The following is a 72,089-nucleotide window of genomic DNA, read 5'->3' as shown; positions in this document are numbered from 1 at the left end:
CAGGAGTCTGGTTAGTAGCTAGCCTTTCCACAGGGCATCTGAGGAAATCTGTGCTTTATCATGTATGGGCCTAGTATCCAAGCCCTAGACAGGAGGAGCAGAACACTTTCATAGAAATAGGACTATTTGTGACAAATTGATGTGATCTACTCTCTTGATTCTGAACAACTGAGTCTGGGAAGGGACCAGGAAACAACATCAGAATTTAAATGTAGTAAGGAGTGTGGTACTTCTTGAGTGATTGAAATAGCATGTATCCAGAATAGTCACGAAGTTTGATCAATAACATTTTAAAATAATCATAGCTGATTAATTTATAATAAATTCTAAAAACTGTAATATTAAATAAGTAAATGGTATTTATTTAAATTAATCATCATTTCCCAAATATTTCAGTCACATATAATAAAGGTTATGTAAAGAACAGAGGGACACCTGGATGGCACAGTAAGTTAGCGTCAGACTCTTGGTTTCAGCTCAGGTCGTGATCTCAGGGTTGTGAGATCAAGCCTCGTGTCAGGCTCCAAGCTTAGCATGGAATCCGCTTAAGACTTTCTCTCCTTCTCCCTCTGCCCTTCCCCCCCACACTTCCTCTTCCTCTCTCTCTCTCTTTCTCTCAAATAAATACATTTTTTTTTTAAAAAAAGAGAGAAACAGATTACATGAGATTAACTGCAGAAGCAGACATTATCCATTCATTTATTCAACAAATATCTCCTAGCATATAAGACAGGTATTTTTTCTAATATGAAGAAGGAATGGTGATCAGAACAGACATGCTCCCTCCCTATTCCATTTTAGTGGAAGAGAAAATAATTAATTAACTAATCACCATGACAAGTTCAGCACACAGGATGTACTTGATGTTATGATTTAAGCATATAATAGGGTATTTGGTCTAGTTGTGACGTGAAGTTTGCCTGAAATAAAAAGCAATGAAGGTAGACCTAAAAAAATAATGGAAGTTTAGTGGGCATGGGGAGAAGAAAAAAAGAGCACTCCGGGCAGAAAGAACCATATATATTGAAAGAAGGAGAGTGTGTTCAAGGAACTGAAAGAGACATGTATTGCTGGCATAAAGAGAAGCAGAGCTTGGAATGTTGCAATATATAAATGTATCAAATCAACACATTATATACCTTAAACTTCCACAATGTTACATATCAATTATATCTCAATTTAAAAAAAAAAGAGACATAAAAGAAAAAGAAAGAAAGAAACAACAACAACAACAAAACACATGTGCTTTCCGAGGGAGATGATAGCCAAACTCTGCTAGGCTTTGTGGTTCTAAGAGATCTAACTTTATCTTAAGAGATACAGGGAGCTATTGAAACTTTTTAAGCATTATTCTTGCCAGTGATATCTATATTGCCAGATCTTACACCATCACTTATTTCTCTGTTCTCATCTTATGTGATTTCTCAGGAGCATAAAATATGGTTAGCCTCTCCCCCAATCCTTATCTTTTGCCAGTTTCCAAAACACCATTGCCTCCTGATTTTTCTTGACCCTCACTGTCTTATCCTTAGCAGCCACCATGTTGAGTCCTGTTCCTCTACCTGATTTCTGAGTGTTGTGATACATTGAAGCTCAGTTCTGGGTCTACTTCTCTCTTCTTGGGTGAGCTCTTTCATGCTGGTGGACTCACAGATATATACCTCCAGCCAGCTCTACAGTTTTGGTCTCTGGATTCACATTTGGTACTTCCTTCTTGACATGTACACCTCATTGCCTCACAGCCTCACAATGGCATGTGAAAGTCTTCTTTAAACCTGTCCTAACTCCCAATCTTATCCATATCTGCAAATGTACTTATGTATACCAAATAACTTATGCTAGAAACATTAGTGTTATTTTTTATTTCTCCTGTTCTGTCACAATTACATTCAATTTATTCTATCTCCACCATCTTAACTGTGCTCCATTTCCAATTATATCACTTGGGACCAAGCCACCATCACTGCTGAAACAGCCTTTTAACTGATCTTCAAGCTTCTATCTTACCTCCCTTCAGTATTTCCTCCATGGAGCAACAGATTTGATCTTCTCTAAATACAAATCGAATTGTGATAGATCCTTAAAACCTCTCAATGGTTTTCCACTTTACATGTTGAATAAAATCCAGCTTTGGTACACATTTCTCAACTCATGTAATGCCCTTTTCCACCTTGTTCACATTAAATTCTGGCCCTTCCTATGTTCTTTTCTATTTCAAAATCATGTTTATTTTTTCCAAATCTAGGGACATATTTTATTTTATTCATAACCACCTTCCCCACTAGAACATAAACCTATGTTCTGGATTATAAACCATGAGGTATAAGGGATGCTTATTACAGTGGTTGCCATAAGTGATATTTGTTGAATGAATAAATGACTGACTGAATAAATGAATGAATGAATGAATGAAAAGACTTACATATGAAGCTGTGGTGTGGCAAACATATTGGGAGTTGACAAGAGTAGGGCCAGCAAAATGGTTGGGAAGCTTTGTTGTACTACAGGCAAGGGGTGATGGCAGTAGAAATGTTTACCAGTGAAAGAAATGACTGAATTACTTAACACCAGCAATTAAAAAATTTAGTACATATTGTTATCAATTAACAAAATATTATAAGAGCACAAAAGAGGGAATACTACATTTTTATGATTTGCTCTAAAAATACATTCTTGTATTCTGCCATTTTGCCTTTGAAAATGTAGGTATTGAGCAAAGGAATCCATGTTACTCAATAAATCTGCCCCCTGTCTTTGTGTGAAATGCAAATCCAGACAAAAATAAGTCTCAGCAGCATCAAGCTGCATCAGGGGGGAGGTGACCCTGCTTTGACAGATGTTCTTACTCTGAGCACCACAACTTTAACTCTCCTAGCGAGTGTAGGTAAACCTGGTCCATGTTTTCCTATACATTGATGCCAACTGATGCACAAAATACAATACTGATGTCTATGTATTTTTTACTAGTGGTCAAGAAACAGAGTTAAACCTGAGTTCTAGCAAGTATTTAATCTCTTTAATATGGAGCTAATCATACTACCTTAGTGTTGCTTTCAGAACCAAATTAATTAATGAAGCAAGAATCCAATTAATAGGGACGCCTGGGTGGCTCAGTCTGTTAAGCAGCTGCCTTCGGCCCAGGTCATGATCCCAGGGTCCTGGGATCGAGTCCCACATCGGGCTCCTTGCTCAGCGGGGAGCCTGCTTGTCCCTCTGCTTGTGCTCTCTCTGTCAAATAAAATCTTTAAAAAAAAAAATGAATCCAATTAATATTGTAGAGTAAACACATGGGGTTAGAATTAAAAGCATATACGATAGAATATGTATTCTACTCCTCCTTCCAGCCCCAACAAAAAAGAGAAATAAAGACTCAAAGGAGGGAGGGAGAGGAGCTCCCCTAGGACCTGGCCCTACCAGTTCCTTTCTGCAAATCACACAGGCAGAGTTCTGATGGACATGAAGGAGTTAAATTGAATATGAAATGGAAGGGTTTGATTTGCTGGAACAAACCTTTTTTTTTGTACCCAAAAGTAACTAGAAAGTTATGAGAACTGCCCTATATATTGTTAAGACATGAAAAAAGGAACTTCACTATTCTGTTTTCTTTAATTGACTTAAAGGCTCTGTCCATTGCAAGATGCATCCTGATTTCAGTGATGTTAAGATACATTTTATAAAATGTGCATCTTAGAATCAATGGAATGTAGCAGGTTAGCTGACCAGTGGCAGGGGAAAAATACGATCTTGTTTATAACTAAGTGAGTTCAGACTGTTTAATAAACAGGTAATTATATTAAAAAACTATGATATAGGCAATGAATTCTTCTACCAATTTCCAAATCTGCCTCACTCAGAAAGTCTTGTAGCTTTTAACAAACTAAGAGAGTATTCCACTCTGGCCTGATCTTCTGTGGATTCCACATTGTTCTTATTCCAAAAGGACAAAGCTGAGATGTGTATGTTTTCCTTCAATCCCCACATTACTGATTACAAGCCATGCTTAAAATTTGTTGATTCTTTTGAAGACTTCAGGAAGGTGAACTCTCTCTCCGCATTTCTTTCTTTACTGGCTCCTGGCAACGGATGACTTTCCTTTCCGGACTATTCCAATCACATAGCTAGATGCATACATATCACATGTAGCAAATATAGCACAGGTGATGTATCAGCTTCCATATTTATGATGAAATAAAATGTTGGAAAATAGGACAACAGCGTAAGATGGAAGTCATGACTCCATTTACGATCTATTGTGTATGATTTAATGATAACAGGTTCACTAAGATGTCATGAGAGCATCTGGTAAAATATAATAATTATTGCATGCTTGCTTAATTAGTTAACTTTGTTTCACAACAGCACTCAGATAGTATTATTACTTTCTCAACAGATAGAAAATAAAAAATGAAAGGTGATGCACACTTTGCTGTATCTTAACTGTCACTGATGTCTCCCTCCCACCCTGTCTACCCAGCTGGTGTCCTGCTCACCTGTACGGATGTGTCTGCCCTTTCAACCAGTTTTCTATCACTGAAACGACTCTCCAATTTTTCATCAATTTAATAATGGAAGCAGGGGTTGGTGGTAGCTTCTTTCTTTGTAGCTCTGATTATTTGAAAGTGATGTTAAATAGTAGTCTTTACATATTTTTTCATATTTTTATAAAACATTTCTAAAAGCCCATCTTTGAATCACACAATGGCTTGAACAGCAAGTGGAACAGCTGCAAAACATCAATAAACAATCGGTAGACAGTGTCATACACTAAACAAAGTTGCAAAATAGGCAGTTTTAAGTTACAATTTCTGCATCCAGCTTGAAATTGGTGCAAATATATAATGGACAATAAAAGCAAAACAAAACAAAAATGCTTTTTTTTTCAAAAAAGCTAACAGCAGATCCCATATATTTCAAAGAATGTCGGTGTGCAGACGTTCTCAGGTTGTAATACAGAGTCACAAAGCAAACAGTGTTAGATGAGCTATGGGTTGGACTCTGCTAAATTAAATCAAATAAAACTAAATTAAGTAAAACAAGGGCCAAACACATGAGAGAATGTGCAAATTTGATGTAATGAGTTCCTAGAACTTCAATCTGTTGCAATTTTTAAAAGTCATGTTCTTGACATCTTAACACCATTGCAGATCGCTTTGGCCAATCACTGAAATGCATTAAAAAGACTCATTCTCTACTCTGATTTGTCGAAAGTCTTTAACACATTAGCTCTGGTTAGGCTGGTTTTAGTTAGATGCAATCTTAAATTCTTCCTCAGGTTGACAACATGGGATACAACATGCTATTTGGGGTTGGAAAATCCTGTATTATTTAAAAAAAAAAAAACAATTTGAAAAACATAAATGTCTCATTTTGTTTTCTTCAGTAAGGCCCACCTGTGGAGAGACCTAATGCCACTTCCTCTGAGGAATCCTGGTCACCCAGCCCCTCCCCCCAAAGCCCCTGTGGGCAGTATTAGGGTCATGTTATGCTTGTGCCCACGCCAAGATGGAGTGCTTCATGACAAATACTCTATGCGTTACACCGCCCATGAGGAACAGGGCCAATGCCATGGGCATCGAAGTTCCACATACTATATTACAAACCAATAAAAGGAGAGTTCAATAGCTGCAAGACTTTGCCTCACTAGGCATCAGAGCTGCTGCTTCTGAGAACAAAAAGGTGAGAAAACCTGCTGCTTGGGCCACTGAGTTGGATGAAAGTACTTCTTAGTGTGATTTCTGAGAAGCCAAACTCCTCTGGAGAGTGAGAAGAGGTGTGTGGTGCTTAACTTTGTGAGTCACGTGTGTAAGAGACCCGCACTCAGCTCTCCCTTTGGTCTGGTCTTCTGGGATGTTTGTTTCTTACTCTGCTTTTGTATGCTTTACTCTGGCCACTGTAGTTAAAGTGAGAGTTCCCCAGGATGTCATGAGAGCATCTGGCAAAATAATTAGAACTCTAACAGTGTAGCTACAATTCCAAGGACCGGATAGGCTTAGAAAATGGACCCAGTGGACACACTGGGGGAGAACCAGTGGAAAAGAGGAGATGAAAATTAAACTCATCATCTTTCTTCCCCAAATATGATTTTGTTCTAGGGTTCTCTACCTCAGTCTGTGGTACCACCAGCCATCCCATTGCGAAAATAGAAACCTCGGGATCACTCTCAAAACTTAATTCCTCCCATCCATCACTAGCTTTTCTCCACATTACTTCCTAAATATATCTTCAACTTATCAACTTGTCTCCACGTACACCACCACCATCTTAGTCCAAACTACTAACATTGATTGAATAAACAACTAAAATGGCCTTCTAACACTTTTGCCTGTATCTGCCCTAATATGATTTCTCAATCTCCAATCCATTCTCCACACTTCAGTCAGACAGGTCTTTTCTTTTTTTTTTTTTTTTTTAAAGATTTTATTTATTTATTTGATAGAGACACAGCGAGAGAGGGAACACAATCAGGGGGAGTGGGAGAGGGAGAAGCAGGCTTCCCGCTGAGCAGGGAGCCCGATGTGGGGCTCCATCCCAGGACCCTGGGACCATAACCTGAGCCGAAGGCAGACGCTTAACGACTGAGCCACCCAGGCGCCCCGAGACAGGTCTTTTCTAAACGAAATTGTATCTTGTGCACCTGACCCTCATCCTGTCAATATTTCTCCACTGAATCTGGATTCAAAGAAAAATGCCTGATGTTCATCTCCCTCTACAAGCCCAGTTTTTACCATCTCCCTCTCCCATTCAGGGGGCACAGGCTCAGACCCTCCTGTTTACCATAGCCTTATCAAGTAAGAGACTTTATTTATAGTGCCCTCTCTACTTTAGTTTAAAAACTCTCCTATCTAGCAATATTCTCCCAGTCCTACAGGTAGGATCTATTTCCTTTGTCTGTAAGAAGTCTTCCTTTACTTTTATGATTAGAACAAATAGCCTTCCATTCTTCTCCCACTGTTTTTTGTTTGTTTGTTTGTTTGTTTTTTTCATCTCTTTAATGGCACTGGTCACATTGTTTGGGTAATTATTTAATTTCTGTCTGTCTCTCCCACTAAAGCTTATGTTTCATGAGGATGGCCACCCTAGCCCATGGGCAGAGGTGTACTGTAATTCATTGTTAAATGCATAAATAACCACAGCATCCTTCTTAACGTGTCCGGGCAGCCCAAGATTTACAGAACTTATTTGCAACCCTGAGATAGAAATGCAATGTCCTGCCCTTTTTGGTATAAAATTGGCAGATTTTTCTAATCGGCAGTTAGAGCTAGATTGAGTTACAGGAAATAAAGAAGTATGACAAGTTTTGAACACCTGAACTAAGATTACAAAATTATATCTGCTATACTTGCTTAGTTGTGCACCTTATTCTTCCTGTTTACAAAGACAAATTCGTTTTTCTGCACTGTATGCAGAAGGAAACAGAATGAGCATGTAAAACTAAACTCAGCTTCCAAAGATATAGCTCTGTCTTAATGCAAGTCCCTTTCACTCTCATGAGCCCTGGGTTCGTTAGGGTTAATGCTACCCACTGGAACAAATAGCACCTCACATTGATAAAAGCTCAAACACAGACGGAGCTTATTTCTCACAAAACAGACCAAACTGCTGTTCCAAGGTTGACTGTTAGTCTTCACATAGTGATTCAGGGACACGGTCCTTTCCACCTTGAGGCTTCATAGTTCCTGGTCTTGCTGTTATTTTCATTTAGTGGCAGAAGGGGAAAGAAAGCATGGACAAGGCACAAACAATTCTTAAAAACCTCGCCTGGAAGTGACACACATCACTTGGCCATCCACTCTCTTGACAATAACTCGTCACATTGTCAGACCCAGCTACAGGGGGAAAGGAGTAATGTGAAAATGTAGTCTCCAGTTGGGCATCTACTGGCAAGCTTCCTATGGAAGGGGAGAATAAATACAAATTTTGGGAGACAGCTAGACATTTCTACCAAAAATACTCCAACTTTGGATAAGAAAAAAATTTCCACGAAAACTTAGTAGTAGAAACGAGAGTGCTGAAACATTGTACAATGTGTAGAGTACAGTGCATATAAAAAAATAAGTAGAATATTATCCACACCCTGTAGGAATTCAGGTCACGGAGAAAAATGACAAATGCACAACTAACTATAGTATAATATAATATGACATATGTAAGTGATATATGTATGAACAAATATATCTGTGTGTGTGTTCAGCTTTTTGATGAATATAAGACAGTTCAAATCTTCAGGGTGTATTTAGGTCTTAAGAATTGCTTAGTTTTCTTTCAGATGATTGTCAAGCATTGGGTTTTTTTGGTACTGAAGGAATATTATCTTTAAAAAGTTACTTGTTTTACAGGAGAAGCATAGTATTTGTGAATCCTTATTACTTGTCAAGTAATCTTGGCATTTTCGTTTTTATGGATTGCTGATGTATTTAATATGTAAAGTAACAAATTTTTTTTTTTTAAAGATTTTATTTATTTATTTGACAGAGAGAATGAGAGAGCACAAGCAGGGGGAACAGTAGAGGGAGAGGGAGAAGCAGGCTCCCCGCTGAGCCAGGAGCCTGATGTGGGGCTCGATCCCAGGACCCTGGGATCATGACCTGAGCTGAAGGCAGACGCTTAACCATCTGAGCCACCCAGGCGCCCCTAAAGTAACAAATTTTCAAAATTTCAAAAAATTGTAGGTTGCTGGAGGGGAGGAGGATGGGGGGGATGGGGTGACTGGGTGATGGACATTAAGGAGAACACACGATGTGATGAGCACTGGGTATTATATAAGACTGATGAATCACTGACCTCTACCTCTGAAACCAATAATACATTATATGTTAACTAACTGAATTTAAATTTAAAAAAAGAAACAAACATTTTAAGCAAAAAAAAAAAAAAGTAAACTAAGCACTATAACCAGGACACCATAGTAGTGAGCAAACTAGAGTAAAACTGGAAAAATATCATGTACCTGTACAATTCTATAGGACAAGAATATAATTTAAAATACCAAGGGGGAAGTTTCAGCTCTAATTAGTTATGTTTTCTCAAATACTGCCACTACTAACCACAGCATCCTGCTTGGATGGAGTAGTGGTGGTAAGGGAGGGGTAGGTATATTCAGTCCTTACTATGTGCAAAGCACTGTGCTAAGCGCTAATGTGAATTTACCCTCTTGATCATTGCACCTGTGTGAGGGAGTATTGTGTCATCATTTTTTCAGATGAATGAACAGGCCTGGATTAGGAAAGAAACTTTCCTTCGTTCATTTATAAGAGACAGAATTTAAATTTGAACCCAAGTTCTGAGTTTAAGAATCTGAACCCAACCTAACTCCCCAAAATTCTGCATTAAAGAGTTTTCACTTACGAATAAATGTAAACCTATGTAACTCAGATGGAAACAGAAATGACACAGAATCAAGTAACATTTTGAATCAAATCTACCTACCTGTCTCTTAGAAGTAATCAACAGTGCTAATGCATGTAATACAAAAAAGCGATTTTTCAGGGGTCTACTACTTAAACTCTTCTATCCAGCTTTTAAATATTGTAGTTCAGAGCCCTCGTCCTCTTCCACACTCTCTCTCTTATTGACTGCCCTGAACTGGAAAACCGTAGATTTCCATGGATTCAGAGATCTATTCACACTTTCTATGCTCAGTCCAAACCTTACCTCTGGGTCCCTGTGTCCTATTGCCTGAAATGTCAAGGCATGTGCGTGTTCCACAGACAATCATGTCAAATCTGAACTCCTGACTTCACCATGCCCCACACCTGCTCTCCTGGTCCAGCATACTTCCCTACCTTGATGGAGGGTACGGCCATCTACCCAGTTACTCTCGAGTCAGATACCAGCCGATCACCTTGCATCCTCACTTTTCCTCATTCCTCATCTTCATGTTGAACTACCAAGCCCAATCCAGAAACACATTTTCTCAGTTGAGTGTCTAAGATGTGTATCCATGTCATCTCCTTCTTCCCACTTCTGCTACTGCTCTATCTATAGGACACCACTTCTTTCCTAGAGTACTAGTACAGCATCTTAACCTGTCTCTTGGCTTCCACTCTTCCTTCTCCACAAGGCAGCAAGAGAGTTTCTTAAAATGTAAATATGCCTCTGTTGTGTCCTTGCATAAAAACTGTCAATGGGTTCCATTTGCAATTCAAATAAAATCCAAATCCAAACTCCTTATCAGAACCCACAAGGCCTGTAAATTCCAGCCCCAGCCTGGTTCTCACACTTGACCCTCCAGACTCTCACTCTGTGGTTGTCCAGTGTTTATTTTGGCCACACCTTGGTCATTACATATGCTGCTTCCGTGAACAATGCTCTTTTCCTCTGACCTCCCATCATCAAGTCCTTCTCATTTTTACATCATGGCTTAACTCTCAGAAAGGACGTCCCTGACCAGGTTCTAAAGAAGATGCATTCTCTCCTTCATCTCAACCTCTTAATCTTTTCCTTTGTAACATTTTTCAATAACTGTGATATTTTATTTGTACGTTTATTTACTAGTCTCCCATCTGTTCATTCCACTCGAATGTAAACTCCATAAGGGCAAAGGGCCTACTTGTCTTGCCCACCCTTAAGTCATGGTGCCAGGAACAGTGCCTGTCTTCTAGAGCTGCCCAGTACATATCTGTTAGTAAAGCAGAGAATAATGGTATAAATGAACAAGTAGCTTAATACACAAATACATGAAAAATGTGCATTTCTTTTTCCCACATGAGGAAACTTTAACATACAAATAACTTTGTTAGATAGAGATTTGGCATAATACATAAATAGCTTGTACTTTTGAGGCAGCTTTCCTTCCTAAAAATTTAAATGCTGCCACTAAGTTTTGAGACCTTATGAAAAGTTATTTTGTTATCTGCATTTACTGGCACCATTTCTTAGCACAGTTTCCTCAGTATAAAATGGTAGTTACTACTTTACAGCATTAGAATGTGAACTAAATGAAATGATATGCCAAGCATCTAGCACGATGTCTTATACATGGAAGGGGCTCAAGAACTGTTATTTCTTTAGAGAACACAGCTTGTGATCTAGACATTGATTCAGGAACCAGAAGACTTTCTTTCTGTTCTTGAGTTTCCCACTTATTTGCTCTCTGACCACTTAGCCATTCTTTTTCTTATTTCCCTATTTATGGGAAATTATTCACTTCTTCCTACCTATAAAATTATCTCTCATATCTTAGCTTCCTCAGCTAATGATTAGACAATCCATTATTGTCTCAATTGGAAAAGTTTAGGATAGTTTGTCAGCAGACCTGAATGGTGGCAAAAGGGGCAAAAATTAAAATGCTAACTTTTTCCACATAAGATTCTAGTCAAATTTTCAAAATATCCCAACCCATAATTTGTAGCCATCTTTAAACATGAGTTTCAAAAATCTGCAAATCCATCCCTTCAACTTCTTACTTAACAATTTAATTACCGTGTACAAGTTCTTAGAATCACTAATCTGAAGGAACCTGCCAGCATGCATCAGAATGGCACCTGTGTTTTGCTTTCATAGGTAATCAGTTGGCTCAGATGGACTGTTAGGGGTTTTTGACCTTTGTTTTTAATTGTTTCGTTATGTTTTAGGGAAATGGGCAAAGGAAGCTACCCGCCTACTTTCTAGTCAGCACATAGGCCAAGAATCATACTTGGATTTCATTGTTCGGTCTGAACACATGAAAGTGTTACTAGCTAATAAAATAACATTTCGTTGTGATTGTGCATGAACTAGAAAATCAAGGGAATAGCTATTTAATAATCATTAAGTTCTTTATTAAAAAGGAATCAGTTATCCTAGTTTGGAAACACCTGGATGAACATACTATATGGTAAGATCAGAAACAAAATGTCTTAAAGTTTATTAGAATGAGATCAGAACACTGAGAGCTATTAAAATTCTAAAATCTTCAGTTCTACATTTGATCCTTATTTCCAAATTAAAGGTGAAAGCAAGATAAAACTAGCTTTTGTTTGTTTGTTTGTTTGTTTGGAAGCAAAGAAATTTTATCAAGACAAAGAGATTTTATCACTTTACTAAAGAATGGTCATTACAAAAATGTTCACTTACTTAGGAAAAAATAATTCAACAAATGCCCTCCGTCGTCCAAATATTTTCTCTTTTGGAAAGAGACTATAGGTCCAGTGTGAGAGAGTGAAGATGGCCACACACTCTTTTATTTTTTTAGAGAGAGAGAGAGAGATTGGAAGCATGTGGGGCGGAGGGGCAAAAGGAGAGGGAGAGAGAGAATATTAAGCAGGCTCTATGCCTGATGCAGGGTGGGGCTCAATCTCAGGACCCTGAGATCATGACATGAACCAAAATCAAGAGTCGGCCACTCAACCAACTGAGCCACCCAGGCGCCCCAGCTACACATTCTGTGACTTGAACAACAGAAAAGCCTTTAAGAAAATGGCCCCTTCCATTTCCTGTCCTATGAATACTTACTCTTGAAGCCTTAAGCCTAAGCTAGCTACATGTAGAAGTCATTTAAAGTAACAGTCAGCAGATATTTCTGTTAAATGTCAAATAGTAAATATCTTAGGTTTTGCAGGATATATGATTGCAGAGAGTAGACAATATGTAAACAAATACGTGTGGCTGTATTCCAGTAAAGCTTTATTAGGGGACACAAAAATGCTCCAGACTTCATGGTACATTATTCTTCAGATTTTCTTAACATTAAAAAATTTTTAAATCTTAGCTCAGGGCTATACAATAGGCTGCAGACTGGGTTTGGCAGCGTGAGATCTTGAGAGAAAAAGAGATACTCAGCAGTCTTCAATTGTTCTAGCCCTCAGACATTTGTGTGAACCCAGCTGAGGCCCCAGATAGCAGGGCAAGATGAGTCATCTGCACTGTGTCCTATATAAATTCTTGGTCCCCAGAGTCATGAGATAGGATAATAATAAATTGTTTTAAGCTGTAATTTTTGGCATAGTTTGTTAGATAATAATGGACAACCAGGGTGGCTCTTAAAATAAACATGGTGATGAAAAGCTACATTTAATTAAAAAAAACAAACAAAACCTGTGACTATTTCACTAGCCTTATCCCTTACAAATGTCTTTTCCCACTGGGCCATATGAATCAACAATTCTGACTGTATTGATCAAAATAATTAGTTTTCTTGGTGCCATCAGTACAACTCCATTATCAAAATGAACAAAGTTTCCATTTAAAAGATCTACAATGAGTGGTAAGAGTTACACTAAAATCAAGTAGGAGATGACTTTTCTGATTTTGCCATTAGAAATTAGGCAACAAATGAAGCTCCCAACTTCCCAAATCTTGGTTTAAAGGAACCAAGTATTTCCTTCATTACCCTATAATTGGCCCATTGGTTTTGCCACCCAGTTTCATTCTTCCTCCTTCTGGTGACTCTGTGAGTATATCCTCCTCTCCACTGTCAGCCACCGGGCTCTGAAGACGCTGCCTTCTCAGGTGAAGCACATGACTTGGCCTTAAGCCCGTCGGGGTAGAGCTCTCTCATGGCCAGAAAAACTGGCTCCACGGTGGGCGCATAACCCAGTCAGAGTCAGTTTGGCTCTGGTGAATTTAACTGGATTTCTGGGAAAGAACTTTCCCTTTATTATTTTCTTTTTCTGCTGGACTGAAAATTGAAAAAATTAAAAAGGCTGGAGTTTGGACCTTCTCTTTCTACCATATCATTTCTAAAGCTAAAACCAAAACAGCCTAAATGCAACCATGGGGAGGAGAACTAAGAGATGTGTGAAAAACATGATATTTTCATGGGTCAAATCTAGTTATTTCTAATCTAGTGCTAGCCCTAAGTGTTTTATCTTATGATAACTGATAATTAACCTCTTTGCTTAAATTGGATGAAGTCAAATTTTGTGACAGTTGCAACAGAAAGTGTCCTGAATAACCACATGGGACAAGACTTTCTTAGAGTGGAGTATTCAATTATTTACTCTTCAACAAATACTTTTAGAGTTATATCTAGTATATTCCAGGCATTGGTAATAGGATATAAGAACACAAAAAATAAGTGGGAACAAAGCTTACGCTCACCAGCAGCTTACTATCTAGTAGGGAAACAGACTTATAGACAAATATTTTAAAATACAGTGTGATAAAAGTATAACATTGTGGCATAAAGGAGGAAGTGATCAACTATGCTTGAGTGGTGAGTAGAAGGTGCACAGATGAGATTATTGAGCTGGGGTGGGGGTTGGGGGAACAACAGGTACAAATGTACTGCACAGAGGTTTCCAACAAAACGCTTCAATTTCACAGAATCATGGTGTGCAAAGGTGGGAATATGGAGAGGCAGGCCATTCTTGGACCAGGAAAAGCCTTGGCTGTGTTACTCGTAGTTTGGATTTCAGCTTGTGGGTGATGAAGAATCATCAAAGCAGTCTAAGTAGGGGAGGAATATAATAAAATTTATTTTTGCTAAATCTTTTTGTCAGTGGCATAGGGTAGATTTGACTGAGTGGAGGGACCATAGTCATGACACCATGATGAGGGCCAGAACCAAAGGAAAAGCCATAGAGCTGATGGCAGGAACCAGAGGCAAAAGGTCTTAAAGATGTCTCATCAATGCATTTGAGACTGTCGATTTCAATGGAATGAAAAACTCTTGAGTATTCACCATACTTATACTAGTCAGACTTGTAAGGTAGAGTAAATGTGGGTAAAAGTAAAGATCTCCCCTTTCTCACTCTATCACGTCTTCTCCTGTTTTGTATCTTTTCTCCTTCTCACTGCTACCAACTCATTTTCATTTTCTCTCAAAAAAGAACGTACAACTTGGTAACATCTCATTTTTAAAATTTTATCTTTTTTTTTTTTAAGAATTATTTATTTGAGAGAGAGAGAGAAAGAGAGAGTGGGGGGAGGAGCAGAGGGAGAGACTGCATAAGCAGACTCCCTGCTGAGCTCAGAGCCCCACACAGGGCTTGATCTCAGGACCCATGAGATCATGACCTGAGCTGAAACCAAGAGCCAGATGCTCAACCGACTGAGCCACCCAGGCGCCCCTAAACTTTTGGTTGGTACATTCTCTCTCTCTCTCCCTCCCTGTCTTTCTTTATCTCTCTCTCTCCTTCCTTCCTTCCTTCTTCCTTCCCTCCTTCCTTCCTTCCTTCCTTCCTTCCTTTTCTCCAAGCACTCAAAATGTGTCTAGTGTCGTAAAATCCCAGGAGGAAAAAGGGAGTGGAGCTTATTTGTGAAGAATGTCGCTGGAAAGCAAGTGTGAATAAGGAAAGACTTCTCAAAGCCTTAGCACATTTAGGGCTAGGTCCTCCCGCGACATTATATCCACGTGGTTCCCCACTAACACATGGTATAGGAAGTGGCATCTTGGTCTATAAGATGTAAAGTAGCTAATGGAGGGCTCAAATGTAGCTCTCCACAAACTCCTCTGCTGCTTCTGATGTGGGCGGAAATGAGCTCAGCCTGCAATGCTCCACTGGTTTCACTCCTCCCCAGCTGGGTGGTGCAGCTGCAAAGTGTGTTCTGTGAACCCTGTGAGCAAACCTCTGAGAGCCACAGATCCATGACTTGTGGCCGTAAGTTAGGGACAAACTAAACCAGAGGCATAGTGACCTTAACAATGGGAACGTGGCCTTTCATCTCGCTACAGAATGAATTCCTCACCCACAACTCAAAGCCCCTGGGAGCAGCACGTTCCCGGTGCTGAGGGCACTTCCTTTGTGATGAACTAAACAGCCTCTGCTCGGCAGACAGGAACGCACGCTCACAGGAAGTCAGTCGTTCCCCTTTTTAACCATACCTGCTCGCCGTTTAGTCTGCAGTAACGGCCTTATATAAAACTTCTCTGTGTTGAACGGGCTCGAGGGGCTGTCATCTTTGCCCTACCCTCCCGTGGAACTTCTTTCCAATGGCTGAGTGGAGGGCAGGTTGCGGGGCAGGAAGCAACCATCTGAGTTTCACAGCGCAGGTTTTCTCAAGGGTGAGGCAGAGCTCCAAGCTCACAGCTGCAGGAGGAATTCAGTGCCCAGGTGAGAGTCCCCCTGTTGTTGCAGAAGTGAGCTGCACGAGCCGCAGCTCAGCGTTCATATGGCTATCACGGGCAGCAGCTCCTCAACAGGAGAGACCTGCTCCCCTCCCAGGGCACACATACAGGGCTCACGCAGTCCCTGCCCCTCGCTAATAGATATACCTAACTCAAGACAGGAGCCTTCACTGAAATAACACATGACTGGAGAACACCTAGGATAGGTGGCAAATGTCTACTATGCCTCGGAATATATAAATAAGGAAAGACCTCTTTCCTTGTTACCATGTTGTCGATTGTCTCTGCAATGGTAAACGAATGATGGAAAAGAAAGAGGGTGGGGGAGAAGAGGACCATATCAATGACAAAAGTGACTCTATCTCCTCAAGTATATTATGAAGGACAGTATATATTTTGGTCCTCATCAGCTGATTCATGACTGCTGAAGGAACTCCATTCTGGTAGATTTATCCCTGTGATCCCAAAGGATTCAGATGACTAAAATCCCTGGAAGCCAGCTCATATTTGCTGTCTGTTGCTTTAATCTTTGTTTCTTGGCAATATAAGAACCAGGTCCATGTTGTACTGTGTTTGAAGACAGTGACCCACCGCTTGATGTTCTGTGGTAATAGTTTTAAAGGCATGTAAGTGAATCTAGGTTTTCTGAATAGAAGAGGGGCTAATTGCACAAACATAGTACTTCCATGTCAAAGGATATAAACAGCTCTTTTAAAGTTTATAAATGTTGTCACCCTGTGGATTCTCTATGTATACAAAAAATAAAGTGCAAAGTAAATTGTGTGCAAAATTCATACCACCTATTATTCACTTGACAAAATTTCATCATGACATAAAAAAAAATCTTACTGTTCTACACATGCACACACTATTATAGTTATATTTGTATTTATGTTCACCTTGAAATTACGTAACATATTTGTAAGATAAAATCACGAATCAATGGTAAAGTCAGCTTTTAAAAACCTATTTGTATTAAGAGAATCAAACTGACCAACTGTAATGAAAAGGAAATTTTTTTCTAACTTGTACAAGTTGGCTTTCAAACTAAGTCAACTCTCAATATTAAATAATATTGAAGAATTTGCGGTAATTTTGTTACATACGTGGTAATGGTATGATAATATGAATGTGAATGTAGGAGAATGTTGATAAGTTCTTGTTTACTCAGGCTGAAGTCTTTAAGAGCAAAGTGTCATGACGTTTTTTATAATGCTTCAAAAAAAATCAAAGAGATTAAACTGAGAATTTCATAGGCAGGCAGAAAAAGAAAATACAGAAAAATGCGAACAGTTGGTGAATCGAAGTGCAGGTATGTGGGTGGTCACTGTACAATTCTTTTTCTTTTTGTTTAAATTTTCATAATACAAATCTTAAAAAAGAGTAAGTGTAAGAAACATGCAAATTTACCTCACAGGTGGGGCTTCCAGCTAATGGTATCTTATCCAAACTATTTGATATTCACCCTCTGAAATATTACCGTTCAGCGTTCTATAATGCAGTAGTACTCACTTGGCTCCTGTATTGAAAGTGTGCAACTGAAGCTCAGTTAAGAAAGAGGTCACTTTCAAATGCACATTCATGATGAATTTAACCATCTTCCTGTGAAATGGGCAAATTTATTCATGGATGGGAAAAGTAGGTTCTGCAGAACACATTGTGTAAGATTCCATTCATGTAAGTGTGTGTGTGTGTGTGTGTGTGTGTGTGAACACAAATGTGTGCGTGGAGAGATGTCCAGAGGTATGTATCCCAAGAGGAAAACATTGATTATCTCTGAGCGTCAGATTGTTGGGTGATATTCTCTTTTTTGTACGTTGTAGTCTCATTCAGTTTTCTGTAATGAGTGTTCTATCATTTTAAAGCACACAGGTTTTAAAAGGGTTTACGGCACATAGAGGACACATTGACTTTAATCCTGTCCTATTTGAAAAATACATGAACTTGTTGGCCAGCGACATTCTATGTACAGCGCACATGCATGATCCTGACTTTCTCAAGAAAAACACAATGACATTAAGCTCTTTTTAAGGTTGTGTGTATACTCACATTTCTTTTCCTTTTTCGCTCAGGATGGCATTTGACTGTGTGGTTTTTATTTCAAAGAATTTGAAATTCTAAATAAATACCTTCCTTAACACTGTATTTTCCTCCCTATCTAAGGAAAGAATTATTCATATACTGGAGGCAGGCTTAATCATAAGAGAAGTTAAGTCAAACTGTTACATTTTCAAGGAAAAATCTCTTTCTACTCATTTAAAGTATCACTAGCGAAGCAAGCCTAAGCATATCCAGAGAGCTGACATTTGACTTTCACTCCCACCTCATGGCATATCTTACAAATGACTTGCACATGTATTGCTTTCATATCGGCGTACCTCATTATGAAATAGAACAAACTAAAATCACATTATTGCCTAGTTGATACTTTCCTTCATCATGTTTATTGGAGTGATGAAATTTAGTCTTAATTTTTAACACCTGCAGCCATATTTATTAGATAGTCACCATGGCTAGACTTGGACCCCACTTACAAAGTAGCACACTCACATATTTACAAAGTTAACAACGTGCAACAAACAGAATAGGATTCCAGTTGTTGCTTGAAAAGGACAGAGATAACTTTCTCTACTTTCTTCCTTAGTGGATTAGAATGTGTTCGATGTCGTTCATGCGAATGTACACAGCAGAGTTCAAGCAAGAAACAGTGAAATGACACCATTACTAGTGCCTTTCTTTCTAGTTTGTTCCATTCATTCTTCTGAGTAAACCCAGTCTCAGGAAAGGATCAGAAAAATTCTGTCATCGTGATAGAGTAGATGGAGTCCTCAACTGAAAATCAAAGATCTAGAATCTAGTTGTGTTTCTATGAATTAGCTGCAAATTAGTTAACTTAACTGAGTGACTGTCAACTTTGTAATTGGCAAAACGAGTGCTTTGGACTTGGGGGTTTCTAAGGTTCTTATGTGCTAATGTTCAAGATCTGGAAAACTCTGTTAAAGTGGAAGGGTCAATTTCCCCTAAGTAGAGGAACATGATGCACAAGGACAATTCAGCACAACCAGGTTCTGGAGCTGGATCCAGCCCTGGTGGATAAATCGATGTCTTCTGATGCTGGCAGGTCTCTTCTGTATCAGTTCAAGGCAACTGATATTCACCTCAAGGGTCCCCTCTCTTGGTTGTTTGCGTCAGATGCAGTAGGTAAGCTGATTGAAATCACAACATTAGAATATGACTTCGATTCTCTTTTGAAGCCATTTTTTCCTCCCTGCAGCTAAACAGCTTTTTCCATCCCTCTTTGTTTCTGGGGCGCCTATTTTTTTTTTTTTAACTTGACATCTCCCTCTGACCATTCCCTCTTCCCTGCATAATATCGTATGTTGCTTACCAAGATCTAGCACCAGTTCAACTCCCTTGGATTCTTGTAATGGAAAGAGGATTTCAGCAAACATGCCACTGAAATCTGAAAGTGCTATGGATACAAGGTGTCAGAGCAATGCTGCAAGCTGTTTCTACAGCAATAGGATATGGTGCTGATAGTTTCTGCTGTGATAAGACTCGTTGGCCCTTGGCATAGACATTGACACCCTTAATGGTGTACGTCGGCGCCTTGATGTGTATGTCTGTGGATTTCAGCTGCAGCGGCAGGTACCGGTAGCAAACTAAAATTGGAGTGAAGGAGACATTTCATCAGAGCTGAAAATAAGGAAGACCAAAGATGGTAAGAGCGGGGGCATAAGTGGTTGAGTCAGCGGCAGCACATATGAGAATACACTCTCCTGCCCCACTGGGGATGCTCAGAACTATTTGAAAAGAATATGAAGAATGCAAGATGGAGTTCACAAATGGCAAAAGGGATATTGTGAACCAATTCTTACCACCTGCCTAGGATGGAGTAGGAAACACATTTTACATGTGTTTTAATGACACACTTACTTAACCCCAGCTACCTGAAAATCATCTATAACTAGTTTAAATCATCTATAATTAACCTCTAAATTTTCCGTGATCTCCAGAATCCCAACATTAATACAATATTCCATGATATAGTATATGCCATTGAAATAATGTCAGCGGGCGCCTGGGTGGCTCAGTTGGTTAAGCGACTGCCTTCGGCTGAGGTCATGATCCTGGAGTCCCGGGATTGAGTCCCGCGTCGGGCTCCCCGTTCGGTGGGGAGTCTGCTTCTCCCTCTGACCCTCCCCCCTCTCATGCTCTCTCTCTCTCATTCTCTCTCTCAAATGAATAAATAAAATCTTTAAAAAAAAAAAAGAAAGAATGTCAGCGATGCTGAAACTCTGAAGCATATAAATATAAGTCATTATCAATCAATCAATTCACATATATTTAGGCCAGAAATTTGTATTGATTATCTACTCTATGGTAGATGCAATGCTATTATAGTAATGGTGTGGTATATCAGTAAAATGTCCACCAAAGTAAAGGATCATGAAGATAAATTTTAAGAGACACGTTATGATTTCAGACAGCAACATATCCCTAGCCGCCCTTTATCAATCACTTGCTATACACCAGACATTTTAATAAACCCCTCCATACATTTCTTCATTTAAATGTTGAAATCAGTATTGTGTAGTGTAGTATTATCCCCTGTTATAAACCTGAGAGACGGATTTCAAAGCAAGCACTATAAACTTGTGGCTATTATTATTATTTTTTGACCCACATTGTTGTTTTTGTGGTTGTTTTGATCTGAATTGGTTGCTAGCATTTGAAAATATTTAACTAATATAACAGTATATGTTAGCTATACTGGAATTAAAAGAAAAGAAGGATTTACTTAAAATTCACATTTTTAGTTTTTCTTGGAAAACCAGAAAACTGAGCTACACTAGGACCTAATTTTTGCATAAGAAATCATATGAGTAACTGATGCCTGCTCTAAATAAGGCATCCAACTGTCCACCAATGTATTTTTTAGAAAAATGCAAAAAAAAATCACAATCAGCTTGATGAATTTTCGCAAAGTTAGTACAAAATTAATTTTTAGAAAGGCAAGAAAAAGTAAATAGATCATTAGCAACATTTCCAATCCCCCCCTTGTGCTTATTGCTAGTAATCCCCCCCTCCAAATTTGGGTCCCCACGCCAAAGGTCTCTGATGTCTTAACTCTAGCACAATAGATTATTTTGCTTGTCTTTAAACTTTACATAAATAATATACAATTTAGTGTGTGTGGCTTCTATCACTCATCATTGTATTTTTTTTTAAGATTTTATTTTATTTATTTGACAGAGAGAGAGAACGCAAGAGAGGGAACACAAGCAGGGGCAGAGGGAGAGGGAGAAGCAGGCTTCCCGCCGAGCAGGGAGCCCGATGTGGGGCTCAATCCCAGGACCCCGGGATCAAGACCAGAGTCGAAGGCAGACGCCTAATGACTGAGCCACCAAGGCGCCCCATCATCATTGTATTTTTGATATCCATTCATGTTGCACTGTCTTTGGAGCTTGTTCATTCTAGTTGTGTTCTACAATTCCATTCATGAGTATATCAGTTGTGTCTCTCCATTCAACTGTTGATAGACATCCGGCTCTTTTTCAGTTTTTGGCTATTGCAAATAATGCTGTTGTAATATTCTGGTGTCTATCTTTTGGTGAACATACACACAATTTCTTGTGAGAATTGGCCTCAGACGAGAATTTCTAGGTCATGTGTTTTGCATATAATCAGCTTCGTTAGATGTTGTTGAAACTATTTCTAAAGTGATTGTACCAATTTACACTCCCATCAGAAGTGTGTGAGCATTACAACTGCTCCCAATTCTCAACAATACTTGGAGTTGTCTTCCTTTTCTTTTTATTCTTCCCTTCCTTTCCCTTTTAGTTATTCCAACTAAATGGGAGTTATAATAGACTCATATTTTTAATCTGCATTCCCCTGATGATGAATAAAATTGAGAACCTTTCATAAGTCTATTCACTATTTGCATATTTTCTTTTGTGGGGTGTGTGTTAAAGTCTTGTACCTATTTTTTTTGAGTTCCCTCCCTTCCTAGTTGATTTGTAGAAATCCTTTATATATTCTAAATTTAAGACTTTGTCAGACATATGTATTGCAAATCATTTTCTCCCACTATATGGCTTGAATTTTTATCACTTAACAGTGTTTTTTAATGAACAGAAATTACCCCTTTTAATGTAATCCATTTTGCCATTTTTTATTTCATTCCTTTTTCATTCATCTCATTCATTCGTTCATTTCATATATTTTTTATTTTTCCTTCTATGAATTTTTGTGTCCTGTTTACAAAATTGTTGCTTATCTGAACTTCATGGAGATATTCTGTTATATTTTCTTCCTGAATATTTATTATTTAACTTTGACATTCAGATCCATAATTCCTCTGAAATTGACCTTTTTCCATGGTGTTGAGATATGGGTCAGTTTACTTTTTTCTATATGGTTGTACAGTTTACCCAGCACCATTTATTGAAAAGAATCACTTCTCCTTCTAGTAAATTGCAGTGGCACCTTTGTCATAAATTGTTACACTATTAATGTTTGGGTCTTCTTCTGGACTCTGTTCAGTTCTTTGTGGTTTATTCTTATACCAATACTACAGTGTCTTCGTTACTATAACTTTATTTGAAAAAAATTGATACATGGAAATATAAGCCTTCCAGTGTTCTATAAGATTGCCTTGACTAAATTTTTTTTAAAGATGTTATTTATTTATTTGACAGAGAGAGATTGAGAGAGAGAGAGCACAAGCAGGGGGAGCGGCAGGCAGAGAGAGAGGGAGAAGCAGACTCCCCTGCTGAGCAAGGAGCCTGATGCGGGACTCAATCCCAGGACCCTAGGATCATGACCTGAGCCGAAGGCAGATGCTTAACCAACTGAGCCACCCAGGTGCCCCTGCCTTGACTAATTTTGGTCATTTGTACTTCCACATAAATTTTAGAAATAGTTTGGCAATTTTCTCAAAATATACTGTGGGGGGCGCCTGGGTGGCTCAGTCATTAAGCGTCTGCCTTCGGCTCAGGTCATGATCCCAGAGTCCTGGGATCGAGTCCCACATCGGGCTCCCTGCTCGGCAGGAAGCCTACTTCTCCCTCTCCCACTCCCCCTGCTTGTGTTCCCTCTCTCGCTATCTCTCTCTCTGTCAAATAAATAAATAAATAAAAGTCTTTAAAAAAAAATATACTGTGGGATTTTGACTTACATTATATTGCATAGATCAATTTTGAGATAATTTATATCTTTACATGATTTGTCTTCCAAATCATGAGTAATATGGTGTATACCTCCATTTATTTAGATTTTCTTTAATTTTTCTCAGGAATGTTCTGTTGTTTTAATTGTAGATGCCTCGCACATTTTTATTAGTTGCATTCCTAGAGATTTAATGTTATTTGATACTACTGTAAATTGCATTGTGTTTTTACTTTCATTTTCTATTTGTTTGCTCCTGATACATAGAAATGTAACTGGTTTTTGTATAATGACCTCATATTAAGCAATTGTAGTTCCATGTTCTTAAATTCACTTGTGAATTTTAATAGTTTGTGGGTTCATTTGGATTTTCCATATACTTGACCATATCTCTTGCATTCTTAGCCTCATATCTTTTATTTCTTTTCTTGTCTTATTGTACTAGGTTGGATCTCCAGTACCCTGTTGAAAAACAGTGATGATACTGGGCAAGAGTTTCTCAGCTCCACACAGGAGAAAAGCTTTCATTAATGTACAATTAACTATGGTATCTGCTGTAGATTTTTTATAGAAGTTCTATATTTAAATTAAGGAAGTGCCTCTCTCTTCATAGTTCACTGAGTTTTTTGTGTTACAGTGTGTTTATTTTTCCTGCATCTGAGGAGATGATTAGGGGATCCTTCTCTCTCTTTCTCTCTTAATTATGTGGTAAAATATATTGATTGTTGGGGCATCTGGGTGGCTCAATCATTAAGCGTCTGCCTTTGGCTCAGGTCATGATCCCAGGATCCTGGGATTGAGCCCCACATCGGACTCCCTGCTCTGTGAAAAGCCTGCTTCTCCTTCTCCCTCTTCCTGCCGCTCCCCCTGCTTGTGTTCCCTCCCCCTGCTTGTGTTCCCTGCCCCTGCTTGTGTTCCCTCCCCCTGCCTGTGTTCCTTGCCCCTGCTTGTGTTCCCTCTCTCGCTGTGTCTCTCTCTGTCAAATAAATAAATAAATTCTTTAAAAAAAATATATATACATATATAGATAGATAGATTGTTTTTTGAATGCTAAACTTCCCTTGCATTCTTGGACTCAAGTGTACATGGTTATGATATATATTTTGCTCTTTATATTTCTTTGTGTTTGTGTGCTAATATTTTATTTAGTATTTTTGCATTCTTTTATATTTTTCCTTTCTTGTAATGCCAGTGTAAGTTTTTGATAACAAGATTTTGCTTTTCTCTTAAAATAAAATGGAAATTGTTTTCTTTTTTCCATTTTCTTGTAGAGTTTGCATGTAAGATTGGTGCCACTTACAAAAACTACTTTGGCTGGAGGGTATTTGAGGGGAGAGGAGAGCAAAGATTTTAATAATGGAATCAACTTGTTTAAAAAAAAAAACTTTTAGATTTTCTAATTCTTGTAGAGGAAGTTTTGATAAGTTGTGTTTTCAAGAAATTTGTTTATTTAATATAAATTGACAACTTTCTTGATACAAAATTGCACTTAATATTCTCTTACTATCTTTTTAAAGTTCATAAGCTCTAACTGGTACAGCCACTATGAAACACAGTATGAAGTTTCTTCAAAAAATTTTTAAAAAGCTACTATATAATCTAGCAATTCTACTTTTGGATACATATCTGAAAGAAAAAAAATCACTGTCTCTAAGAGACATTTACATACTCATGTTTATGACAGCATTATTTACAATAGCCAAGACATGGAAACAACCTAAGTGTCCATCAATGGATGAGTGGATAAAAAAAATGTGGTGTGTCTATATACAATGGAATATTATTCAGCTATAAAAAAAGAAGAAAGTCCAACTATTTGCAACAACATGGATGAACCTTGAGGTCATTATGCTAAGTGAAATAAGCCAGACAGAAGAAGACAAATACCAAATGATCTCATTTACATGTGGAATCTAAACACATGTGCATGGACACAGACCCACACACACAACCTTGAACTTATAGATACAGAAAAGATATTGGTGGTTGTCAGAGGTGGGAAGGTGAGAGATGGGGAGGTGGTGAAATGGGTGAAGATGATCAAAAGGTACAAACTTCCTATTATAAGGTAATAAGTTCTAGAGATGTAATGTACAGAATGGTGACTATAGTTAACAATACAGTATTGTATATTTAAAAGTTGTTACCAAGGTATATCTTAACAGTTGTCATCACAAGAAAACAAAATTATACCTAGGTGAGGTGATGTATGTTAACTAAACTTACTGTGGTAATTATTTCTCAACATATACATATATCAAATCATTATGTTGTACACTTTAAACTAATATGTTATATGTCAAATTACATTTCAATGAAACTGGAAAAAATTTAAAATTTATAAGATCTGTAGTGATACTCTTTTAAATTGCTGGTGTTAATATTTTATCTTTTCTGCCTTTTTTCTTGATTAGTTTTACTAAATATATACTAATCTTTTCAAAGAACCAGTTTTGGGTGTTTTGTTTATTTTCTCACATATAATTATTTTATATTTAGTTGACATGATTTTTGCTCTTATAGATATTATTTTTCCTTTCTTGTACTTTACTTCGATTTGATTTGCTATTCTATTTCTAGTTTCTTGAAATGGAGGCTTAAATGATTGATTTTAAATATCTAATATTGTCTTCTACCACCAACTTAATTCGTTTATATTACCTCCTTCATCTCTGACAGCATTTGGGTTTACAAATCCTTTAAGTTGTCCTAAACTTATTGAAGTCAGTGTGACATGTTTACAAGTTAATAAGAAATAACAGAACAAAGATTCAAATCCAGGCTGTCTTACTCCTAAGTCCATGGTCTTTTGTAGTCATATAGGGTTGATCATATAAGCCATTTGGTAGAATGAGGAATAAGTAAGGAAAGGTGAAAGAAAGAACCTTGACTGACACTTACTTATTGCCAAGTAAAAAGCAGCTTCTGGAGGAGATAAAGAAGAGAGGAGAACTGGGAAAGTTGTGTCTAGATACTTTCTAAGTATGCGGACTTGGACAAGACTCTCCATCTTCTGTGGCCACTCTTTCGTCATTTCTAACACAAGAAACATGGTCTAATTATTTCCAATGTTCCTCTCCATTTTTTTTTTTTTTAAAGATTTTATTTATTTGACAGAGAGAGACACAGCGAGAGAGGGAACACAAGCAAGTGGAGTGGGAGAGGGAGAAGCAGACTTCCTGCGGAGCAGGGAGCCTGATGCGGGGCTCGATCCCAGGACCCTGGGATCATGACCTGAGCCGAAGGCAGCCGCCCAACCGACTGAGCCACCCAGGCGCCCCATGTTCCTCTCCATTTTAATAACAAAGTTTCAAAAAGGAAATGATGATCAATATTTTGAAATGTTATAAAAAGGTTAAAAATATATAGTTTAAGAAAAAGGTGATGTATTTTTTTAATCAAGTAGCCATTATATTACTGAAGGTGGGAGCCAAATTACAACAGTTTTTAGATTAAATGGATTTTATGCTTTTCTCAAGTAGATAGGGAACTCTGTGCAGTGAGACAGCTCCAACAACATGGTATAGTTCGGGAATGTCATAGCAGGGGCAGGAACTATAAACCTTCGTCAGCCAAATAGTGACACTTGGTGTACTAAGTCCTTTTTTTTTATATAGCTGTAGAATTACAGAACTACAGAGATACAGACATGAGATGGGATCAGTCAAGAAAGATCATTGCACATAGCAAAAAATATATACATTACTTCGGTTTTTAACATCAAAAAATCCTTGGAAAGAATTGGTATAAAAAAATCTAAGAAAGGGCTCAGCTGGTTGGGCGTCCAACTCTTGATTTTGGCTCAGGTCATGAAATCAAGCCCCGTGTTTGGCTCCACACTGAGCGTGGGGCCTGCTTAAGATTCTCTCTTTCCCTCCCTGCCCCCCACCCCACTCATGCTCTCTCTTTCTAAGATTAAAGAAAAAAAATCTAAGAAAAACAACATCTAGACAAGACAAGTTTCAATAGGACAAGTCCTTGCACAAAGATGATTCATGAGACAGTTGTAAAAAAATCCTCTCTCATTGACCTATATTTTTTGTCTGACATTGTAAGAGCAAATATGAATTAAATATAAAAGGCTTAATCTTTCCTGTTGAAAATAAGGAAAAAGATTTTCTCCCTCCTTTTTCCTAGAGCATTTACCTTAGAAAACTTGTAATTTTAAGTACTTTCTCCTTAAAATGTATATACATATCCCTTTGAAAACTAGATGGGCCTTTTCTTAGCTTTATGACCCATGACCCTCTTAAGGACCTGGGAGCCATCATTTGGAAATATAAACATTAAGGGAGATTGTACCCCTATCTTTCAGTTTTTGTGGGAGGGTAGGAACCTAACTGTGATGGGTATCTTGTTCCAAGTTGCAAAACTGCCTCCTGTCATAAGGGTAGTAGAAGTTTGTTTCTCCGCTGAATAAAACCAAACAATTACCATAGATAGTGACTCCAATTACGGTAAAGTTAGGATGAACTATGTGTGACTATCAAAGCTCTCCTACTTGAGAACTAGTTATTTTTGTATCTTGAATCTTGAAAACATGTATGTAATGGATTGTATCTGTATGGCTATATTAGGGGATGAGATTTCTTTCTGCCTTCGCAATCTCTTAGTGGATTTTTCGTGATACACATCACATTTTGGTTTAATGCTTATTCGTTAATAAAAGTGGAGGTTTGTTCTTTTTTTCCTACTGCATTTGTGGAGAGTGTTTCTGGGTTCAAAGATGATTTTGTTTTTACTTATATTTCCCAAACACATATCAGAGTTGAATCCAGAACTGAACCAGCTGAGACTTGAGTGCATATTCCAAGATAAAGAAACTTCCTACCCAACTGGACTCCTTTGATATCTGTTCTCAACAAAATAAGCAGATCACTTGGCTAGATGTGGATTGTGCTGGGAGGAAAAAGGGAGAAAGGAAGAGTCATATACAGTCTAGACTTCAGAAAGTGAGTTTCTTTCTTTTCTTTTTTTTAAAGATTTTTTATTGATTGATTTGACAAAGAGAGAGAGAGCACAAGTAGGCAGAGCGGCAGGCAGAGTGAGAGGGAGCAGCAGGCTCCCCGCTGAGCAGAGAGCCCAACCTGATGCAGGGATCATGACCCAAGACCAAGGCAGACGCTTAACTGACTGAGCCACCCAGGTGCCCCAGGAAGGGAGCTTCTTATATCAGAATCCTTTTGTTTATCTCCCAGTAATTTTGTGGAGTCAGGTAAGTATCCCGTACATGAGCATTCTCCCACCTGAAAGAAATAAAGGGAAGTATTAAATCCCAGTGTGCATAAGTTCAGGAATAAAGCAGAAATGAAATTACTTTGAAACTATTAAAGTGGGTTTCAGGGCTCCTGGCTTATACAGGTCTCTCTCAGGGTCCTAGCAAGGTGTTTACATGGTTGTATACTCTAGTAACATTTGCAGAGGTAAAATCTCTCTGTATTCCTTTTGATAAAGAGGAGCCACCTGATCATAAAAACTTCAGGCTCCTACTATGAAAGGAAAAAGAGAAATAAGAAGGGACCAAGGAAATGTGGGAGGGTCACACTGAATTTATGTATGTTCCAAAGACAGGCTTTTTGTAAGAAAGTAGGCACTTTCCAAAAATAGCTACTACAATTTCTTAGGGAACAAAATAATTTTTTTAAGTTGCTGCCAAGTAATAGGATCATCAACTACCCAAATGACCTGAATTCTTGACATCCAACTGAAAAGCCTGTCAGAAAACAGTTCACCAATACATCTGCTCTTCTTCCACATAATTTATTTCACACATTTAAATAGTGCAAGCTAAACATAAAATAGCATGAACATTACAATAGTGCTATCTTTTGAAAATATAATATTTTTAAAAATGGCAAATTTTAGGAATTTAAATTATGAGAGTACAAATGAATATTCTTTTTTTATTTATTTTTATTTTTTTAAAAAGATTTTATTTATTTGACAGAGAGAGACACAGTGAGAGAGGGAACACAAGCAGGGGGAGTGGGAGAGGGAGAAGCAGGCTTCCCGCGGAGCAGGGAGCCCGATGCGGGGCTCGATCCCAGGACCCTGGGATCATGACCTGAGCCGAAGGCAGATGCTTAACGACTGAGCCACCCAGGCGCCCCTCTTTTTGTTTTTATATACTAAAAGTATTCTGCAAAAATGCACAAATCACTATTTACATGCAGTTTGTTCATATTATTATAAATATATTAGCTACGTGCAGAGGTAATGACAAGTCTTCCCCAAACGTCCTTATTTTTAAAAGACTCTGAATTTAAAAAAGGACAACATTCATTAAGCACCGTCCCAAGTGGGTCTGAGTATGGGGGATATACAGAAAGAAGAGCCAGCAAAAGAGAATTTACTTATTTTGTAATGGGCACAAATCTCTAATATGAAAAGGAACATCAAGGAAATCCTCTGCTGCTGGAATGATAAGATTGAGATCTCTTCCTTTGTGCAGACATAGAGTCTTACTGACGGTAGAAGAGTGAGTAGACTGCAGACCCAGAGACTGGAAAGGAATAGATCTAGGAGTGCACAGACATGAATGGGGGACCCTGTGACCTGGGCTAGCTTGCCATCACCCCCACTTCACTCCCCCTCTGCGGGCCTTAAGCTTTTCATACGTATTCTATGAGACCTACAGGGTTGTTGATATTGGCTAGAGCTTTAACCTCTGTCTTTCCTTCATTCCAAATTCCCTCTGAGATTTCTTTTGCCCTTTACAAAATAAATGTGCTGTAGAAGCTGAAAAAAATCTCTTCCACCGTGTTATTTTTCAGGCTCCAGTTGAGAAGGAGCTTTGGCCTACCTCCAGTCTGCCACCTAGAATTCCAATGAGTGGTGATAACAGATAGCAGCGCACATTACAGGTAGAGGTCGGATCTCCTGGATTACAGACAGCATTTGGACATGGTGTGTGCCTTGACAGTAAGGTGATTCAGGTTAGCTAATAAGTCTTCTTGGGCACATGTATGGTGGGGGAGAGGTACAAGGAGTTATGAGATAGAGAAAAAGGACTTCAACAAACATTGCCTTTGCTTTTTTATGCCCTCTGTAAATAAAACGAATCTTAGTGATTAAACACATTTCAGTATTTGCTGCAATAGGAGCTTTTCCCAACCAGGCTGAAAGCTCCGAAGAGTCTCTTCCTTTTTTTTGGTTTGGTTTGGTTTTACTTTTATTTTCAGCTCTCTCTTTCTTTATGACAATGCCATACAATGATTCTCAAATAGCAGTGCTGTGTTTGATAATAACAAGTAATTCATTGTAAATAATATTATAATAATCATAAGAATTCTTCTTCCAAATCACAAGTGGAGAGAAAGTTTTGGCTATATGCAAATTTAATTATTAAGTTATTTTAGGGACCTCAACTTTAAATACCAAAGACATAAATAAGTTGCTCACATTTTTTTTTTTTAAGATTTTATTTATTTATTTGAGAGAGAGAGAATGAGAGACAGAGAGCACGAGAAGGAAGAGGGTCAGAGGGAGAAGCAGACCCCCCGCTGAGCAGGGAGCCTGATGTGGGACTCGATCCCGGGACTCCAGGATCATGACCTGAGCCGAAGGCAGTCGCTTAACCAACTGAGCCACCCAGGCGCCCTAAGTTGCTCACATTTAATGAGTAAAGAAATCAATGCAGTTTTCCTTTATAGAAACGAACACAAATAATGTCCACAATAGTACATATAAAATATTTTCTTGATCTCTTAAAAATATAACAGAGGCCTTAAAATTTCAAGTAGTAACTTAAAATTAAAAACACTAACCATTTTAAGAGCTTGAAGTGTTAAGATTATCTGTTAGACGTTCAACTGTGCATATAATAACAAGAATGGCAATTGTTCATCAAATTTAAAATAACTCTTCCAAAAACTCAACTATTTTAAAAGGATAAGATTTTCTAAGGGATATGCTTAATGAGACGAGTTGACAGTTTCATGCAACTCTTTAATTTTACATGAGAGGCAACTGAGGCCCTGTGATCATATCCCCATAGGCCAATGGCTAATGGTTAATTATTGTCTGATATGGATGTTGAATCACATTTCTAGAGTGCAATTTCCAGGTACTATCTAAAAGAGAGATTTTAGAATTGTCTTTTTCATTTAATCTGACTTAATTGGAGTGGACCTTGTCTCTTTGTGGATGGTAAGAGCACTTGGTGTGGAGATGGTTACAATGTTAACCCTGTGGTAAATAGAGACGGTCCATGATCACAGCTCAGAGGCTGCTCCTAAATTCATCTAATAAAACAATGCATCTTGAAAGAGTTTAATGAAAATCTATTAGCAAGAACAATATTAAAAATAGCTCTTCAGTTTCCACAGCAAGTGTTGTCATGTGTCTTACCCGACATGGCATGGATTGATTTGACAGACATGAAGATTTCAAACATTAAGTCATGTGCTTCTACCTGTAGAAATCTGAAAGTTGCTAAGTACATCTCCCATTAGCACAAAGACTTTATTTATACAGTGTAAAACAAGCTGTTATTTGGGAGCTCACTAAATTTGGCAGAAAATGTGTCTCGTTTATTTTAGCACTTCCAAATATAAAAGAAAATATAAACATTTAAAGGCAAGAAAATGCCAAGAGCATGATGAATTACATAAAGTACATATTTTGAACATTGTGTCATGTAACCAATGCTGACCACCTAAGTGACTGCAACAATAGAGCACTTACATAATTCATAATGAATCCAGCCATGGAGCTGGGTTTTATAATTTACTGGATCAAGACCAACAATTTGACCCAAGAAAACAGCACACGGACCTTAAGTCAAAATGATTTAGAATAAGTATTTTCCAAAATAATTTTCATCTCAGGTCTCTGGCTTTTCTATACTCAATCTTGCAACATGAAAATGCAGGCAGATAATTAAAAAGAAAACAACAACACATGATATTCCCTTATATTTTTAAGTTAGTATTATTCTTTTGAGTTTGACCTAGGTGCCCTGAAATTATAATAGTCCGGGTCTTCTTGGAGCCTTTGAGACTTTCAATTTTAACGCCATAATTATGACATAAAGGGATTTATTTATTTATTTTTAAAGATTTTATTTATTATTTGACAGAGAGAGAGAGAGCACAAGCAGGGGAGCAGCAGAGGGAGAGGGAGAAGCAGGCTCCCCACTGAACAGGGAGCTCGACACAGGACTTGATCCCAGGACCCTGGGACCATGACCTGAGCTGAAGGCAGACGCTGAACTGACTGAGCCACCCAGGCGCCTGACATAAAGGGATTTAAATGTGGCATGGCTGGCATTATAGGTAAAATTGCCATACCTGGTTACATGAATGAGATAACTCATTCATTTATGAACTGTGATTACTTTATATATCGAGGTTGATATTCTAAGACTTTGTTTATTACTCATAACTTAATTATAATTAAACTAATTTTCTTTTTAGACAGAGAGGTGTTCTTGAACTGGTGTGGCTGAGTAGGTGTGAGTTGAAAATATTTTTCAACTAATTCCACGCTCAAAATCTGTAATATGATTATCTTTGAAAGGTCCAGAAAGTTTGAAGCAAAATCTTTTGGCTCCCAGCATTATTACTGAGTTTCCTTAATAAGTAGATGGAATATTTAGCATTGAGTTCCACTTATGTCCTTGACATTGGATGAGGTCAGGCTTTCTCAGTCTTGGCCCTATTAATACTGTGGTCAGATAATTCTTTGTTGGGAGAGTTTGTTCTGAGCATTGCAGCATGTTCAACAGCATTCCTGGCCTCTTCCCGCTAGACGCCAGTAAGACCCCTCAATCCCAACCAAAAAATGTCTCCAAGTAGTGCCAATTGTCCTGGAGTGGGGCAGAGGGGGCAGGGAGGAGGTAAAATCATCCCCCCCCCCACCTTGAAACCAATGACTTGCGCTAGGAATTTTTTTAAATAAATAAAATACACTAGAAAGAGAACATTGTCTTTTACTGGCATGGCTTTACACCATTTTCCATTCACATAGGTAAATGATGCCATTCTTTGTCTTCTTTTCCCGTAGCTATGAAGCCTAGTCGTAAGAGAAATGAAGAAGGATGCCGGGTTATCTGCAATAAGGGGGACGGAGCGCTGTGAAATCACGCCATCCGAACTGTGGGGAGAAAACACGCACAGGAATTGTCACTGGGTAGTTCTGTGGCCCAACGACAATCATCTCTTGCACATATGAATGCAGAAATTGGTAGCCTTTCAAGTGAAAAAGAATAGGCTTTGTATAATCCAAAGTGATTTTCAATGAAACAGAACATTTACATTTGTCCTTGCTACTCTCCCGGGGTGTGCCAGGACAGAATCCTCACACGGGGTGAACCTCCCACCGAGGCCTCATCACACTAGCCCGCCTGTTGTCATTTTTGATGTGGGCTTCCAGAGTCCTGCTCAGAGCTGACTTAGCCCTGGGCTGCTCCTTACAGAAAATGTTAACAAGCGCAGGCATTGAGGAAACGGCTCTCCTGCAGGGATTCTGACCTGAGGCCACAGTTTTCGGTAGTGAGTTTATAGCTTCATAGCATGTTTTTAATTTAGTCACCTCAAAGATTTGTATTCCTCAGACTTGCAAACTGCCCACCCCCTCCCATCCCTTGAGTGCCCCCCTCCCCCCATTCCCAACCCCAGAGGAAGTTTCTCTTAAAAAGAACAGAGAGTCCAGTTAGGTAACTAATGAGCTACATACACTTGGCTTGAGAGACAGTTTTTTTCCTTCTTCAAAAGGCAGCTCATAGGGGTGCTTTGTGTTTGTGCACTGCCAAAGTCACCACAAATACCCCCTACTCTGTCACCTCCACCAAATTATTCCCTATCAGAGTTGGTCACTCTGAGCAGCTTTCATCTGGATTTCAACAATTGAAATTTTAAGTATCTCTAAAAAAGAAAAGATGTATTCTTAGAATTAACTTTTTCCACAGAAATTTCACATTCTGATGACATTTAAAAAATGATAGATTTCCTTCAATCCAACAAGGTCTTCTCATTATTTACATTTTGGTCGGCTATTCTTTGTTGCGGGGTCTTTTCTGGGCATGGAGGATGTTCAGTAGGACCCCTGGCCTCTCCCCACTGCATGCCGGTAGCACCTCCCCCCCTCACCCCCAAGGGTGACAACCAAAATTCTCTCCAGACATTGCCCAATGTTCCCTGGGGGTAATATTGCCCCTGATTGAGAACCACTGACCTAAGGCAGCACAGAGTGAGTACTTGTCATTCGATTATGTGCTGGAACTTTAGGATTGTTACGTATTTACTGCTACAAACAATGATAGCCACAACATCAAATTTCTTTTCTTTTTCCCGAAAGGAAAATTCTTATAGGCTTAATTTTTAAATTTTGCCAAATATCCTGATATGAAATGGAGAGAAACCCATTCAGTAGGACACCATCGTTTTTCAATTTTTGTGAGTGATTTAAGCGGTAAGTGGATTTTTTCACAGCCAAGAGAAATAATGACAATTCTCTCTGGTCATTACATGCTCTGTATATATGGTCCTCTCATTTTTCCCTGATCAGGTCCAGGACCTCCGTGTTGCAGAGAGCTTCAGGTGAAAGCTCCACCATGAGATGAGGTGAACTTGTCAATCACACATTTGTGATCAGGTAATAGGGAACCAAATGACTTAAGATTTAAATAAAAAATACTGCCAAGGCAACAACAGTCAGTTAATGCCACATAAAAATTCTTCAAAGTTAAATTAATATGGTTTTTATATCACTAGTACATATGATACATTAAAAAATATATTTTTGAGTAAAGATTTATTTATTTATTTATTTGAGAGAGAGAGTGGGGGTAGGGGCAGAGGGAGAGAATCTTCAAGCAGGCTCCCCAGTGCACGCAGAGCCCTACAAGGGGCTCGATCTCACAACCCACGAAATCATGACCTGAGCTGAAATCAAGATTTAGACGCTCAACCAACTGAACCACCGAGACATCCCCCAAAAATATTTTTAACCAAGTGCATTTTGATGTTATAAAATGGTGTAGATATCAATGCAACTGAGTAATTTCTGATCTAATTCAAGTAAAGGATTAAAATAGAGCTTACTTATTGCACTTTACAAGCGTTATTCTTGACATATAAACTTTAAATAAGGGCTATTTGCTATATATAATTCAGAAGGAAAACTACGGTGGAGAGAATCAGGGTTGATATGTAACAAGTAGAATAATTACAAAAATAAGAAAATACAGAATCAAATGAAATAGTGACATTTAAAAATACCATATTTTACATTTAATAGCTTTGCATTTTAGAGGACATTTCTGTTATTACACAGTAAAGTATAAAAAATTGTAGAGTAAGATCCCAGTGAACAATAAGCAGATAGTTTTTAATTATTGTTACTTTTTCTAGGAGCAGGAGTGGGATATAGAGTATAAATTTTGTCATGCAAAAATAAAGGTGAAATAAAGTAGGATGAGGGACTTCCGAGTAATATTGGAGAGAGTTTTCTGGGTAACATCAGAGACAAATGTTGGTCTATGTAAAACCTCTTTTACTGTGCAGACTTAAAAAGGAAAGCAGGCTTGCTTATAAGCATTATGTAACTAGCAACTGCCATTGGAAGCATTCTATTGCCTGGATCTGTGAGGTGCCAAACATGAACAGAAACAGCAGAACTGTAACAGTAGAGTTCAAGGTTAATTAAGACACTGTACTTTAAATGACTGACTTTGGAGTAAGTGTGGAGAGACAAGGGATCATCTTTAATTAGTGTATGATTTCTGAGGTAAATTACCATCCACGTGAATTGTTTTGGCTTAATATGGGATATAGATCAGAGTAAGGCATAAAAGATGAACAGAGAGATGTCAGAAGAAGAAAATCATCATATAGGGCAGGAACAAAAAAAAAATGCATTAACTGCTTCTAAGATTCTCATTTAATAATCTAATGAGAATAAATGGAAACTAATACAGAAAACATTGTGTTAAATTTTTATACTACTTGTAGATAGTAGGTATGTATTTATGTGTAAGTTAAATTGTTCTGTAAACTAGACATATTATTTCATAGTAGAGGATTCTTCGCTGCCAGACTAGTTATCTTATTTGCTTTATATAGTCAAATGTAAAAAGAATAGCTTTCAAGTATCATTTTAAGACAGTAAAATGGTGAATCCAAGTATTTTTAGAGAAAATGTTGACACTTAAAGTAGGAAGATCCTGTAAAATAACGGAATTGAAAATACCCTATTAGATATGTTATGTTTTCATATACATTATTTCACTGTTAACATTGTTTAAGTCAGTCAATACTGTTTAGTCTCATTTGGCTATATGATCCCATTATCCAAATGGTTGTGTAAAAGGGTCTTTGGAATATCTTTTTCATAAAAAGGAAGAACTTGCTCAAAGAGTTCCTACTATAAATCTTTTATATACTATGATAATAGTAACTTACAATTCTAGCATTCATTCTTCCATCTAACATGCACACCTGCAATATATAATAGACACTGCCCTGATTGCTAAATGTAGAATATGAACAAGACAGGTACAGTCCCTCTCCTCAAGAAGTTCTCAGTCTATCAGGGTGTGGTCCATACCAAGGACTGTAAAAATTACACAATAGGAAGATCATGAACAGTTTTAAGCAAGGGGAAATATAATCTGATTTACATTTCTAAATCTTCTTTAACTACTCTGGAAAGAATGTCTTATAGGGAATCTAGAATAGAAGTGAGGAAAACAACTTGGATGCTATTGCAGTGGTCAAAATGAGAAATGATGATGCCTAGAAATAAGGATGGTAAGAGTAGAAGGAAATGAACAGGTTGCAAATATAATTTTGATGTAAAATTGACAAGACTTGACACCACCATTTTGGATATGATGGTGGAAATGGAGTGGGGATGAGATTTGAAGGTAGAAAGTTTCAAAATTGGAAGGCTCTTCGCACTGAAATTAGATGTTAATTTTATGGCACTTTAATGCAGGGATTAAAGTAAATATTAAAACTGGAAGAAATTTTTGGTAAATTGGATGACATAATTTTTTTTTTAATTTTTAATTGAAGGTGGTATTGAAACTGGGTAATGGGGTGAATTTCAGGGATGAACAAATAAACTATTTTTGAATCATTTAATACTAGATTGGAGGCATGTGGCAATCATAGTTGGAAAGTTTCTAGTGTTGGCTCCCTAACTCCTCTCCCTTTTTCACTATGTACAGCAAATTTTCACCCTTTTTCACCTTTTTCACTACATACAACAAATTTTGGAAAAATACCAACCACAACAAATCTTGAAAAAGCCATGATTCCTTTGTTAGCCTCCCTTGTAGATAAGGATTGCAATGTGGACTTATTATCATCAATAAGAGATAAGTGAAAGCACGTTCCTAGTGCATCAGCTTCTGGAAAGATGTTTCTTACCTGATAGAGGAAAGTCAGAAGAGATCTCTCTTTCCCTCTCCCTCTTCTTTCCCTTGCTTTTCCTTAGATGTCCCCTTTGCTTTCTACCCAGGCCCTTTGATGTTTGAGCTATGAGCCACCATCTTTTTAATTATGTGGTTTAGTTGTCTCTACTCAAGCAATTGTCCTGCCACTATCCTTGCTTGGATCAATAAAATGTAAGAGGAAATGATATATCATTTCTGGGTGGTAGCATTAAGAAATCCTATAGAATTGCAAAATATCAACCCAGGATTTTGATGAATCAACATCGATATCACCTACTCCAGACTTCTGGAGTTAAGAAAGCAGTAAATATCTTTATGCTGGAAACTATAGTTGGTGGAGTTTTCAGTTATGAATTAATTCTTGCTGATAGAGAGCAGAACATTCAAGTGGAAATCTTGGCAGAAAAATAAGTGGAGAGCAGGTAAGTCATGGATAGAGTTCTAGGAATCCAACTTACCTGAAATTTTAATTGGTAGCATGTGATGAGATAAACCAGATTTTTAAAAGTTAGTTTAGTTTTTTAAAGTTAGTTCTTAGTTTAGAATGTTTTCTTAATAAACAAGGCAGCTTGGTATGATGGAATGGGATTTGCCAAATAGACAAACTTAATACAAAAATCCACTCCTCTATATTTTAACTTTGAGATTTTGGTAAAGTTACCTAACATTTTTGTGCCTCTGTTTCCTCACCTGTGAATAGTTATCTAGTTACCTAAGTTTGTTTTGAGAATTAAATAAGATAACCAATTTAAAATACATAATGCACAGGGCCCAGAATATGGTAAGCATTGGTAAACAGTCTCTGAGCATCAAATTAGTGATCATGTATTCACAGGCTTGATGGGAGAATCAAGTGATATAATGCATATCAAATGTCTAGCAGAGAGAAAGTTCTCAATAAATATTCATCACTCTATCTCTAGAATAATAGCTACAGCACCTTTATTATGGTAATGGAAATAGATGATTAGATATAACCATTTTCATATATAATTTCTGGTAGAAATAAAGTATATAGTCAAAATGTCCATTTTTAGAGTATGGTGAAAAACTTTGAAAAGTGTCAGAATCTACTTAGTTTGAAGTTCTTTGAAGTCAGGACTTGAACCTAAATATGCAAAGGCTATAAAGAACCAGACATTCTTTGTCCATTGGAATTAATATTTGAAAAAATATCAGGAAGAGTTGATGAGCATAGAAAGCTTCTAGATACCCATTCTAGATACTCTAGAGAGATCCTGCTATCTGCCTCTTCAATCTATCCTCCCAGAGCAGAAGTTTGAACTGATCCCAGCTAAGTCTCACTTTTGGTTCTCTCTCTTTAGAATGCTTTCCTGACCTGTGTTCCTGGCCTTGGATCATTAAACTTGTAGCTATTACAGCCCAAGATATTGGCAGCTGTGTTTCTAACCACGGCCTGGTAACCCTGCCATGAACCTGAAGAACGACCCTCTAGCTTAACGATGTGGTTTTGTTGTTCTCTACTCAAGCCTGAATAGTTTCACCATCATATTTGCTTGGCCCAATAAAATGTGAGTGCAAGTGACGTGTGATTTCTGGGTGGCAGCATTAAGAGCCATATATGATTCACTGAGCTACCTATGAATACAGATCCATAGCTGATCTCTAAATGACTACAGTGGTCAGAGAGAGAGAGAGAAATCCCCTGCCAATCCATGTGGTATGAGCGAGAAACAGAACTTTGCTCTGTCCAGTGTCTGAGATGCTGAGGTTGTTGGCTTCCACCGTCTAGACAAACCTACCTTATCTAGACAAAAACTCATTAAAGGAAGTTCTTCTTGCCTAATTTAAGAACTCAGATTTACAGATCAGGAAGAGCCATTCCTGGAGTGCTCAACAAAGATCCCCTACTTACACATAAGACATGTAATAACAAAGTGTGTTTTTTTCAGAGGCTGTGTTTCAGCCTCATTATTTTATTTGTTAAGCTCAAGCACGAAATGGAGGGTGTATTAGTCAGGGTTCCCCAGGGAAACAAAACCAATAGGAGATATATATATATATGTATATATATCCCATATATATACATATTTATATACACACACACATACATACATATATACACGTGTCTGTATATATTTATATATCTGCCCGTAAGCTGAAGACACAGGAATGTCAGTGATGTAATTCAGTTTGAGTCCAAAGGCCTGAAAACCAGGGAAACCAATGATGTAAATTTCAGTCTGAGGTAAAGTGTCCCAGCTCAACAGGGAAGCAAAAAGGGAGGAATTCCCTCTTCCTCTGTATTGTTCTTTTTAGTCCCTCAACAGATTGGATGATGCCCACCCACATTGGGGAGGACAACCTACTTTATTGAATCTATTGATTCCAATGATAATCTCAGCCAGAAACATCTTCACAGACACCCAGACATAATGTTCGATCTCAGCACCCTGTGGCCAGTGAATTTGACACATAAAATTAACCATCACAGAGGATGAAATTTAAAAAAATGCTATGAATCAGAGTACTAAAAAAGCAGGAGAGAGGTTCATACTTGACTTATTTCCTTCACTCTTGTGTAAGAGAAGCTATGCAGCTTCTGGTTCCTATCACACTGCAGTACCATTTATTTCAAAAATATGAAGTTATATGGTTGAAAGTAATAGATTTTGTCTCCATTTTCTTCTTTTACTTACTTTCCAGTCAGATAATTAGAATATTTCCTTTGTGAGGTTGGGAGGAAGAGCTATCAAGTGGGCCTGCTAACTTCTTGCACCTCTATGGAAGAGCTGCTCTCATTGGTAAAGAATGTCACTGGCAGGGCCCTTGTCACCGAGGGCAGAATACACATTTACACCAAACAGCCACTTCTACTCTGTTTCTAACCCTTAAAAACTCTCATAGGACGTTTTCCCCAAGGCTACCACCATGTCTGATAAATAAAGTGTTTGCTTTATTTAGAAAATATATTACTTACGGATTATTTAAACCTCCCTAAATGACATCTAGATGATTAAATAAACAAGAGATGTATTGTACAGAGTAGAGTCAACTCAGATATAAAGAATGTAGTAGATTAAATGAGGCCAGTGCATTTGTAAAGTTAAAATTAAACCAACATGTTGAATCAGGCACATAAAATATTGAGAAAATTAACGAGGTTATTAATAGACATTTCTTTTAAAATTCCTTTTGGGTGTTCAAATAAAAAACTATCTAAGGTAAAAAACGCAAACAGGCTATTAGGTTTTATAGTTAATTATTTTATTTTCAAATTTTGTTCTTATATTTTTAATCACAGATGAGAGTGAAATATTTTTAATGGAATGAAAAGTAAAGTATATTCTTTATCAAATTGTACCTTGGGTTCTTGTGGATCTCAAGTGTCTTTGGGGGTACATATATAGTATGATAATATTCAAAAATAAACAGAAACAAACTTTAAATGGAACACTGGCTTCCTACATTACGTCCTGGTCAAGAGAAGTTAACTCTTCCCTAGGCACAAGGTGACCCCTTCCCCCAAGAGGTTACTGCTCATGCTGTTAGAAGGAGTTCCATTAGGCACTCATCCCTAAGATGGTAGGGCACTGGATTCCATATTGAGCTTCAACAACCTCGTGAGTGAAAAGTGGAAAACATGGAGAATCTCTTGATTTAAATACCAACAAATAAGAAAAGCAAAATTTTCACCCAAACTCAGGAGTAAAAGAAGTGAGCACATCATGAATCTTAATCTAATTAAATAAATGGAATGCTTCCAATATTTGAGGCTTTGTGGAATAATAGGAAATGAACAATTACTGAAGACCTGTACACCGAATAATCCAAAGTTAATTCTCAGTTTTTATCTTCTTTGACCTCTCAATAATGTTTGATATGGTTGATTTCTCCCTATTTCTTGAAACACTTTCTGTGCTTGGCTTCCAGGATGCCACACTATCCTGGTTTTTATCCCAACTTGCTGGCTGCTCCTTCTTGGTCTCTTGCTGATGCAGCTTCAATTCTCCAGCCATGACATCTTAAAATGCATCAAAACTCAGTCTTTAGGTTTCTTTAAGCCTCACACATCCTAGTGATCCCCATACATCATATGTATGCTGATGAGTCTAGAATATCTCTAGTGAATATAGAAGAGTTGAATATCCAACTGCCTCCTTGACATTTCCACTTCCATCTCAAACTTAATTCTCCCCTCCAAAACTTTTCTCTTCATTGTTATCTGAGGTAGTAAATGAGACCATTATTTAGGCCAAAAACTTAGTAATACATTTTTACACCTTTTTTTTATACCCTATATTCATACCCCTTTCATTTCATACCCCATAATTCATTTCATATTCATCATCTCTTTTAAAATATTCTAGAACTGAATCAGTTTTTATCAACTCCAATGTTAGTACCCTTGTCTAAATCAGATTCTACTCTTGAGCCCTTATAATCAATTTTCTACATAGCATCTAGTGATACCCTTTAAAATGTTAAATCTCTTTCTTTTAAACATACACCCTTGCTAAAAATCCTACAATAGCTTCTCATGATACTTAGAAGGAAATCTAAAGTTCTTCCTTTTTATGAGTCTCAAGATTATTTGAGTGGCTCTCTCTCCTATCTCATCTTCTCAGTCTGACTGTCTCAAGCCACATTGACCTCCACAGCACTCTTTGGCAAGCTAGTGAGTGATGTTCCCATCACTGTTCTCAAATTTGCTGATCTCTTGGGGCACCTGGGTGGCTCAGATTGTTAAGCATCTGCCTTCGGCTCAGGTCATGATCTCCAGGTCCTGGGATCCAGCCCCATGTCAGGCTCCCAGCTCAGCAGGGAGTCTGCTTCTCCCTCTCCCCGTGCTTGTGCACACACTCTCTCTCTCAAATTAATAAATAAAATCTTTAAAAAAATAAAAAATAAAATAAAACTTTGCTGCTCTCTCTGCCTCAAATATGCTTCTCCAAGATAGCCTCATGGCTCACTCCTTCAATTCTTTCAGTGTTTCTTCAGATTAATCACTCATAGAGGGTCCTGAGCAGCCTATCCAAATCTATACTCTATTCCACAATGATCTCTGTTTCTTACTTTATTATTCTTCATAGTCACCAAAAATAGGACTAAATAAATATATGAAGCAAAGATCTTCAAGATGTTGGACCTGAGGCAATGAAGAAAAGTAATCGCTGAAAGATTGGAGACAAACAAGGGAAGCTCTACAACTGCCTTGGCTTACCAACTTGAATGAGACTGCTGGCCATGGCCGTGGAGCTGAGAAAATCTCCTGAGTTAAGGAAATGGAACTTAGAGTCTGGGAAAACCAACACAGCTAAAGTTTGTGGGACAGAGTACAGAAAATTAGAAAGCTACACAGAAAAACCACAGAAGGTCCTCTTGAGTATTCAGCAGAATACTGATCAGCACATGCATGTGAGGAAACAATACAGGGCCAGAGAAAGAACCACTCAAGAGGATTAAAGGAAACTATCTGGCATTCACACATGCTGGGAATAGTGCCTGCTCACATCAATCAAAATGGACAAAATTACAAATCACAGGATGTTGATAGGGTACTCGGAAGGGTCTTGCCTCAGTAGTAGAGAATAATTAGCCTCAGACTAAATACTGATCTGGACCAACCTAACAAATCTTAAAAGCAAGATTCAAAAATACAAAATGATTTCTAAGTAACTGTATCCTAGAATAAAACTTAGTAAGCTGTAGAAATACAAAAACATCCAGCACCAACAAGGCAAATTTAAAGTGTTTGGCATTGAACCAAAGTTTACCATATATGCAAAAAAGCAGGAAAATATGACTGATAATGAGAATAAAAATCAATCAATTAAAACTGATGCAGAACTAATGCAGATGGCAGAATTAGCAGAGAAGAGCATTAAAATAGTTATTAAAACTGCATTCCATTTATTCAAAAAGTTAAGTAGATATATAAATGATATAAAAAAGAAACAAATTAAATGTCTACTGCAGACACCTCTTTGGAATAGTGATTTCATTACCTTTGGGTATATAACCAGAAGTGGGATTGTTGGATCATCTGGTAGTTCTGTTTTTAATTTTTAAAAATCTCCATACTGTTTTGCATCGTGGCTATACCAATTTACATTCCCATCGACAGTGCACAAGGGTTCCCTTTTCTCCACCTCCTCACCAACAATTACCTCTTAGCTTTTCAATAATAGTCGTTCTAATTGTTGTAAGCTGACATCTCATTGTGATTTTGATTTGCATTTTCCTAATAATAAAAGATGCTGAACAACTTCTCATGCACTTGTTGGCTATTTGTATGTCTGTTTTGGAAAAATGTCTATTCAAATTCTTTATTCATTTTTTAATCTGATTATTTGTGTTGTTGCTCTTGACTTGTATGAGTTGCTTATAGATTTTGAATATTAACCCCTTATCAGATATATGAATTGCAAATATATTCTTGAAGAACTCCTTTTAGGATTTCTTGTTGGCAGGTCTAGTGATGATAAACTTTCTCAACTTTTATTTGTCTAGGAAAGTCTTTATTTCTCCTTCATTTCTGAAGATCAATTTTACCAAATAAAGTATTTTTGACTGACCAAAATTTTTTCTTTCAGCACATTTAATGTATCATCCCACTCTCCCAGTCATTACAGTTTCTGCTGAGAAATTAACTGATGGACTTATTAAGTTCCTCTTATAAAATACAAGCTTCTTTTCTCTTGTTCTTTTCAAGATTTTTTTTTGTCTTTGATTTTTGAGAGTTTATTATATCTCCAAAAAGAAGTCTTTGAGTTGAACTTCTTTGTGGACCTATGAGCATCATGAAATTGGATTCCAAATATCTCCCTAGTTTGGGGAAGTTCTCAGACATTATTTCTTTAAATAAGTTATCTACCCCTTTCTCCCTCCTGGGACTCCAAGAATGTATAGATTATTTCTTTTAATAACATCATAAAAATTGTAAGCTTTCTTTATTCCTTTTCATTCTTTTTTCTCTTGCTCTGCTGACTGGATAATTTCAAAGGATTTGTCTTCAAGTTTCACTGATTCTTTCATCTATTGATTCTTTGGTTCAACCACTGTATTCTTCAGCTCCTTTTTATGTTCCTATCTGTTTTGAACTTCTCATTCTTCTCTTGTATTGTTTTCCTAACTTTGTTAAATTGTTTATCTGTGTTCACTTGTAGCTCTCTGAGCATTTTTAGAACAATTAGTTTGAATGCTCTGTCAGGCAATTCATGTATCTCTAGCTTAGTGGGGGCGGTCAGTTTCTAGAGGCTTACTGTATTTCTATGGTGATGTCATGTTTCCTTGATTCTTCACAATCTCTGTAGCCTTCAAGTATTTGCATATTTGAAGAAGCAGTCTTCTTCAGTCTTTATGCACTGACTTCAGTAAGGAAAGGCCTTTGTCTGTGCGTAGGAGTACACTAGAGCATTCTGTGATCCTCGGTCTAATGTTGCAAGGTGCTAAGTGCAGAAGCATGTGGTATGTGTGGTGACCCTGGGTTCAACCTGTGCAATGTCTTGATGGCTCAGGCTGCTGGGATCAACAACTGCATGTTCCTTGGCAAGCACTGTAGGGTAGGTCTTCAGTGGTTGCAAGGACTGTTGGAATCCTCAGGAACACCTCCAATCCATCAGCTAAGACCAGGCCAGCAGTGGTGTGGCCTGAGTGGTGGTGTGCACACACTTGGCTGCAGGGCTGGTTGCAGATCCTGTGTAATGACAAGGGCTGGTTGCAGACATATATAGTAATAAGGGCCATGGCCAGAAGCAAGGGCAATGGTCAACTGCCAGAACACAACAGCTGTGGGGGTCCTAGTTGTCAGTGTCCACGCCTATGACTGCAGGTTATTTTCATGGCACATGTACAAATGAAAGCCAGGAGCAAGAGTCTGGTCAGGGGCATGCAAGTGCACAGATGGTTGGGCTAGCTGCAGGTGAGCCCAATGGTGCATGTCTGTGACAAGAGACAGGGCTGGATCTGGGCCCACAAATAGCTATGGGAGCCCACGCTCTTGGTGTGCACTACCATGGTTTCAGGGTCTCTCCAGGGGTACACGCATGACAGTGGAGGCCTGGGATGAGAATCAGGACAGTAGAGTACAGGCACACAGCTGGAGAGGTTAGCCCAGAGTGTGCACACAGCAGTGGCAGTCAGCTGAGAGGGTCTGGACTTGTGTCTTACTGTGCAACTGCAGAGGCCAGAGCTGGCTGCCAGTGTGAATCTTGGGCTCCAGCAGGGGATGGGGGTAGTAGGAGGGTCAGGGGAGGTATTCAAGCAGCTGGCACCTATGAACATGAAACCTATGGGGGAAAACATCAACAGTGAAATCTGCAGGGTCCAAAGTGACTGTGCTGGCCTTTGGTTTCTTCAGTGGCAAAAGCAGCTGGGATCCCCTGCAGAGAAGGCCATTGGGAACCATGGCCCCTCCCACTATGTGGCTAATTCTGGTTGCCCCTGCCCTCTTCCTTGTTCTAGGCTGTCTCTGGGTGAGATGAGTCTAAAGTGAGCCTTTCATGCAGTGCCCCCAAAAGTTTCAGGATGCTGATCACCCACCCCACTATCCCTTCCCTGTCAAGGGAAACTCTTTAGCTAGGGAGTTCCCTCTTGGCACTGAGCAGTTTCAGCCTGGGAGGTTGAATAATACAAGCAAAATGAAATTGTTCTTCCTTCCCTTTTTTGTGTGGTTATTCTCAGGTCGGTTTTTGTTTTTTTGGGTTTTTTTTTTTTTTTCACCACTGTGTTGCCAAAGTATTTTAAGTGAACTCCTGAGCCCTCCCAGAGTTATGTTTGTTCATGGATAGCTAATTGTTTACTTTCATGGGGTAATAGAGGCTGGGTTCTTCTACTCTGCATTTTGGTGATGTCAGTCCCTAAAATGCATTTAATTGAAGTCCTCAGGAAGGGATGGATAGAAAAAACATTTGAAAAAAATGGATGAAAAATTTCCAAACTTGATGAAAACCATAAACCCACATGTGTACAAGAAGTTTGATGAAACCTAAGAGGAGAAGAAGAAGAAAGAAGAAGAAGAAGAAGAAGAAGAAGAAGAAGAAGAAGAAGAAGAAGAAAGAAGAAGAAGAGGAAGAAGAAGAAGAAGAAGAAGAAGAAAACTATAGTAAGGCACATCATAATCAAATTGCTCAAGACCAATAACACAGAGAAAATATTGAAAACATCCTGAGAAAAAATGGAACTTTACATTCAGAAGACCAAAGATGATCATGACCACAGATTTCTCACTGGAAACAATACATATGAGAAAATAGCATTATTGAAATGCTGACATTTAAAAAAGAAAACTATTGAGAATGCTATAGAGAAAATACCTTTCAAAAATAAAGGCAAAAAACTTTTTCAAAGCTGAAGAATTCATCACCAGCAGATCTACACTACAAAAACATAAAGAATATTAGAGAAAGTACTTCAGCAGAAAGAAAATGGTACTGCATAAAAATATTAATGTACACGAAAGAATGAAGATCAGCAGAAATGGTAACTAGAAGGGTAAATGTATACATGTTTTTCCCTGTTATTTAAATGTATCTAGAAGGTAATTAATTATTGTTAATTATTATTGAACAAAAAACAACAAGGTATGGGGGTTATGACATATGTAACAATAAAATGTATGCAACAATATCACAAAGGACAGGGGAAGATAAATAAAATATACTATTGTGAAGTTATTATAGTACACATAAAGTGATATCATATCATTAAAAGTTGACTAACAAGTTAAATAGGTATACAGTCTACCCTAGGCAATCACTATAATAAAAGTGATGATAGTTAATAAGTCAACAAAGGTATAATAGGAATAAAAAAAAATACTCAATTAATTCAGAAGAAGACAGACAAAAGAAGAAAATGTCACAAAGAACAAATGAGACAAATACAAAGCAACTAGCAAAATAATATATTTAAATCTAACTATTAACACCACATCAAATATAAATAGTCTAAACACACCACTTAAAACGCAAAGACTGTCATATTGGATATAAAAACAAAACTTAACTATATACTGCTTATAAGAAATGATGTTTATTTTTTTTAAAGATTTTATTTATTTATTTTACAGAGAGAGAACACAGGCAGGGGAAGCGGGAGAGGGAGAAGCAGGCTCCCTGTCGAGCAGGGAGCCTGACATGGGGCTCGATCCCAGGACCCTGGGATCATGACCTGAGCCAGAGGCAGATGCTTAACAACTGAGCCACCCAGGCGCCCCAGAAATAATGTTTAAATAGATTCAAAGGGTTTAAAAATAACGGAATGGAAAAAGAAATGCCATGATGATACTAATTAAAAGAAAGCTGGAGTGGCTATATTAAGATCAGAAAAATTCAATATCAGAATAAGAAATATTATCAATAATAAAAGTGATCATTTCATAATGTTGAAGGGATGAATTTTTCAAGAGACCATAACAATCTTAAATATTTATGCATATGATTACCGGGCTTCCAAAGTGTGTAGCAAAACTAATATAATTGCAATAAGAAAGAGACAATCCACAATTATAATTAAAGATTTCAATACTCCTCTGTCAATAATTGACTTAAAAAAAAGTAAACAGATGTCATGAAGTACATAGAATACTTGGACAATACTATCAACTAAATTGACTTAATTAACAATACTATTAACTAAATTGACTTGGACAACACTATCAACTAAATTGACAATACTATCAACTAAATTGACTTAATCGACAATTATAGTGTACTCCTTCCAACAATAGGAAATTATACTTTTTTTTCAGATGCACATGGGACACTTACTAAGATAAACTATATTCCAGGTCATAAAACAAGCCTCAATAAATTTAAAGGAGACAAGTCTTTTTTTTTTTTTTTTTTTTTTTTTAAAGATTTTATTTATTTATTTGAGAGAGAGAATGAGATAGAGCATGAGAGGGTCAGAGGGAGAAGCAGACTCCCTACCAAGCAGGGAGCCTAATGTGGGACTCGATCCCGGGACTCCAGGATCATGACCTGAGCCGAAGGCAGTCGCTTAACCAACTGAGCCACCCAGGCGCCCCAAGGAGACAAGTCTTTTAAAATATGTTTTCTGAGAACACGGAATTAAATTAAAAATCAATAATAGAAATATCCTTGGAATATCCCTATATATTGGAAACTAAATAATACATTTATAAATAACCCATAGTTTGAAGGAGAAATCAAGAGAAAAATTAGAGAGCATTTTGAAATGAGAATGGAACTATGGAGGATTTGAAAAAAAATTAAAACTCAGTATATTAAAATTTGGGGGATTCCATGAAAGAAGTATGTAGAGGAATTTGTAGCACTAAACAGTTATAGCACAAAAAAAAAAAAAAAAAAAAAAGTCCTAAACTGATAACGTCAACCTTAAGAAACTTGGAAAAAAACCCCAGCAACTTAAACTAGTAGCTGGCAAAAGAAACTAATAAAGATTAGAACAGAAATTACTGAACTCAAATCCAGAAAAAAAATAAAGAAAAATCAGTGAAATCAAAACCTCATTCTTTGAGAAAATCAATAAGATTAATAAAGTTCTAACTGGTTAGTTCAGGAAAAAAAAAGAGAAGTCACAAAATTCTAATGTCCAGAGTGAAAGAGTTGACATCACTACAAAATTTATAGATATTAAAAGTATCATAAAATATTATGAAAAGCTTAATGCCAATAACACTGGAAAAATTGGTAAAATGGACAAATTCCTTAGAAGTCATAAACAAATTCACTCAAGAAAAAATAGATAATTAGAATAACCCTATATCTGTTAAATAAATCAAATTTGAAGTTAAAAATCTTCCCAGAAAGAGGCACTTGGGCGACTCAGTTGGTTAAGTGGCCAACTCTTGATTTTGGCTCAAGTCATCATCTCAGAGTCCTGGGATTTAGCCCCACATTGGGCTCAGCACTCAGAACAGAGTCTGCTTGAGGATTTCTCTCCTTCTCCCTCTGCCCCTCCCCACCTCTCTTTCTCAAATAAATAAATAAATCTTTTTCAAAAAAGTCTTCCTAGAAAAGAAAATTTTAAGTCCACATGGCTTTACTGGTGAATTCCACTAAATATTTAAGGAAGAAATTATACCAATTGTACACAAACTACTTAAGACTGTAAAAGAAAGAATACTTCTCAACATTTTGTATTAGGTTAGCAATATCCTGATAGTAAGTCTAGGCAAAGATTTTACACAAAAAAAGAACTACAGACCTATATTCCTCATGAGCATAGATGGAAAAATACTAAACAAATTTTAGTAAATTGAATTCCAGCAGAGTTTATGCCCAAAACACAAGGTTGGCTTAACATTTTAAAATCAGTGTAATTTACCATATTAAAAAAATAAAAAATAAAATCTCTATGACCTTCTCAATTGATACAGAGAACACATTTGACAAAATTTGATATCTATATCTATTTCTGATAGAAATTCTCAGCAATGCAAGGAATAGAAGGAAAGTTCTTTAACCTAACAAAGTGTATCTATGAAAATTCTACAGCTAATGTATTCTTAATGTGAAAACTATATGCTTTCCCCTTAAGATCAGGAATAAGATAGGATGCCCACTTTCACCACTTCCTTTCTTTGTGTGAAAGATTCTGGCCATTAAGGCAAGAGTAGCTAAACAAAAGCCACCCTGACTATAAGAAAGAAATACAACTGCCTTTATTTGAAGACAACATGATCATCTTCATAAAAAATCTGATGGACAATATGCTATTAGGAAAAAAAGTGAATTTAGAGATGTTGTAGAATAAAAGATCTCTATACAAAAATCAAAATTGTATTTCTATGTTAACAATGAGCAATCAGAAATTGAAATTTTTTAAACTAGTATTTACAATAGCATAAAAAAACAATGAGGTGAATCTGACTAAAGGTTATTCCATATAAATTGAAAACAGTAAAACATTGCTGAGAGAAATTAAAGAAAATCTAAATAAATGCAGAAATGTTCTTTACTCATGGGTTAGAAAACTAGATTTTTTTATACTGATTCTCCTCAGATTGATCTATATAGATCTATTGATCTTTCAAAAATCCCAGTGGGCTTTTCTGTACAAAGTGATAAGCTGATTCTAACATTTGATTCAAAATTTGCATGAAAATTCAAGAAACATAAAAAATCCAAAACAAATTTGAAAAATAAGAGCAAAAGAGGATTATGTGATTTCAAGACTAATTATAAGGCTGAAGTAATAAAGACTGTGTGGTATTGGTATAAAGATAGACAAATAGATCAATGGAACAAAATAGTCAAGAAAAAGGCCCCTCTATCATCTACAGTTGATTTTTAGCAAAGGAGAAAAGGCAATTCTTTTCAGCAAATAGTGCTTGAACAATTAGATAATCATATGCACAATATGAACTTCAATCCACCACATATACAAATTAACTACAGAGGGATTCTAGACCTAAATGGTAAACTGAAAACTCTAACATTTCTAGAAGAAAATGGGAGAAAAATCTTTGTAATCTTGTATTAGGCAAAGATTTCTTTGATACAACATCAAAAACATATCTATAAAGGAAAAAAAGAGATGGGCTGCCTGGGTGGCTCAGGCAGTTAAGCATCTGCTTTTGGCTCGGGTCATGATCTCAGGGTCCTGGAATTGAGCTCCATGTTGGGTTCCCTGCTCAGCTAGGAGTCTGCTTCTCCCTCTTCTTCTGTCCCTCCCTTTGCTTGTGCTCTCTCTCTCTCTCACTATCAAATAAATAAATAAAAATCTAAAAAAAAAGATAAATTGGGTTCACCAAATTTAAAACTTCTGTTGTCAAAAATTACTATCAAAATAATGAAAATCAAACTGAAAGAAAATATGATAGATATAATAAGGGATTTGTATTCAGAATATATAAAGAACTCTCAGGACTTAAAAATAAGGGGAAAAAGTCCAATTTTTTAAATGGAAAAAATATTTGAAGAGCCATTTCAACAAAGAATATATGTGGTGGCAATGAAGGTCATGAATATATGCTCAATTCTATTAGTCATTAGGAAAATTCAAACTAAAACTCAAGATACCAGCAGACTCCTATTAGAATGGCTAAAATTAAAAATATTGATCACACTAAGTACTGGCAAGGATATGAAACAACTCAAATTTTCATACATCAAGGATGGAAATGCAAAATGGTGCAGCCACTTTGCAAAACTCTTTGGCACTTAAAAAATAAATAAATATATGTATATTATATGTTCTAACCGCTCCACTCTGAACAAAGACTTGTACAAAAGTATTCATAGAAGCTTTATTTGTGATAGCCCCGAATGGGAAAAAACCCAAATGTCCATCACAGGTGAATAAATAAATAAATTTTGATCTATCCATTCAATGGAATACTACTCAGCAATAAAGTAGGAATAAACTGCTGTTACATACAACATAGGTGAAGTCAGGAAAAAAAAGAGTAAATACTATGTGATTCTATTAATATAAAACTAGAAGATGCAAACTGCTCTGTAGTCTCAGAAAACAGATCATTAGTTGCCTCTGAGCAAAGTGGGTTGGAAAGGGGCAGGAGGGAGTGATGCAAAGGGCACTCAGGAAACTCTTGGAGGTGGCGGATATGTTTACTGTCTTGATTGCAGTGTCACAGATATATACACATGTCAAAACTTATCAACTTGTACACTAAATATGTGCAGTTTATTGTATGGCAATTAATCCTCAATAAAATGTGTTTTAAAAAGATGAGTTTAAATAGAATTCAGACTGTAGCTAGGGAAAGAGGTTTTTGTGGCCATGGTCTTGATGACGATAGTTCAGGAGTCCCTAAAAGAGATTCAGAAGGCCATGATTCTGCTAACAATGTGTGCAGAATTTGCATGCCACTGTATATTTATAGTCACTCTGCTTAGGTTTGAAACCTAGCCAAGTTAATGTAGGAGGTGTGAATCTTTGCTATGTTTCTTTATTCAACACAATTCAAATTCCTTACCCAACCTCATGAGATTGTTGTAAGGATTTAATAGATCATATAGTAAGTGCTCAAAAAATGTTAGCTTAACAAATGTTATATTCTCATGTCAAAATTTGGGTGAGGGGTTCATAGCTTTGGTCAGCTGCTCAAAGAGTTCTGTGACTCGGAAACTCAACAACTATGATAAGTGAAGCTGTGAAAGGCAGGAGGAATTATTCAAAGAGTGTGAAGAAGCAGATGAGAAAAATGAGTACAGAATCTTAGAGGACTATCTGAGGAAGAACCAGATAAAAAAACTGAGAAGTAATGGACAGGTAAGAGGAAACCAGGAAATGGCAGGGTCACAGAAGCTAAAAGAGGAAATATTTACAAGAAAAAAAATATCACATACTTCAGCTATGTGAAAGAAGCTCAAATACAAGAAAGATCGACTGGATTTGACAATAATGAGTTTTTGTTAACTTTTTTGTTTACTGAGATATAATTGATATATAACATTATATTAGTTTCAGGTGCACAAATAATGACTTGATGTTTGTATATATTGCAAAATGATCACCACAGTAAGTCTAGTTAACATGTTGACTTTTGAGGGAGCAATTTCACCAGAGAGGTGGGTAAACAAGGCATATGATAGGGGGCTATAAAGGAATAGTTAGGAAGTTAAGCAATTAATTCAGAGAACTTTTCAAGAAATTTAGAAATTAACTGAAAACAAAACAAAACAAGGCTATAGCGGTAGGTGGTGTTAGGGCAAAGAGAGTATTTCCCATCGTAAGGAGCACCTGAGCATGTTTTCAAGATAATGGGAAGAGGCCAGGGAAAAACAGGTTGTTGGAAACTAAAAAAGACAAAGAACTATTTCAAAACCAGGTTTTGAAAGAAGTAAAAGAGGAAAGGAAATAGGGTACACATGGATGTCTTAGAAATACCAAAGACCTTATATTTTATGGAAACTAGAAAGAAGGGAAGAGTGAGGACCAGAGACATTCTGAGCTGAAGAGGAGGAAAACTGAGGTCTCTGGTATTATTACCGAGGTCATGATAAAAAATAAAGGAGATAATTGACATTGCCAACACAAGCATGGTAAGGATAAGCAACTTGAATTATCAAGAACTTGATATTACCACATACATGATGTGCTGGATGTAGATTTGCTGAAGAATTTAAAGAGAGAATATTGCAACTTCATATATCTGACAACAGATACTATCACCCGCTTAAGGTTTTATTTTGTTTATAATAAGAGATTATATGGATGTCAAAAGCCACAAGAAATAAGCCACAGTATATACAACCAGGAAATGAGGGACCTGGTAATTAAGTACACTGGTTCGTCTATTAAGCCGTTGGTTCTACTTCTGATTCTGCCCCATGACCCTGAACAAGAATCTTTGCCTTGTTGAACATCCATGTCCAACTATAAAGTTTGATCCAGGTTGAACATGGTAAAATTAAATATCTTTATTTCGATTCCAGAGATGATATATCATTGTTGGTTTAATGGGACTTGACAAGTTGTTTTTTTCTTTCAATCCAAAACAAAATATGTTATTTTCATCAGTAGATGAGAATAAATAAATAAGAAAACCCAAAGTCAACTGTCAACCCCCTGTACCATGGGGGTTCAAACTTCGCAAAGTCCTGTAGTCACCCTTAATTTCCAACAGACAAACCAAGAAAAGGCATTGTCTGGCTACATAGTCTTCCTCAATCACAGAGGCAGCCATGGCCCTTCCTGTTTCATGTAGGTCATTCTAAACAAAATGCAGAGTTTTATTTTAGTAATAAAATTCCAAACTATTTATCTTTATGATATTTTCCAGAGAACCTGACCTCACATCAAGGAAAAGCAGTGCTTTATTTCAGAAGGACACAAGTATAGTAATTACATATGAAGTTTCAGGAATGAGAACACCTGAGTTTCAATTCTGGCCCCTCTGCCTACTAATTATAGCTTAACCCTTCCAAGCCTCCTTTTCTCCACCAGTACAATAGCACTGTTAAAAATTTCAATGAGCACATGCATCACATATGTTTAGGATAACACCTGGCACATAGTAAGCGATAAATGTTATTCTAAATAGAAATGCACTACATTTTGGGGAAAATAGTTTTTCCTCAATGAATATTTCTTCTGTTCAGATGATATTCAGTTGGGTAAGTTATATTTGCAGCCTGAATATAAATTAGCTTTAATAATCTTGAGAAAAGTGTGGTCCCACAAAAAGCCATTGAATAGAGGGGGGCATTTAGAGTATCTTCTGAAGTATATCTGATCAACCTTCCACTTCACTTTTCCTCCAACTTTCTCGCACCCACCCACTTGTCTCCACTTCAAAAGGAACCACAATGGTCCAGATATTGTTAGCAGAGAGTCCAAAGAAATAGAAGGGGGCCTATCAATCGGGGTGCCTGGGAGGCTCAGTCGATGAAGCATCTGCCTTTGGCTCAGCCCCGCATCAACCCCCACCCCCTGCATGGGGCTCCCTGTTCAGCGGGGAGCCTGCTTCTCCCTCTGCCCCTCCCCCTGCTCATGCTTTCTCTCTCTCTCTCTCAAATAAATAAATAAAATTAAAAAAAAAAAATTTCTCTGGGACACCTGAGTGGCTCAGTCGGTTAAGCGTCTGCCTTCAGCTCAGGTCATGATCCCAGGATCCTGGGATCGAGTCTTGCATCTGGTTCCTTGCTCAGCAGGAGCCTGCTTCTCCCTCTGCCTGCCTCTCCCCCTGCTTGTGCTTGCTCTCGCTCGCTCGCTCTCTTTGACAAATAACTGACTAAATAAATAAAATTATTCTCTCTTATCTTTAAAAAAAAAAGAAGGGGGCCTATCAAGAACCGGGTATGCCAGTTTGAACAGCTGAGAATTTATGTTGCGAACAATAGAGTGCCAATCCAGAGTTAAACAGGGAAATAAAAAGATTAAATATGCATGTTAGAAGATGATTTAGGGATAACTATAAAACATGGACTGGCAAACTTTTTCTGTAAATGGTCACATAGTATTTTAGCTTTTGCCAGCCTTGGTTACAACTGCTCAATTTTGCTGCTATAGGACAAAAGGCATAGGTAAGACATAAATTAATGGGTATGGCTGTATTCTCATAAAACTTAATTTACAGAATCAAGCAGCGGTAGCAAGCAGAATTTGACCTTACTATAGAAGATTAATTGGACAGCATAAGACTGAACCAGAGTCAGATAATCCAATGACCAAGCCAGACCTGAGGAGACTTGAAGAAAGCCGTAGCAGAGAGACAGGAGGCAATAGAAATCACAGGTCTTAATAACCACTTGGATATAGTAGAAGTGATAATGAAGACCCAAACTTTAGATCTGTTTTGGATAATAGTGTGCAGGTGGGACTCCCCACTTGATGGGAAACATGGGCACTGACCTATTACCGAAGGTAACACAGTACATTGGAAAACCCTGCCCTCTGGTCACAAACCACAGCCCTGACCAAAATTCTCATCTTAACGCAGGACCAGCTACATAATTTCCATGACCCACTATAAAATAAATGAACATGTGGGAACCCTTATTGAAAATGATTAAGGTTTTCAAGACAGTAACAGTAGAGCAATGAACCAAGCATGGGGCCTTTCTAAAGCGCTGGGCCTTGTGCACACAAAGATTCATAGGACCAGGAATCTGACCCTGCCCCTATCTCCAGCCTGGCATCCTTCAGGGGTGGGTTAGCTACTGTAATTCCAGAAGCATGCTACATTTACAAAATGGAGCCTCTAGTCATGTTTCTTTTGACTAGTGGATTTCAAGAATATTTTCCCACAGTGTACAGCTTTACTACGCCCATAACTAAGGAACTTTTTTATTGGGGTCATAACTTTTTAACATGCCTCCACAGCCCATTTTTGTTAGTTTCCCAATCTGTCACATAGAGTAAATAGCTGTACTTCAATGGTGACTTCACGTTAAAGGAGCTTTTTAATTTTTTCTTCCCTCAACTCACATTCAAGATATGGCAGAATGGCAGTATGCATTCTCCGTGACCGACTGAGAGTGCTTTTTTAAGATGAGTTTCTCTCTGTGCATCAAGTTGACAAGTGCATTTGGGGAGCTGCACTGAAAAGGAATGTAAACTCCAAAGTCCTAGACAGCTAGCCATGTTCCAGAGCAGCTGTTTCCTTTGGGGGGCCTACAGATGTCTTAGAAGGCTAAACCCATTAGAAAGCATGGAGAATATTCTATGGCCAGTGAAGAAAGCTTTCTTTGACCAGAAGTCCAAAAACACATGCTGTCTGTCCAACTTAGCCACCATTGTTTTTACCCTTCATCAGCTCACTTGACATTGTGCAGTACATCTCCTTTAGTGGTGACACATGAGGTGTGGATCTTCAAGACAAAATTCACTTTTTGTATTACCTTTGCTCTTATTCCATAAAGTTTCTGAGGACGTAACATGTCAGGATATTAGATAATTTATGATTCATAACAAAGAGAAAGAAAAAACAAAAATGTCATCTTAGCTGATTTTGATGTTTATGTACACACACACTCCGTTTACAATCAATCACTCCCTCTTTTACCAAGAAATATTTCTTTCCATTTGGAGAAGGGAAAGCTGGCTACCCATAGGCTAGAATTCCTACAGAGTGGTTACCTATGTAGGGTTGCCAGATAAGATATAGGACACTAAGTATTTGCAAATATTTGGGACATAGTTATACATTAAAATGTGTTATTTATTTGAAATTCTAATTTAACTGGATGCCCTGTTTTTTTATTGGTAAATCTGGCAACTCTACACCTAAACTATGTGGGAAATCTAACTATATGACTTCTAAAGTTGCATCTAGCCCTGAGATCCTCAAGCTAGCATGATTTTACGATTTCCAGCAAACCAAACTAAGACCAAAGAGAGAAAGTTAAGAGAGGGAAGATAGTGATTCAATAGAAGAAGAATCTGTTAATCAAGCAGAACGGTAACCCCAAATGTAATCCACTTAATCCTAACCCTAACCCTATCTAGCCTAATGGTCTATAAAGTGGAATGTGCCCACCACCAGAGACATTCAAGGCAGTCCACTTAAGTGAAGGAGGAAAAAATGAGAACATTCAATTCCTAAATGAGAAAGAAGTTAATAGAAGAATTGAGCCTGGTTCTCTGTCTCTCTCAGGAGATGAAGGTATCATGAAGGATCTGTGACAGTTTCACAACACAGGTGGTCAACAGAGAAATGCGTATATTAGTTTTCTGCACTATTAAAATGGATGGATAAAAATGTTTCCAACTTTTGTGCTTTGTTTTACCACAAAGGACATGGCATCTTTAAAAATATAAAAGCATATTTTTTGCGCAAGCATAATTTTTGAAACTTAAATTTTCCTGTATAATTTCTGCAGAGTTTAAATTATTTTCCAAAAATACAAAACTGCAAATTTTCCAATTACTGTGCAACAATACCTCATGGACATCAAGGATGGCAGGAATTTAATGGATAAATTTCAACAAAAACCTTTGCTTAATTAGTGGATGAAATTTAGTACCATAATTTAATAATCACAATTAATAATGCATTTCTTCTTTTGGCTCTATATGCCAACGTGGCATATATTTTTCAGTTATGACAACCATTATAACCAAGTATCAGAATTGCTTTACCATAAAATTTTGTATAATAATAAAGTATTTCCATATTTTTCATGTATGAAAATATTCTTATACATCTTCTTTGTGAAAACAAAACAGTTTTGATATTTTACTTTACATGTTAAAACATTTCAGGGAAATTAAAATGTGTTGAATCATTCATAAATAAAATGAAATACATTATAAATTATTATATCTTTGATCTTTACCTCATCCACTTATTTTTTTTAATTTTGAGAATATTTTGTTATATTAGAGTACATTGTAAAATTCACATAATTTTTAAATAAAAAATATTCAGAAATCAGAGGTAAATGTTTAAAAATTTCAATTTGAGAGCTATGTAGTAAAATATGGGTTTGGTGATCTGCACAATTACCTATCAGAGATATTCAGGAGACATTTCAAAATGAGTTGGGCATTTACTCTAAACTCTAAGTTTTATTAATATTTTTCCACTCTGAATTTATTGTTTTTGATGGTTCTAGGTTACCCCAGGTAAAACTGCTCTTTATTTTGGAGGGGTGGGCAGTCTCCTGTTTTGGCAAAAAAAAAGAGTTTAATTTAGAGACCCAAGCCAGAACTATTCTTAAACTGCCTTTGCCTCAAAATTTAGAGGAACACGGGTAAGTCTTCATTTTTGCATATAATACATAGTTCAGCAGTGCTGTGTAATAATTTAATCATTTCTTTTACAGATTAAACCTATTTTCTCTTCTTACAACCATCCAAAAAAATTACTTAAAGCTCTGAACCTGAAGATGATCATTAGGTTTTTTTCTTTAAAAAATCGTTTTGTCATTTTTAATTTGGTAAAAGAGAGTGCAATCCATTCTTTCTCTCTTTTGTTAATTTGCCTACTTTAAAAAAAAAACTCATGCATTTGTAAAGTAATTGAATTAAAAAACAAAAACAATGATTGTATTTGGAATAAAGAGCTAACCAACAAATTCAGAAAATATTAGAACAAAGAATGGATAAATTAGTGTTCTTTAAAATTGCTATGAATTCTCGGAGAGCTGAAAAGAAATAATAGACTAGACTAGAAACCACATGAAGTTAGATAAGGGTTAGTAACATGAATAAATGTGACTTTTTCTTTTTTGTACGCTGTAAGTGCAATGTGGGGCTTGACCTCATGACCCAGAAATCAAGCTCTACGAACTGAGCCATCCAGGCACCCCTAAATGTAATTTTTTATTAGTAGCAACTCAGTCTCAATAATTTAAAGTTAGAAGTCATCTTTAATTTAGGGAAGATATAGATTAACAACTTTTGACAAATGAAAATTACTTTTAATATTTTGACTAAGCCATATTTTATAGGCAAACTAAGTATAATGAAGGGAAATATTTTATGAGCCTAAATTTATTGTTGGATGCCATTCTTCTATGTAAAAGATATGCAGTAGAAATGATATATATATATGCAAAAACAACGCATAGACTGATTTTTTTTCAACCTGGCTAAAGTAATTGAATTTTCTAAAATAATGCTTTGGTGGCTTGTCAAGAAAAATCCCTAGAAAGTGAAGAAAGGAAAAAACATTTTAAATCACTCACTGGGTTACTCCACACTGAGGGCAGTTTACTCAAGTAAAATGGACAGTGGGCCTGAGTGCTCAGATCTTGTGGGGAACGTTGTGGCTTCTTAGGGTTTCACTCGACTATGGAACTTTACAATATATGCTATATTTGAAACATGAGTATAGTGATAAAATGTCACCAGCTTTGTGGTTACCAAAACCACCACCCTGAGAAATAAGAAAAAGAAAAGGAGGGAATGAATAAAAAAAGTAAAGGCTCAAATGTAAGATTTTAACATAGTAAACATCCTATTTGTTGTGGGTTTTTTTTGTTTTGTTTTGTTTTGTTTTGAGACCATAAACCCTTTTTCCAGGATCATCTAAGTTCTTTCCTTCAGGCTACTTCTATTCAATTTTAAAGGAATATATGGAAATCTAACATCTTAATTTAAGCTCTAGTTCCCAGCACCTCTTCCCTATCTATCTGAAAAACTTATCTTTGAAGGTTCAGCTCATTTGTTGCCTCTTTTGTGAAAACATCCATGATGAATTCAGAATATTTTATGCAATGTTATTTCACTGATTATCATCAACATTTGTTAAATCCTATCTTCTCTGCTGGAATATGAGCTCTACAAGGCAAGGCACACAACTTATTCATTCCCATATGCCCAATGCTTAGAACAGACCAGCTAAACATTGATAAATGTCTGACAAACTCAAGGATAGAAGGAAGGAAGAAAGGAAGGAAGGAAGGAAGGAAGGAAGGAAGGAGGGAAGAAAGAGGGAGGGAGGGAGGGAGGGAGGAAGGAAAGGAAAGAAGGAAGAAAGATTAAATACATGGATAAGTGAATGAAGAAATGGTTTTTGGAGGAGGTATTGGATGTGTCACTAGTTATTAGAGTTATAGGAGGAGTCTAGCATATTTCTTATTTAATATCCTTTATTAGGTAAGCATTAGACTCAATCCTGAGCAACGAATGGAGTGAAAGCCCAAGAGTTTGAAGTTAGAGCCAAGTATAGTAGGTAGCAATAAAAAGTTAGTGCTAAATCAAAGGTAGGCAGATCATTAAAATAGAGCTGTCAATTAAAAGTGCCTAAGTAAAAAGTCAGAATTCAAATCAAAAGCAAAGGACTAGAAACTAGATGGAAGAAGAGAAGCAGAACCAAGAGAAATCCCAAAGGCAAAGAGAGTAATTACTACAATTCTTTGTGTGTTAGTAATTACCTTAGCATTCCGTAGTGACTAAGAGTCAGATCCTGCATAGGCTGCCTGAACTCAGCAGAACTCTGCTGCTTATCAGATCCCTTACTTTTAGCATGACACTTCCCTCATTTGTAAACCAGAAATGATAATGACACCTATCTCACCGGGTTGGTGTGAGAACTAAATAAAACATGTCCATAAAGCATTTAGCATAGTTCCTAACACATAATCAATAATAAATGTTAGCTATTGTTATTTGGAGGTCATAATTAGATTTGGACAGATAAGCTAAGGTAAGAGATTTAAAAAAAAAAAAAAAAAGTAGGGGATAAGTCCTGGATAGAGTGACAGTATTTATCAATTTACTTAGACCAATCCTGATTTATGTACTACGCTGTCTTGGTATCATATTTGGTTAGTATGTTCTTTCACTATCATAGAAACTTTAAAAAATGCAATGTGTTAGAATATCTTTAGGATATCAAGATAGGGAATAATTTTCTGAAACACGAAATAAAAGATACAAATTATAAATCAGTCAAATCAGACTGTGTCAAAATTTTAAATTTCTCAACAAGAGACAAAATGAAAAATTGCCCTGGTAATCAAAAAAATGCAGATAAAATACGATGACTTGGCTTCTATAACACAGAGATAGCTGCAGAGCAAACCTCCCACATGGACCAAGAGAAGCTGAGCAAATTGCAAAGGATTTAAATTAGACAGAGTCTGTTCTTTGATTACATTGCCAAACGAGAAAACAATAGCAAAAAGATAACTAGAAAATACCTGTTTAGAAATTAAACAATGTGTTTCTAAATTACCCATTGATCAAACCATTAAATAAAATGTAGTGATATCTATTAATTAAATTAAATCATTAATTAAAATATGGCACATCAAAACATGGGGAAGTAGCTAAAGCCATGCTTAGAGGAAAATTTATAGCATTGACAAATACATTAGAAAAGAAGAAAGGCTGAAAAGTAATGAATAATTTTCATTGATCTAAGTATTAATTTAAGACACTTGAAAAGAAAGCTCCAATTGGACTAAAGAAAGTAGAAAAAGAAAACATAAAGACAGAAAGAAATAGAAGAAGAGATTTTTTTTAGAACAAATTAACAAATCCAAATGTTGTGTCTTTAAAAAGACTTATAAAGGTGATGAATCCATGTTTACTGACAACTTTTTTAAAAGGTAGAGATATCTAATACCAGAAATAAAAAAGAGATCATCACTACTACATTTATATTCAAAGACCAAAGTAATTTACCACATTAATGTAATAAAGGGAAAACATGATGTGGTCTTTTCAACCGATAGAGAAAAGGCAGCGATAAAATTCAACATCTATTCAAAATACTTTTACTAAATGAGGAATAAAAGGAATTTCACTAATCTGAAATTAAAAATAAAACCCACAGCAAACATATAATTCATGGAGAGCTATCTTCTGTGGATCTCAAATGAGACAAGGATGTTTATATCACTTTCCCAAAGCAGAGTAGAAAAATCCGAATCACATTTATGTTAAAAATACATGCAAATCCTACGTATCTGAACTGTTTTCTCCCCAGAAGTCTAGAGGAGGCTGAGGGGAGCAGGATAAAAAAGGCAGAAGACAATTAGATCTCTCAGCCTTTTCTTTCTTTCCTTCTTTCTTTCTTTCTTTCTTTCTTTCTTTCTTTCTTTCTTTCTTTCTTTCTTTCTTTTTCTTTCTTTCTTTCTTTCTTCTTTCTTTCTTTCTCTTTCTTTCTTTCTTTCTTTCTTTCTTTCTTTCTTTCTTCTTTCTTCTTGTTCTTGTTCTTTTTTTTTTAATATGAAAAGGCACATAAAAGACAGATTAATGTAAGTAGTACCAGAGGCTGGTGTTAAAATGTAGATGTTGTTGGTGTAAAGGAAAGGAGAACATGGCAGAAAGCCAGATTGTTCGGTGATTTACAGAGGCATGAGAGAAAGGCGGGCAAGGGCTTGGGAAATGAAACACTTGGGACACTGAAGGAGTAGGTTTTGAATGCTCTGTGTTTTATGTTTTGCTTCTATTTCATTTTTTTTATCATGGTGTAATAAGTGCTCTTAAATCCTGATACAAATTAGATTATTTACTTTGCACTGAGTCTGAAATAGTCATCATCTCTTTTGACTAGGAGGAGGAAAAATGATCAAAACAAAGAAGTAAAATGGCTTAAGGTGATCCTGATTCCTTTCAAAGCCCCCGCCCCAAAATAAAACCACCTGTCTCTATTATCACCCTAACAGAAAGACAGTCAGCCACACCCTGAATTTAATAGAAATATATGAAGACAAACTACAATAACCTAAGGCAGTGGAAAAAGCCTAATACTCAATGACAATTTATAAATTGATATTTTCATTTATCATGAACCATATTACAAGAATCATTATAAACCTGCTCATTCCAACTAAATTTAACACTTAGATTTCAAGTAAGATGAATATTACTCTCTGTTGTAGACCTTATAGGTTAACACAAACAAGTAATTTTCCCCTACTAAACCTGTATTTTAAAAAATCACTCACACAAGCACACTCCACAGTGCATATTTCCGTATGGACGTTTGTGACTATGTTCGCTTTCTATTTGTGTTAAAGTGGTTGGGTATCTTTAAAAAGTAACATCAGAATTGTTAGACTAAGTAGCCACTTTTACTGTATTTTGAATCTGACCATATTGGCATGTTATAGACATAACCAGAAATTGTTGGTAAAATCTAGGGTTCTTAGCTATAACAGGGGTTGGTAACATAGACTATGAAATTCTGGATTCAATCACAAATGGGCCATTAAAAGTTAACTTTATAAATAAATAAATAAATAAATAAATAAATAAATAAATAAATAAAACTACCAATCTGTTGGCTGAGTTTTGCCAGCGCATCTAGAGCTGAACCTCACCAGTCCACTATACTCAAGACTGTAAACTGCCTGTTATTAAATTGTTTTTCCTGCGCTAAGCACACAAAGATACATTGAAGTCAGGCAGGTAACAGCATTAGCTCCCGATTCATTCTCCAGACTTTATGGAGCCAAATTTCGTGTTGCCAATCAATACGGAGCCACACGGTTGTTTTTAAATGTTTTGCCACAGGAATTGGCTCATATCCACTGTAGCAGGGTGGTGCAGAGGAAGCTGATATTATGGAGGAAGGGAACAAATGTTTTTTGCCTCCCTAGAGTCTGTTTACTTGTATATTTTGCTATACAATCAGTATTTTAAAAGAAAGCTATAAATTTAGATCCCTCAAGTCAGAACTCTTGGAATATGGTTTTAATCTAGAGAGGACAATTCTGATATGCAACTCTTGCTTGAAATCTTGAATCTCCCCACGTGTCCATCCTAAACCTAACAGGTCAGAGACCCAAGTAGCAATTTATTAATTTTTAAACATTTGGTTTACTAATTTTAATTTTTATTGTATTCTGTAATTTTGGAATTCTGTATGGCCTTGCACCTTTGCAGTATTCAATGTCTCTAGCAGAGAGGGATCCAGTTTTTAGATATGCAAGGGAACAAAAGATAATTAAAAGTAAGATAAATAGCAAAAGGAATTTAAGTATGTAGTTTCTGAAATCTGCCTTTAGAGCTCACTTTCTTGCCATATATATGCATTTTATGTCCTCACAAGAATACAGTATTCCTGCTATTTTACAGTGATTTTTCAGCAAATAAATCAAAGGTTATTTAAATTTGTTTAGTGATAGAAGAAAATATTTATCAAAATGTCATTATGAGTAGTGATAGGAAGTATTTATGTATGATTATTGCATTTGGAGATAATTTTCTAAAGCAGAAAGCCAGATTTTTGAGAATTCTCCCCCCCGTAAATAATCTGCCATAAATAATAGAAGATTTCCTGTCTTTTTCTGCTATATAAAATGGAAATCCCTTGGTAATTCAATCAAAATTTGCATTGATGTTTCTCATATTACATTTTTTATCCTTTTATTATGACTCAGGCCTCTGAAAGGTTGAGCAGGTGTATCTAGGAGTCAAGTAACATGGAACTTTGTCTTCTCTAGTTACTTTTTCTCATTCTGGACATATAAGCACTTACTATTTTTTTCTCTCTAGGGAACATTATATCCTCCAAATAGGTGCAATAAATGTCATAGCTATCCACAGGAGGTACATTAGTTGTTCAGATGAAGGGGGTGTGGAGTATGGTTACATATCTGGGAGAATCAGGAAAAGTTTCTTTCAATCTAAGTTGTAAAATGTCTTAAAAGCATATTCAGATGTTACAGATCTCTGATACTCTTGGAGCTAGGATATTGTTCAGCAATTTTACAATTAAAATGTATGTTGCTTAATTGAGTTGGTGTTTCTCATTTCATTTACAAATACTTACATAAATAGCAACACTATCAGGTTCTGCCTTCAGCTGACCACTGGGAAAGGCTGTGTGGTACAACATTTTATTTCTCCATTTGGGTTTTCACATACCTTTGTAGAAACTGATGGGATGCAAAAAGGCCTGGGAAGTCATGGGACGATATGGGCACTTTCTGGAGTAGCAGTTTTACTTGAGGGAGGAGGACAGAAAGAGTCAAGTAATGTAAAGTAAATTGGTAAGTTATTAAAAAAAATAATATTGAGGCAAACATGCAATAGACTAATATACTAAATTTGCACACATCTTTTAAGATAAGCAAATTTTGGATACTTAACAGAAATGTTAAGTAGAAATATTTCAGCAAGACGTATTCAGCTACAGCATCCCATATCATCCAGGGTTGATTTCTTTTAGAACTTCTCTATATTCTGCTCTTAGGACTACGTTGGTGAGGAAGTGTGAGAAGTATGGTAAAGCAAGAGTAACACTGAGCTTCTGGTTTTCCCCCTGCTGCTGGTGTGAACCTAGTCAAAGCCTGCTCAAAAAATATATATATTGACCAAAATATTATTACTAAATCAAATCAATATTACAAAGATTTGATTAAAGGAATTAAATATGGCTTGCTCAGTTAGTAGAGAATGTGACTCTTAATCTCGGGATTATAAATTTGAGCCCCATGTTTGGTGTAGAGATTACTTAAAAATAAAATCTTTAAAAAAAGAATCAAATATGATATTGTAGTTAAAGATCTTTATGAATTAGAAAAGAAGAGAAACATAATTTTTTTTTATCAATCTGTTCTTTTACTTAGCAGACATTTATTGAAGATTTCCCATCTGACAAAACTCCACTAGGTATTGTTCTTCTCCTCAAGAAGCCTACAGGCTAAGAGAAAAGAGACAACTCAGTCACTTCAGCCCAGTGTGTAGAGGCCAGCGATAGAGGTTTCCTTTGAGTTTAGTGACATTTGAAGGGAAACCTGATGGTAAGTCACAGAAGACAAGTCAGGAAATGGATTTCTGGGCAGAGGAGACACACACAGACCCAGAATTAGGAGCACATTTCATTTGTTAGAAGGACACTATGTTTCATGTTTCTGAAATAGCATTTTGAGGAATCAACTCAGATGTATGTTTTTCTCCAGCAGTGTTTCATGTGGAATTGAAAGGTAGTTCAATTTTTTGAAGTTTAAGGCTCTACCATGTGATCACAAAGAAAGGAATTCGAATGTATAAGCAAGGAAGTGATTTTATGGAGGGATCAGGAAATCCAAAGGAGACATGGTAGAAATCACTGAGAAATTACTGAGAGAAAAAATTGTGGTAAGGTCAATGCATGGGTGGGTCTGCATGAAGATGGAGAATTGTCCAAGTCATATACTAAAGCATACTGAAAAAAGGGTATGTCACATAAAAACATATAAAAGTCAAGGGGAAAAGTAGGTTACAGAGCAACATATAGAGTATCATCCCAGTTTTGTAAAACTAAATACTTGGAAAAATGCACAACAAAATGTTAATAGTGGTTATTGCAGGATGATAGAATTATGAGCCAGTTTTATTTTATTTTCTTTGTCTTCTATATTTTCCAAATTTCCTTCATTGAATATATATTGCTTTTGCAATTGAGAGAAAATTTAAAACAGATGTGGCAGCCCAGAAATATGGACGTAAAACCACACAGGTAATTAAGGACAATCATTCCCAGACCTGAAGAAATGGAGAGTGACGTTGGGCACCATAGAAGCATCGCAAGCTGATTCTGAGTTGGACAGGCATGCTACATTTACTGTACTTCCTTCACATTTCTGCCCTGCACCCATCCTCCCCTTCCTCACCCAGAAACAGATATCGAAACTCACATACACAGTGAGAAACTCACACACTAGCACACACATACTTCTGCACTTCCTTCTTCTTAAGATGACAGAAAGCCCTAAGTACTATTTACGTAGGCAACTATACCCAATGCATCTCTGCACATTTCTGTCTATGGATAGTTGTTTTTTTTTTTTAAGATTTTATTTATTTATTTGATAGAGAGACTCCGAGCGAAAGAGGGAGGACAAGCAGGGGGAGTGGCAGAGGGAGAGGGAAAGGCAGGCTTCCCGCCAAGCAGGGAGCCTGATGCAGGGCTCGATCCCAGGACCCTGGGATCATGACCTGAGCCGAAGGCAGACGCTTAACAGACTGAACCACCCAGGCACCCCTGTCTATGGATAGTTTTGACTGTTTCCTTTGGCATCACACAGTAGGCCTTGGCACAAGGAAGACTAATTTAAGTCAAGACAATTCCCTGTTGAATTATTCAGTTTCCCTCTTCTGCCTCCATCTGTCCACTCTCATCTCCACTTAAAGTAAAAAAAATTACCAGAGATAAATGTATTCCAGGTCCAGTCCTGAAAATGCAGTGTGACAAAAGGATGACAGATGACCCTCAACCAGATTATAGTGATGTTATCACTGCCACTATCCAGGCGACTGGAAATTCTCTCCAAAAGAGAAATCCATAGACTTTTCCCTTTACACTCCTCTAACAATCCCTGTTAGGATTCTAGTTCCATGTCCACTGCAATACAGCACCTGAGACTAGCTATTTAAAATTGTTTATTTTAAATTCAGTTCAAAGAACTAAGAATAGGTACAAACTAGGTATAGATTACTCAATCTTTTTTATGAAACTTTTTCTTTCAGTATCTTTTCCATCCCTTAATCCTAGCTCTTGGATTTCCATTGCTTTTAGGCTAGTATATTCCACTCCTCCAAGGGTTAAGTCTTTTTCTTTAATCCCATGTTGGTCATTGGAAAGGCAAAATTGTTTTGTTTGAGCTGTAGATCTCAACTTCTGTTTCAGTTTGGGCAAGATATATCTTACACTCAACTGGAGGGAATCTCCTAGATTTGCTGCACAAAGTATTTTCTAACACAACGTTGGATTTGCTTTCCTAAACTCTTCAACTTTAATTCTGTGGAGACTTGCATTAATTATTCTGGAATATGCAATAGATATGAGTTTAAAAAGTACTTGAGACCTTCAGGGAAACCAAGATATTGTGAACAGGGAGTCCTATTAGCTGAGGAGGCATCGGTATAAACAGGAATAATCTTGACCTTGACTCAGACAGACCTGTGTTTAAATTCCTCTAGTGCCATTTTTTAGCTAAATGGTATTTTAAAAATTACTTAAGTTATTTGAACACTAATTCCCTTAACTAAAAATGGGGTTATAATCGCCTAAGACAGTTGTTTTGAAGTTTTGGAGCTGATGTACACACCATTTCCAGTATAGTGACTGACAGTAACATGCAGTAGTTGACTTCTTTCCCTCTGTGCCTTGCATTTGGGAGTATCTTTTCATCTGTCAGAGGTCAGCTGTAATATTAGCATATCTTTAACCTAAGGTTAACCCCAAGAATAAAACCTTTTTTTTTTTTAAGACCAAAAACTTTTGAGAGAGAAACATTATCCTGCCTAAAAATTCAGGTGAGAATTGTCAAAGGATGGTCCAACATTCCAATTACACCAAAATTACTTGGGAATAATCTAAGGCCAACTTGAGGGAAGATCCACTTCAAATACCCAATTGATCCTAAAATCAACCTGATTTTCTTGGATAAGAAGGAAACTCCTCAAGGTCATTTGCAAACCCAGCCTAGCCAACACTCCTGGATCACTCTTTCAGCCTGGAACTGAATCCAAATCTGAATCTGAATCTAAATCTGAAGAAGAATAAGGAGGGGGAGGAAGAGGAGGGGGGAGGGGAAGGGGAGTGGGAGGGGGAAAGAAAGAAGAAAGAAAGAGAGAAAGAGAGAAAGAAAGAAAGAAAGAAAGAAAGAAAGAAAGAAAAAAAGAAAGAAAGAGAAAGAAAGAAAAGAAAGAATGAAGAAAGAAAGAAAGAAAGAAAGAAAGAAGAAAGAAAGAAAAGAAAGAAAGAAAGAAAGAAGAAAGAAAGAAAGGAAAAAAGAAAGAAAGAAAGAAAGAAAGAAAGAAAGAAAGAAAGAAAGGAAGGAAGGAAGGAAGGAAGAAAGAAAGAAAGAGAGGGAGGGAGGGAGGAAGGAAGGAAGGAAGGGAAGAAGGAAGGAAGGAAGGAAGAAAGAAAGAAAGAAAGAGAGGGAGGGAGGGAGGAAGGAAGGAAGGAAGGGAAGAAGGAAGGAAGAGGGAGGGAAGAAAAAGAAAAGAGTAGTTGAATTCTTGGAGGAGAGACCAAAAAAAAAAAAATCTGTTAATATTCACCTTCTGGCACCCTGTAATTCCGTATTACGTGCAATGAAACCATTAAATTGTAGAGACACAAATCTCTCTAACAAAATTAATTTTTCTACTCAATTTAGACTTCAATAATCTTTCAAAATTAGCAAAGAAAATTTTCTTATTTAGGTAAGAATTAGAATCTGTTTTGTTATATTTTTTTTAGTGTAACTTCTCTCTCTCCTCCATGACCATTTTTTCCTCCAGCTTTTCTTTTTCCTAAATTAAGAGAAAACACTCTCAGAAATAGCCCACCAGAAAGACTTAAATGAATAAGAAATCAAGGAAGGATATAAAAGAAATAAAGAATATGATGATCTTGCCTTCGGATATGCTACTATTTCTGACTTGCTGGTTTAGAGGACTCCTCAGTTTATTTCAGGACTTAGTTTCTGTATTTGGGCATACTGAATTTTCCAGATTAAGTGATGAGGAGCATCATGTGCTTCAGTTTGTCTCCTGGTTCCTACTGAGATCACAGTAAAGAGAGGAGAAACACAAAGAAGGTAAAAAGAAATTAAAGTCCATTCTGGCAACACCCAGAAGTTGCAAAGGACTTAGGTGTGTGAAAGTAAAACCATCGACGCAGAAAACACAATCAAGAAATCTACTTTCCTCCTATTAAATATTTAGCTGTCCTTATTAAATCTGAATTACAAAAAGCAATAGCAGATTGTAGAAAGGGCTAAAGTACATTTTTCTGAGTATTTTTCTGCCAAATCTAATGCTATCAAGGCAGAATAGTCTGGAAGCTCTTTGGAGTCAGCTGGGTTTTTGAACACTGAAAGCTCAGGGCCAACAGGGAGAATTCTAAAACATGGACCCAAATCCCCAAGTCAGTCTTGAGACCACATTGTCCTCATGAATCCTTCAGATTGCAGATTGGTGGACAGGATCACCTATGTTCCCAACATTCTATGTTATTCTAGGTATTTACTGGTCCATAGAAGCAGCTCTGGGAATTGGCCTCCTGGTAATGCGAGACAGAAAGCATCACTGATAGGCTAGTAATTTTACCTAAAGCTTTTATATCTTATAATATTGATAATAGCCCTGTTTACTGTCATATTCTTAACACCTAGAATAGTGCCTATCCTGTAGTAATAGATAGTTGTCGAATGAATGAATGAATGAATGAATGTAGTGCTTGCATTGTGATAGACTCTTAGCTTAACTACTTTTTGTACATCACTGCATTTAATTTACAAGTTGACAATCATTCTATAGGGCATTAGGTATTACTGTCCCTATTTTACAAACAAGATGAGCTTCAGAAAGGTTAAGCAATTTGCCCAAGCTAGAAACAGAGCTGTCTGATTCTAAAGTTCCTATAGCAATGCACCATCATCCCATCTCATCTTCAGTCTTGAAATCAAAAACAACTGATGAACCATTTGGTACTGGCCCTAATGGCAACAAAATAATTACCTTAAATTATTCTAAAATATCTTTTCAAGAAAGTCAAATTTTCCTTTTTTTCTTTTTTTTTTAGAGACAGCATGCATGGTGGGGGAGGGGCAGAGGGAGAAGGAGAGAGAGAATCTCAAGAAGGCTCAGTGCAGAGCCCAAGGCAGAGCTCGATCTCGGGAACCTGAGATCATGACATGGGCTGAAATCAAGAGTCCAACGCTTAACTGACTGAGCCAAGCACCCCCAATTTTTCTGTTTATTCGTGCATTCAGGCAACAAATATTTATTAAGTACTTATTGCTATATGCCAAAGACATTGCCAAGTTCTGGGATGGTATTGAAAAAGAAGCCTTGAGTCCCTGTCCTTGGAGATCTGAAGAGATGCACACATAAGTTGAAAATCATGATCCAGAGGGCAGAGCACTTTCAAGAGATGCATAGGGTATAGTGGGTATGCAGAAGAAGGAGATCTATATCCCCCTTCCTGAAAAATGTAAAAAAATAAAAAAAAAAATGATGTCAATTAAGACAGCCCAAGGCTGAAAAGTGGATTCTGAGGCAGAGATTCAACTGAGATTCTCACATGATAATTATCCTCACTGCCTCAGGCTCATTTGTCATTTCCAATTTTGGTAAATTGTCACTCATCCTTCTTCCAGCTTAAAAAATCTGCGTTTTTGTTTATTTGTTTGTTTTTAGAGAGAGAGAGAGAGAACAAGAAGGGGGAAGGGGCAGATGGAGAGGGACAGAGAGAATCTTAAGCCGGCTCCACGCCTGGCTCAGAGACAACACGGGGCTCCATCTCAGGACATTGAGATTATGACCTGAGCCAAAATCAAGAGTCAAGAGTCGGTTGCTTAACCAAATGAGCCACCCAGGCTCCCCTCTATTGTTTTCTTTTAGGGGTTAAAAACTCTGTGTTAAAATTCTCTGGTCTCAGATATTTCATTTTCTAATCTTTCGATCATTTTTACTGTTCTCTCTATATCCATCACATTCATTTTAAATTATGGAGCTAAAAATTAAAATCATTCCCTTAAAAAGCACTGGAACAATGATACATGTCACATAAAAGAGGAACTCTCCTATTATTCTACTCCTGTTTATATACATCCCAGGGTTATGTGGATAGATTTCTATTTGTGCAAGCACTTTTTGAATAACATATCATATTCTTGATAGCGTATCGAGTCCCTTAAAATACACCAAATGCAATTTTTCTATTTCCTCTTTTTCTTTTTAATCACACTCCTCCAATTCCACCACAGCTTTTGGATTTTCCCTGTCTTT

Source organism: Halichoerus grypus, chromosome 7, assembly GCF_964656455.1.
Source record: "Halichoerus grypus chromosome 7, mHalGry1.hap1.1, whole genome shotgun sequence".
Taxonomy (NCBI): domain Eukaryota; kingdom Metazoa; phylum Chordata; class Mammalia; order Carnivora; family Phocidae; genus Halichoerus; species Halichoerus grypus.
Note: the sequence above shows the minus strand (reverse complement) of the source record.